The 70,218-nt window shown below is 38.8% G+C and overlaps 6 protein-coding genes and 2 long non-coding RNA genes across 8 annotated transcripts in view; 3 read left to right on the top strand and 5 right to left on the bottom strand.

The window, feature by feature from the left end:
• Positions 1–418, bottom strand: part of LOC134003864 (uncharacterized) — a 6,752-nt gene extending 6,334 nt beyond the window's left edge. Inside the window, exons 1-2 of the mRNA XM_062443216.1 lie at positions 309–418; positions 1–102 (exon numbers count right to left, since the gene is read on the bottom strand). The exon at positions 1–102 is cut by the window's left edge and continues 1,109 nt beyond it. The gene's annotated coding sequence lies outside the window, so the exon portion shown is untranslated. The remainder of the gene's footprint in view (positions 103–308) is intronic.
• A 338-nt stretch (positions 419–756) lies between these two features.
• On the bottom strand, positions 757–8,089 carry si:ch211-234p6.5 (pleckstrin homology domain-containing family A member 4). The gene is made up of 20 exons (XM_062443215.1): positions 8,053–8,089; positions 7,845–7,945; positions 7,362–7,480; positions 7,049–7,261; positions 6,636–6,957; positions 6,347–6,406; positions 5,976–6,125; positions 5,124–5,183; positions 4,963–5,043; positions 4,688–4,840; positions 4,378–4,476; positions 4,009–4,117; positions 3,195–3,277; positions 2,750–2,854; positions 2,569–2,659; positions 2,230–2,285; positions 1,627–1,761; positions 1,139–1,522; positions 815–936; positions 757–760 (listed from the first exon to the last, which is right to left on the bottom strand). The coding sequence occupies exons 3-20, from the start codon at positions 7,463–7,465 to the stop codon at positions 757–759; spliced, it is 2,331 nt and encodes a 776-aa protein (XP_062299199.1). The 5' UTR covers positions 7,466–7,480; positions 7,845–7,945; positions 8,053–8,089.
• Positions 8,090–8,274: 185 nt separating this feature from the next.
• Positions 8,275–11,174, bottom strand: LOC134003337 (uncharacterized). Its single transcript, XR_009927633.1, has 3 exons — positions 11,140–11,174; positions 8,417–8,486; positions 8,275–8,318 (listed from the first exon to the last, which is right to left on the bottom strand). It is a non-coding gene; the product is annotated as an uncharacterized LOC134003337 (long non-coding RNA).
• Positions 11,175–23,721: 12,547 nt separating this feature from the next.
• On the bottom strand, positions 23,722–27,622 carry LOC134003862 (stonustoxin subunit beta-like). The gene is made up of 5 exons (XM_062443214.1): positions 27,571–27,622; positions 26,309–26,371; positions 26,064–26,203; positions 25,581–25,963; positions 23,722–24,067 (listed from the first exon to the last, which is right to left on the bottom strand). The coding sequence occupies exons 1-5, from the start codon at positions 27,620–27,622 to the stop codon at positions 23,722–23,724; spliced, it is 984 nt and encodes a 327-aa protein (XP_062299198.1).
• Positions 27,623–28,924: 1,302 nt separating this feature from the next.
• LOC134003861 (stonustoxin subunit beta-like) lies at positions 28,925–32,303 on the bottom strand. The gene is made up of 5 exons (XM_062443213.1): positions 32,255–32,303; positions 30,106–30,138; positions 29,932–29,994; positions 29,692–29,834; positions 28,925–29,353 (listed from the first exon to the last, which is right to left on the bottom strand). The coding sequence occupies exons 1-5, from the start codon at positions 32,301–32,303 to the stop codon at positions 28,925–28,927; spliced, it is 717 nt and encodes a 238-aa protein (XP_062299197.1).
• Positions 32,304–35,309: 3,006 nt separating this feature from the next.
• LOC134003860 (tripartite motif-containing protein 16-like protein) lies at positions 35,310–36,562 on the top strand. Its single transcript, XM_062443212.1, has 5 exons — positions 35,310–35,361; positions 35,575–35,607; positions 35,735–35,797; positions 35,902–36,044; positions 36,134–36,562. The coding sequence occupies exons 1-5, from the start codon at positions 35,310–35,312 to the stop codon at positions 36,560–36,562; spliced, it is 720 nt and encodes a 239-aa protein (XP_062299196.1).
• A 10,856-nt stretch (positions 36,563–47,418) lies between these two features.
• Positions 47,419–54,896, top strand: LOC134003028 (uncharacterized). The gene is made up of 4 exons (XR_009927621.1): positions 47,419–47,535; positions 53,451–53,468; positions 54,013–54,036; positions 54,886–54,896. It is a non-coding gene; the product is annotated as an uncharacterized LOC134003028 (long non-coding RNA).
• Positions 54,897–60,787: 5,891 nt separating this feature from the next.
• mybpc2b (myosin binding protein Cb) overlaps positions 60,788–70,218 on the top strand; it is a gene marked incomplete at its 5' end in the record, with an annotated part of 10,163 nt that continues 732 nt past the window's right edge. The window contains 24 exons of the mRNA XM_062443211.1: positions 60,788–60,890; positions 61,048–61,196; positions 61,316–61,433; positions 61,547–61,595; positions 61,909–61,968; positions 62,084–62,253; positions 62,434–62,566; positions 63,095–63,219; positions 63,346–63,451; positions 64,251–64,420; positions 64,677–64,842; positions 64,970–65,076; positions 65,177–65,206; positions 65,323–65,465; positions 66,316–66,475; positions 66,652–66,756; positions 66,888–67,076; positions 67,206–67,340; positions 67,541–67,708; positions 67,951–68,039; positions 68,562–68,757; positions 68,940–69,079; positions 69,602–69,761; positions 69,904–70,040. Of these exons, the coding sequence (XP_062299195.1) occupies positions 60,788–60,890; positions 61,048–61,196; positions 61,316–61,433; positions 61,547–61,595; positions 61,909–61,968; positions 62,084–62,253; positions 62,434–62,566; positions 63,095–63,219; positions 63,346–63,451; positions 64,251–64,420; positions 64,677–64,842; positions 64,970–65,076; positions 65,177–65,206; positions 65,323–65,465; positions 66,316–66,475; positions 66,652–66,756; positions 66,888–67,076; positions 67,206–67,340; positions 67,541–67,708; positions 67,951–68,039; positions 68,562–68,757; positions 68,940–69,079; positions 69,602–69,761; positions 69,904–70,040 (3,108 nt within the window). The remainder of the gene's footprint in view (positions 60,891–61,047; positions 61,197–61,315; positions 61,434–61,546; positions 61,596–61,908; positions 61,969–62,083; positions 62,254–62,433; positions 62,567–63,094; positions 63,220–63,345; positions 63,452–64,250; positions 64,421–64,676; positions 64,843–64,969; positions 65,077–65,176; positions 65,207–65,322; positions 65,466–66,315; positions 66,476–66,651; positions 66,757–66,887; positions 67,077–67,205; positions 67,341–67,540; positions 67,709–67,950; positions 68,040–68,561; positions 68,758–68,939; positions 69,080–69,601; positions 69,762–69,903; positions 70,041–70,218) is intronic.

Below are 70,218 nucleotides of genomic sequence, written 5' to 3'. Positions count from 1 at the left end.
CTTCATCCTGAGATATACAACTAGGAGGCCCAAGTTCTGCAGGACTATAACATGAAGAACTCCTGAGGTTATTCCCACAGCAACCATCATTAGATACATGGTCTGAGAAGAGAAAACAGGGCAGAATTTGGCTGTCAGTTACGCTAATAGCTAACAGCAAGTAAAGAACAACTGAACAAAGTTTGACAGATCACAAACGTAACTTAAACCAGGATCACAGTTGAAATACATTTAATTGTTGCCTCAATTTAGCAGCTTGATCTTAAACATAATACTTTACTTATTGATTATGCATTGGAAATAAATACCTGATGTCGCCTTGTGCTTTCTAGCTGCGTCATGGGGCACCTGGTGGACCTTCTGCCCCTCCCTCCTGCCTGGCAGCTGATTGTGTGCTGTGGCACTCTCTCTGACTGCGCTGATAGATAGATAGATAGATAGATAGATAGATAGATAGATAGATAGATAGATAGATAGATAGATAGATAGATAGATAGATAGATAGATAGATAGATAGATAGATAGATAGATAGATAGATAGATACATACATACATACATACATACATACATACATACATACATACATACATACATACATACATAGATAGATAGATAGATAGATAGATAGATAGATAGATAGATAGATAGATAGATAGATAGATAGATAGATAGATAGATAGATAGATAGATAGATAGATAGATAGATAGATAGATAGATAGATAGATAGATAGATAGATGATTTGTAGAGCGTCATCTACCTAGATCCCATAAAGGCAAACATTTCAATATAAAAATGACACAGCGAATCCCACCTTTGTATGACTCTCTCCCGTATTCGTTCCACACGTCTGAGTTTGGCCTCTCGCTGCTCAGGGGTCATACAGAGTTCAGGGTCCATGTCAAGGGTCAGGAGGGCAGAGTGCCGCTGCTCTGCCTGTTCAAGCAGTTTCACATTTGAATGCACATCATATCAATGCCACTTATTATTTTTGAGCCATTAATTACATATAGCAAATGATAGTAGAAAATGTAAGGATCTCATCTTTCTGACTGTCTATGTTGCACTTAAATCATGTCAGTCTTTCACTTGATTTATTTTTATTTCTTCTTACTCTGATATTGGAACTCATGCTTACGTTTCCTAAACCTGCTTGGTTTCGAACTTGGGCCCTTGAGGTGTCTGTAGGCTCAGCTCTGATCATTTCTAGCCGTGACTCCCTCTTGGAGGTCCTGGATACCCTCTGATGTTGCTGTCTGCTTGTATTTTTAACGGGCTGATCCTGGTGCATCTCTGCTGAGGACCGGCTTTGATCAGGGCTGTCTATCATTAACCGCCTGGGCGGCTTGTTCAACATTTTTTTACTCTGCTCGGCGAGGCTCTGCTGCATCTCAGGTGGGATCTGCTCAGGCAGCGGAGTGTCAAGCTCAGCTGGGGGATCCTCAACAGAAACCCGTCTGGCCACAAGAGAGGACGGCAGTACTGCTGTTACAACTCGTGTCACTCTTAAAGGAAAGGGGGGCTAGGATAAAGGATAATAGAAAATGGATAGATGGTAAATGCATATTTGTTATGTCATATAATGACTTGATTTAATCAGTTATATTGATTAATGATTTAGCAAACCTCCTCTTGTATGTCTGCACTTTGACTCTGGGTTTGGGCACCAGGAGAAGGTATGGGGGGTTTCTTCCTGTTAGTCATCCTCTCCTGATTCCTCTTCATCCTCTCAATCTGCTCCTCTTCACTCATCTTGATCTTCTAGGAAAGATATAGGCTATTTAGAACATTGGCATGACTCACTTATGAGCTGAATTTAGGAATACTGTTAAATAAACCACAAATATCTTATTTTTATGGTTGAATGTGCATTTGTTTTTGCAGAGGAGTATATGTGCCTGCTTGCATTTGCATGTTCATATACAGCTTATGTATGCACATATATGTGCATGCATGTGAGAAAGGGGGGTTGGGTGGCAGAAGTCAGAAGACTGAGCCACTGAGATATGAGCCTCTGCCTCCCCCTCCTGTCTCAAATAGGCACTGCAACATGCCCTAATTGCAAGGAAGATGAGAGAATCAAAGAATTGGAATTTGGCTGTCATTGCAATGAGAAAATCAGCTTTGACTGCTTCTATATTTGGAGCGTTTGGATCATATTGTAATACATCCAGATCTAGTCAACCAGCACACTCATCTCAGCATACAGGAAATTATGAAGAATCAAACCTTGCTTGATTGGTTCATTGTATCTTGTGTGATCCACTTTGAGCTAGACTGGGATTCTAAAGATGAGATGAAAATGGAGGAAAGAGGAGTAGAAGGATGGAAGAAGTGAGAGGATGGGTGGGAGGAGAGAGTGACAGGGAGAAAGAGAAATGGTGTTAAAACAGGAAATATGAGGGTGGAAGACAAAACAAAGCCACTGGGGAATATATTTGAATCTCTTGAATAAAACACCTATAAAAGCTGTTTATTAGATTAGACAAATCATGAATCCAATGCTCATTGTATCAATATCCCTCTTTATAGTTATTCTATTTGTATTTTAATTATGTATGTGCTAACCGGATGTGTCTTTCTGTGCTTTCACATTAAGGAGGTCAGGCTGGTTGTTTCCTCTTTCGTGTACTGGATCTGCAGAGTGGCTGTAGATCCTCTGGAAAACACACATTAAAATATAAAGAAAGGGTCATCAAACCTGGAATGGTCATTGCCAGTATTTAATGAGAATTTTGATCATTTCCACCTCATATGGTGACTCTGTCCAGCCGTGGCTGTGGTCCCTGCTCTGGTTGCTTTCCTGTAGCTCCTGGGGTAACGGTGGGCGGATTGGAGGCTCTTGTTCTACATCCTGCAGGAAGCATAGTGAGGAAAACTGTAAAGCAATGACAAAAGATACAGATTCTGCTGTTTTGATGAGAAAGTATAGTGAATTCTACCAGTAGCCTAATATTGTGACATCCAAAAATATAGCCACATTCAAATAACTAGATGCACCAGATGCATGTTAAAGCATTTAAAGCACAGTGTGCATATTGTATAAAAACACCTTTCGGCCTCAAAGATCTAGCCAGCTGATGGATTTAACGTTTGCCTTGTCAAAGGGCTGAACACCAATTTCATGTTTGTTCCATAAGCACAGAGTATACTTCAAAGGTCATTGACAAAGGAACAATGGACAGGAGTCCTACCATTGGCAGTCCACTGTGCAGTCTCTCAGTTGGAGAGCCAGGAGAGCCAGGAGATCCGGGATGTGGGGCTGTCGGCTGGAACACTGAGGGGGAGACAGAAAAGGTCAATGTGAAGACACTGTTAGTCTATTGTTAGGTTTCATTGTGCATAATCAAGATGAACAAGGCAACTTTGTGCATTGGCAGCCCCAAATGGCAGTGTCCGGTAACTGTTTGAATCTTCAAGACTTCAAAACCAAAATGTATGCAATCAGTACACTTGAGTCCTTAGGCTTTGATTTTAATATTGGCTGGTGGAGGTGATGAATGAAGGGTATAATTCAGTCTCTTTCATCACTTCCTGTGTGCAAAGATTTCATTCAGCCTAACTGCTAGGCTCCTCTGCAGTTAAGCCTTTTGATTTAGGCTGATAAGATGGTTGAATTTTAAAACATTTCAGCTTGAATGGATTCACTTCATCTTATTTATTCAGATGTTCACACATTTCTGCTTGATCCATCTACATATAAAAATGATTTATAGATAATAGTAAATGTGCTGTATAATATTTCTGTTTTATACAAAACTCTTGATTCAAAATGTTTACCACGTGTCGTACATGTTTTAAGAGTTGCAGTGTCTATGTTGATATCTCTTTGTTATCACCACATTGGTTGTTAATCTCTGCTTTTGTTTTGTGTTAAATGCTGCTGAAAAACTGCTCTAAAAGGATCAGGCAGAACTATACTGTTATAATGTTAAAGCACAATGGTGACACCACCACCAACACCACAACAGACTTTAAGCATTACAGTGAAGAGGAGTTAAGACTTACTGTGGTGCCTCTGTAGTCCCAGCAGGAAGCGAAATTGATCCCTGTTGACCTTCAGTCCAGCGAGAATGTCTTCCATCATCCACAGCTCTCTCTGGGCCTGAGACTGCTCCTGGTAAGAAAGAGAGAAACGTTTCCAGTGAAATGTCTTCAAGCACAAGCCTTAACACTATGAACATACAGTATGTCAAAAGCACCTTAACTTTCAACCTTAAACAAATGTTTTTAAAATGTTTGTCTCTGTTTAAGAGTGTAGATCACCAAAGGTGGAAATGCATTTTAATAGATGCAATAAACTATGTTATCCAAGCTGAATGTATTGTTTAAACATTTTTTCTTTTAAAAAGCATCCAGTTTGTAGTGTGAATTTACCTGTGGCATTCCAAAGTGACAGATGTGCTGAAGGTGTGAACGAATAACAGACAGTTCACTCTCCATTCTCTCATATTGACTCCAAACCCGCTCCATTTCCTAGATAAAAGTATAGAGACAGACTTCTTTACAGTCAATACCACAAAAAATCATTATAATACAGAAGACACAAAAACATGAGTAAAACAACAAGCTAATGTATTGTGTGTGCACATATCCATATCACTCTGCTATTTGATGATTAATCTCATAAGTATTACATCAGTCACCCATCTGGGTTTTTTGCCCCCTGATATCTTATCTTACACACCAATGATACGTCACACATTCTGGCCCGAATTGTGACTAGATCTTCTTGGAGCAAAGCCTTCTGGGTCAGTGCCTCCTCCTGGGCCTGGGGCCCCTGACTGTTCCACTCCTCCAGCTGCAGTCTGGACACTTCTAACGCACACTGGACACTGTCCTGTAACAGAACACTAGTAGCTCATTTTGAGAAGCACAATATGCAGATATTTACCATAATACGGGTAAGGTGTGCTTTCATGAGCTGGGTACAATAGTAAATATTAAGTTTAGCCTACTGACCTTATCCATTTGTAGCTGGGCCAGTTCTACAGACAGCGACTGTAGCAGCTTGTCACACCCACACAACCTTGTCAACACAGCCTGAAGAGGGAAAATCAAACTGATGTCTACTCAGAGAGAAACATTTTAAATACAATATTTAATAAAACTGGAGTACTCACATCTGCATCACTCTCAAGGGGTCTGACTGGTGGGATTTCCCTCTGGTCTGGCTTTGGGGCCTGAAAAGCATTCAGGTCATAATCGTTAAACAGTACCTCTTTAAAAACAGTGCTTTTTTTGACGTTGCTTTTTCATGACTACATTCCTTTATTGATATGTGATTGTAAACTTTATGAACTAATTTAGAATCTTTTTTTAAATGAAATGTATGTTCTCACAAAAGTTAATACTTATTTTAGTTAATTTGATACTTTAATGTGCTTGAATGTGAAGATTAGGTTTTGTCTTTCAATAGATCACAGCACAAGCTTAAGCACTCTGGAAGAGACAAACACAGATGCCACAGCCATGTTTTATATGTTTGATCATGAATTTGTAGCAAAAGACATGTCAAGAGACAATTTTAATTTAGCGAACAATAGCTTAATGTAATTACATTTAGCATAATAATGACAATATTCATATAATCAGACAAAACACACATATATACATTTGATGCCTTTTGGATATAATTCTGCCATTAAAAGAATATATGATTTATTAGTCAAAAATAAAAACTGACACAGCAAAACAGACATTAGTGACAATACAGTACAGTGACATTGGACATTAGACAAGTCAATGACACACACATAACAGTACAGGACAATATGAAAAGGTACTGTTGATCTTACTGTTAAAAATTACAGTCCCTCTGTTATAAGTCTGCATAGTTAGACAACAGTACAACATAAACACAATTTCTTTAGGGGACATAACACAAATAAAAACACCACAACACCACTGACAGTTGTATAATTGTACCACAGAAGACACCATAAAAACACAGAGAGCAGCAGGGCAGGCTGTACCATAGCTGGTGGTAGCAGACAAACAGATAAATGGCTGCGGTGATGGTGATGGTGGTGGTGGTGGAGGTGTGGGGGGAGGGGAGCATGTGAAGTTCTCGATGAGGGGGGCAAAGGGGGCAGTAAATCTGCATGTGCCCCTGTAGAGCAGCTCTGAAGGAAGAGAGAGCATGTAGATAATATCAATTGAGAATAGCAGAGAAAACACTGTAATGTAAGATAAACTATACAAGTGTGCAGGATAAGTAAAATCCATCTTTCTGGGGACTTTAATAATCTGTTTTAGTATTATTTTTTTATTATAATATTATATTATTATTATATATTATATTATATATTATTTATTAGATTTATAGTTGACACTTAAAAATCACCTTTCCCAAAGGTCTTCGCCCACTCTGGATATGATGGACAGAACCATATGTAGGTATGGGCTGTAAACAAGAAAAAGTGAGGCGTGAGTCACATAAATCAACAGGGGGCCATAGGGACCTAACAATAAACTTTTGCCACAGGGTCCCATAGCAGGTTAATCTCGCAATGAGTTTACAGCAATATATTAAATTGTGTTTTGGATCATTTGCAATAGTCCAAATGCCCCTCCAAATACACATTTTTCTGGCTATTAATAAACTATTGAAAGTAAACCAAACAAGTCCTGACCTTGCTTATGTTCTGCCACCTTTCTGTAACTGGAGTATTAGGGCCGGATTTGTACTCCAGTTTAGGTGAGGCAGGTGAGTAGTGCAGGGTCTGTGGCACCATGCCCAGCTCGTCATGGGGTCGGATGTCAACCCTTCCTACTGGTGTGTGAGGTCGTGATCCCAGCTGCCCTCTTGGGGTCAAAGAACCTGTTCCCATGATGTCTGACTGTGTGGGCGGTGTGTTTTGGCCAGAGATATAGTAAAGATAATCTTCTTCCTGGCTTGGACCACAAGCTCTTCTTCTGCTGAAATCATAAGGGCTGGGTGTTCGGGGCGACGGGCTGCAAAAACATTACAGAAAACAGAACAGTATGACAAAGATTTCTTGGACATTAAATATGAGTTGTTTACACAAAGAGATGACTTGACAACCTGCTGTTTCTTTGCCGCACACTCCTCCTCCCCCTGTGCTCTGTGTAGGATGTCCCCATTCTCCCACCACTGAGATGACTCGGTTCACTCAAAGTTCTGCTGACATGCCTCAGTTTATGAGAGGGACCCTCTCCATCAGAAGGGGGTTTAGGGAAGTCCACCGATTCACTGCTGCCACCTATCTGTGTGAAATCCTGATAACTTGAGCAACGCCTGAAAGGATCAGAGAGAAAAAAGGAAAAAAGGGGGCTCACCCAGTTGCAAGCATGACAATATTTAACCCTTCATGTTCACAATGAATAGTGCTCTGTACCTGTTCATGGAGCTGTCCGGCTCCATAGCAGCAGACTGGCTGAGGGCTCGGACCCAACCCAACATATCCTCCTGAGTATCTGCACTGAAGAAATAAGAGCGCATTCCCTGGTGCACCACCTAGTTTGACAGAGATTATCCAAATGTTACACTGCAATTATTCTCCTAAATATGGATGTATGGCCATTGTTGTGATTATAATGTAAGGTGGCTCAAGATAAAAATCATAAAAGGTTAAACTGATTGTTACCACAGTATTTCAACAATTCAAATAAAGCTAAGTACCTAAATTAAGTTTTGTTTTTTTAAATTTAATTTTGCCTGATGAGCTGGATTTTAGAAATAATATCTAAGACAACTGTCATACAAAGTGTATCAGTGTATCACACATTTTGTACATAAATATAATCTGATAATGGCTCATGTTCCTGTCATCATAAGGTAATAATAATAGGTCATTAATTGAATAAGTAATTCAAAATACCTTGAAGGTGAACTTTCTGTTCTTGCATTCTCGTGGTGTGCAGAATAGGATTTTATAGCTTGGGAGTGGGATGCTGCCCAGCACAGATTCTTCTCTACTGTCTGATGCGGATAGGAAAGGAGTGAAAAAAAGATGCTTTGTTGTTTATTCAGAGCACATGAGAGAGTTTCATCCAGCGCAGGGCTATAAATTACAGTTCCTACTGTACCTTTATAGTAAAACAAACAGTAGTTGGAGAGGACAAACCATCTTCTCTTCCATAGTTTCAAACCAGAGCTATCCTGCAGAAGGAAGATTAATTAGTGGCTTTTTGATCAACTCAGTCTTCTGCATGTAATGCTAAAACAAAAACAACACTGATGTTTAAGATCTTACTTTTTTGTTCAGCCATCCTCTGATGACCACAGCATAGTTAGGGTCTCTTTTTACAGCCTGGCATCTTTTCCCAAATGCTTGTACCTTTCCATCATTTTCCTGTTACAGAAAAAGTTAATAATAATGTTACAGTTGGTTATATTTACACAAGCAAATTTGACATAAAATATGACAAACAAGCAAAACTAAAAACAAACCGTATTGACAGGGAAGAAGGAAATGGTGGCCACGCTTGATGCTTGGCTTACTCTGTCCTGGTCATCCATTCTACAGTGGAAACAGAAATATTCATATAGACTGTAGCTGAAAACAATTATGTAGATATTAATTAATGAGAAGAAGAAAGAAATAGAAGACGAGAGAGGGAAATGATTCAACATAGAAATGTCACGGCTAGATGAAAATGTCACAGCTGGACCACTGAAACGCATTTATTATTTCCCACTCACAAATAGTAGGACAAATCCTGGAGCATCTCTCTTGACGTATTAAAAACATTTAGATCCATACCAGTCCAATTTTTTACAGAGGTTGCCCTTAAACTAAACCTATTACTACTAACAGCATTTTAATCTTACAGTGTGCCCACGCACATAGAATTACATAGTATTAAACTCAATTAAATCAGGAAATTAGATAATAAAAACATCCACGTCCATCACAATAGTCATAGTCATAATCATAATAACAAACTCTGAGCAACCTAATGACATGAAATTGTCCAGAACTATGAAAACACATGACCAGCGCTGAACAACAACTCCTTCTATTGTGCCTACACATTTGAATGAACTAGCTGAGACTGGTTGGTCTGAGTGTGGCTAAGACATGAGGCCTTACCAATACCATCTGAATCAGTCTCTCCCTCTGTAGAAGTAGTCAGTTACTCCCATGAACAGCACCCTGTAGCCTCCAAACACACATATGCCACATTCCCATATGGCTGAGATTTTTTCCAAGTCAACTGTTCATTCTCTCGGAAACTCTGTGTTGTGATCTTCCCACTCCCAGCGAAACTCTCCCACAATTCTATTTTGAGCCATAACAGGCCGGTGCGCATCCCCACGATGAAACTGACAGGTGACAGCTGTGTCGCCGTGGTAGCAGGGAGGGGCCCAGAACTGTGTGAAAACCAATCTGGCAGCAGGGGCAGGGCTGGTATGACAGACGAGATTTGGAATGCGTCCCTAACTGCAGACATGCTCTATGGACTGCCGAGTACAGAAAACCCAAATAAAAGAGTGTGGAGTGTACAAGGGACGTAAACTGGCATGTCGGAAACAAATGTGTAGGGAGGGGAGGGGTGGGGTTCACTGTGTCAGAGGTTTCTACATTCTTTTATGCTTTCTATTCAAACACGTGACCACAAGGATTTATCAGCAGGGTCTGTGCCTCAGGTCACACGGTAGCATGTTTCTCACACCTGCACATTGTACTTACCCAATTCTGCTATAATGAACTTTTACAGCATAATATATTTATGGAAATGTATTTATTGGAAGTCTGTTATGAGATTTTTGGCATTTTACTCACAGTCAAGTCCCTCTTTTTTGGATGTGAATCACGTCATATTTCTTAAAATTACATTTTTTAACATTACTATTGATTTATATAAAACTTCTTTGCATATTATTTTAACATAAAATACATTCCTTACAAGTCTTCTTTATTCTAAACTAATTTATTTATGTATTCTATTGTATATAGGTGAACTCTGTGTACTGTATTTGCAGTTTATATGTCCTATGTATGAATATATGTGCATATGTTTTGTTTAATATGTATGTAATGAAAACTCACAACTGAAAACAACTCATATTTAGGTTTTAAAACTGACTCTCAGCTACTTTAAGATACACCTGCTGTAACTTTCCCCCCAAAAGGCTTCTTATAGTGTTTATGCACTGTACAATTATTGTTGACTGTCTTGAAACAACAACACAGATGAACATGAAGATAAAATGTAATGAGAAACATTTCACAGTGAGCCTCCACAAGCACTCGTGGGTGACCCAGAGACACAATTAGCATCCGTAATCTATGTCGGAATCAACCACGATCCCTCACAAGTGAGACACAGAGTAAATGAAAGAAAACAATCAAGTCTTTGTAGGAGATGAGAACGGAGACTAACAATCTCGTAGCTGCTGGGGGTTACGTGGGTGTCGTGAAATATTTGGAAAATCTCCTTCATTATCAGCAGGGGTCACTTGCTTGGGGAGGAGAAGACTTAAAATGCTAAAGAGGGATAGAGAGGACAAATGGTCGGTCTGTGTACCACACAGAGTGTGCTTTGTGGTGCCCAAAGACTCTGGAGCATCATGTGAAGTTGGACACAGAGCATGTTGAATACATCGGCCCGGGAAAATATCCTCCGTCTCCATCAACAAAAACGTTTGCGTGTCTTTTACATTCTCATGACTTTTAATGTCAACAAAATCATCACAGCACATTTGACCTTCATAAGTATATCAGTGACGTAAGCTGCTGTGTCACACTAATTTGCCTGGCTTAGAAGATTTCCTAATGAAGACATGGGATTCTTGTACAGCAAAGAAGAGAATAAAGTTGAGGTTTAGGAGATATAAAAGTTGCTGTGCAAATAAAGCTGGAATATCACAGCTAGGCAAAACTGTGGAAAAAGTCCCCCAGTAGGCCTGTAATATTTCAGCCACAGATAATGCATCACATCAGCCATGCTTTTTAATAGTCCTGTTAACCTTGCAGTCTTTCTACTGAATGTATAATAGGCCTGAAAGTTACTTTAAATTCATTAAACAATAGATAATAAAGTATAAATAAAGTCATATTGGAGCACAAATAAATATCTTACTGTAAAATGGTTAAATTGCTCATAAAACAGTACAGTATCTAGCTTTACATGAGAATAAATCATAATAAAGATGACATATTGCTGTACCTGACTAATTGCACCCGCCTGCTGGCTGCTTCAAGCTCCATCACTTGGCACGCTTCCTCACAGCATCTCCTCAAGCTTGGCTGCCCTCTTCCTGGCTTCCACAAGCTCCTGTTGCCCAAACAGTCACAACACTCTCCTGCTACACTCCGCTTCCCTCCTCGTATGTGTGAATCTCCCTTTCTGTTTCTCACTTCTTTCCCACGTTATGACTTCTAACAGCGGCGTTTGTCCGGTGATCTACCTACGCTGGCTGTTGACACAACGCTTTTCTCCCCTCTAACAGTGCGCTCTCTGTGAGCCCCTTCTTTCTTACCCCCCCTTCTTTTCTTCAGTGTCCCTCCCTCTCTCCCTGCCCTTGACAGCCTCTCTGTCTTTTGCTGAGTGTGGGTTTGTGACTTAGGAATTTACAAAGAAAAAAAACCCAGCTGTTCTCTCATTCTTCTTCTCTGCCCTCTGCATGATTTGAATTTCATTTCTCAGCTATTAGATATGATTAGATATTTGGATGTATGCCTTGAATTTTCACCTTTGATAAAGGCCGAGACAACAAAGACCTTGCTGTGACATGTGAGTGCAACATTTAATGAGCAGTAATACAACAAATAATCCAACGTATGTGCTAGAAACTTATATTGAATCTGAGTTGTATTCATTGAACTTGTGAGTAATCAGGCAACACATAATTTAAAGTAAAAACAGCAGGAAAACTATGTTTAAATTAGAACCAAAAACATGTTAATTAAATAACATAATCTATCAAAAAACCTACAGTTTATTGTAAAACACACATATAAAATACACATATAAAATATTTAATGTAGCATCAACACGCCAGAGATAATTTTATTGTCTTATAATAGATATGTCTCGACTTGAACGCTTTCCACAGTTAAGCAAAAACCCGTATTTAGGAATTCCTGCCGCACTGAGTCAGCGTCAGTGCGTCTTATACAAACAAACTCAGCTTATACAGCTGTAAGAAAACAGGTGTACAGTGCTTTAAGGTGAGAAAAGTGAGAGCATCTCTAGTCATGAATAATATCAAAAAACTAGACAGAAAGGAAAACAGTCAAAGGAAAAATGAAAGCTGATAGTCAGCAGTGGGCCACACAACAGCCTCAGGAGAGCTGGCATTATTGCTGTACAAGAGGAAGATATTAAAGGCATTTTAAGTGCTATGATAGGAACAAGGAAGAGAGGCGAAAAGTCAAGTCTAAAATTACTCTCACAGGACAGCAGAAGGCAGGCCTGGCGGGTTGGTGGCACAAGATTTAAATGTAAGCAGCGTGGGTGAAAGAAATCCAATTTTATATCTAGGAATTCTATTGTTGTTTTCATCCAGCACATATTGGATTGACACATACTGTACTATAAGCATGCCACAAAACATTCAAGCCATTGCTCAACACACAAATGGTAATCATGCCATCTTATAATTAGTACCTCACATGTTCAGGCCATTTGGTTTTGACCAGGAAGGTTGTGACCTCAGATGCCCAGGATGTCCAGTTCTCACAAGGGAACAAATCAGTCTGCCTCCAGATATTTACGACCCCTCCCATTTAGCATTCTACACAATAAGCCCTGTTGACTGACAGCTGCATAGCTACTTATCATCTCCTGTTACACACTGAGCAACCTGTGGAGCGCTCTCACATGGGAAGCAGGAACAATGGTGTCAAGGCTCATGGGTAATGTAGTTCTTTTGAGGACTGACAAAATGTTGATAAATGAAAGTTAGGAGGTGCCACAGTGAAAAATGGTGCGTCATCACATCTGTCTGTTACATTCTCACAAGCGTATACAATGTGTTGATGATGAACACAATGTTGATAATATAGCTCTACAAACCAAAATTAAGAAATATTGTCTGATGAAAAACAACTACAGTGTGGAGCCTTATGTGAAGCAGATTTGATCAAAAAGTCAAAGATCTCTGTGTACACATGCAGTTATGTTCAGGTACATTACTGTTAGCTATAAAAACAGGCAGCTTTACTGAAGAGAAAATAGTAAACACTGTGTGATTTACATGAGACTGAAGAAAGAGTTCATTTTATGTTTTACTGCTCATTATACGATGATTTGATGGCAACACTATATAGTAAAATGTGCTTATGTCTCATGAGTTTTTATGGATGAATAATTATAAGAAACTTGAGCTGTGTTTCAGGAAGGGAACCTTTTGTGAGGCATGTTTTATTTGTAAAGCTTGGTCCAGAAGACAAAGTTCTTTGTTTGCAATGTAATTTAAGAAGTTTTGTTCTTGTGTGTGTTTGACAAATGATTCACCATGGCAACTATATTTTGATGTGGTACATTTGGGCTTGCCACTTGTATGTCCATTACACGCTAACAGAGAAATGCAACATTAAGAATAAAGTACAGTATAACACATTAATTAGTAGTAAACATAGACATTAAATAAAATAAAGTTTATAAGAAAACCTTTTGATAAAATTAAGTGTTCAAACACAATTTAGAAGAAGATACTGATGTGGCAATCTGGAGCTTCTCAGGCAGGCCATTCCACAGCTGAGGAGCCCTAACAGCAAACACTTACTGCAGATAACTTTCGTCACATTTTTAAAATCATCATTTGGGATGTTGAGTCAACAAAGGAATGATGAATTACAAGTAATACTGTAGGATTGTGGTTAGAAAGAAAGTGGAATAAAATGGATACAAGTAATTAATTGTAATTATTTTAACACAGATTACAAATTAGTTGGATTAGTGAAAAATTATGCATGTGATGCAAGTGTAATGTGATATTATAGGATGTAATTTTATAAGTAATATTTCATTTAATATGAAATAAACTCATAATTCATCATTGGGTTTAATAATTATCTGTTTCTATCCTGTAATAAATTAGCCAGTCATCATGTTATTGGGTTTTGAGTGCAAGTTATATATAGGTGAACACATTACACATGATACAAGTATGCAACCCACATTGTGATGATTGTTTGCTTTCAGTGGTGTACAAACAACAAGAAACCAGCAGGTGGAGCCCTTGAACAATTTTGATTATCTAGCAAACTTAACCTGATAGTTGTACCAGAATTTTTTTAACATAAACAATTATTTTATTAAATATAGTCATCATACAGACACATTTTAAAAGTCATACAGCAATTAGATATTATGGCAGAAAATCAACAAAGCCTATAGAAGACAGTGACAGTCAGACTTGTAATGCATCTTTTTTACAGAAGATGATGCTGTTGACTTTCGCATGACTTGTAACCAACTGTGGTCAGAAAGACAAATTTGTACAAAAAGTATGGAAAAAGTATGCCAATGTATAACCACCCAGTCTAATAGTGTTTTAATGGTCTTCGTGGTTAAAGGGACCCACTGCCTAAAGCACCTTAATTAAATAACAGAGGAACCTGCAATTCCCCACAAATTATTTTGCAGGTATTTAAGAACAATAGTTAACACCAGACTACTAAAGAATATAATTTAATGTGTTTTAATGCAGTAGCAACGTCAACATTTCATACTTGTGTGAAAAGGTTTTTGTGTATACCTGTGTGTGTATGTCTATGTGTGTTTGTGTGTGTGTGTGTTCTGTACACAAGCATACAGAGAAAGTGGTGGAGAGCAGCCAAATGTAACTGATGCTCCCTCCAGGCCATGTAAGACTGTACAGTTTGAATGCAGGCCAATAGCTACATGACAGTAAATCTGCCAGGGACCAATAGAGTCAGGATAAATGAGTGCTGCATATCATCGATAGGGTGGTGTCAGACCAGATGGGAGTTTTTATCCAGGTGTACATTGAGTAGATGTAATTTAGAATCAACAACCATCAAGCTGGTGCACAGTGTTCACAAGAAGCTCTTAGATGTTGTTTGAAGTGAGTACAAATCTGATTGTTATATTATAATGCTGTTAATAAATGATTTTGATCCTCCACATTTCATTATATTATTTGATATTATTAAATATTTCTGCATTTATATTTTATTTTAAACATGTTTTGGTAACACCTTATATGACACCCATGCCTATAATACATTTTTAAACATACTTATAGTGCATTTTAATCTGCTTATAGCACTGTATAATTATAATTATAAGAACTTAAATTAGGCAATATAACACATTATAAAGCATTTTATAATGACATAGGGTCAAGTATCATAATAATTAATGATTGCTGGTCACTCAATGACATTTGTTTTTGCATGGATCATAGTGTATTATAATTCCTGTTATTGTAATATATAATAGAATTAATGCACATAAAAGAAACATTTTTATTCACTTGTGTTCAAAGCAATGCACACAGCAGCATGAAATGTGGGACATTCGCATCCATCCACCCCCCTCGCCCCCCAACCTATATGTCATACAATATGTGTCACTTATATAGCGTATACCACTTTGCTCATGACACAAGCTTCGGGTTACTACACACATGCCTGGAATAAACCCACATATCCAGAAACAAACATGTAGGACACTGACATTCTGGGTGTGATTATTCTTGGATTATGGACTCCAATTTCCTTTAGTCAACAATCAATATGTGTACCTGTCACATAGGTTTAAGTGCGCAGAGCTCAACTATGACTGACCGTAAATTCTCACTGAGACTTCACAGGAACCACTGCATAAATCACAAATAGATGTCTATGATCACAGATGTACTTCAGCAGTTATATATAGGCTATTGTACACATGTAACAACAGCAAAAACAGCAACAAAAAGTCAAAACCACAAATTACCTTTTTAACCATCAGCTTTATGTATATGTTTCATTCACACTACACAGTTCAATGGTAGAGCTTCAGTCTCTTAAACTTTTCAAGTCATTAACACTGCAGGTGTTTGACCACAGTGTGGGCTGCAATGTCAGAGTGGTGCTGGCCAGGGACAGAAGAAGCAAATCAATGTTGTTTTTGAGGTATTTTATGTATTTCTTGAGAACCACTCATCCAAAGAACTTGACACTCAATACTGCACTTTCCTTGAGTCCCCAGAAATACATCAGCCAGTGTCAAGTTATGTGCTGTTGAAGTGTGTATTTGTTGACCACAGCTCTGCCCAAACTTGAAAACGGCTGATCAACTGCTGAAGGACACGATGGACAACTCAATTCTGTTCAATCTTGAGTTTTTTATTTTGGGTCAGAAGGGGATGAATGGGGTGTAACAGAATAGGTTAATAACCTAGGATAAACAGAAAGACAAAGGCATTAATAGCAAATAATTTCAGTTCACACTTCTTAATATAAAGAATAAATGAATTAATAAATGTTACTTGATAAATGAAAAGAAATTAAACTTATTCAGATTAATTCAACTCAAATCATTTCAAAAAGGTTAACAATTAAAGTAACAAGCTACACCAAAGGTCACTATTAGAGTACTAGAAACAAAGCACAAGTACCAAAGTACTTCTATAAAATCATAATAAAGTTTCCAATTTACTCAACAAAAATAACCATTGCAACCACAAACACGCAATTAAAGCATTTGGGAAGCATGGCCTCCAAACTTAAACATCTACTGTTCTGTACCAGTGGTGTCTTCAATGGTCAATCAGGAGCTGTGGCTGTGAGGTGTCTCCAGGAGCAGGCAAGACAGCTGACTGAGCCAGCTCCAAACATTTCAGACCATGCTTCCTGTATGGGTGCGCAGGTGAATGTGCTCCCTCAGGCACTTCCTTCCTCTTACCTGGGGTTCCACCACTGGTGTGGTTGCCCCCTGCAGGTTTGGAGTGTCTGGGATCTGAGACTGTGGCTCCTTTCTCAGTGAACCAGGTTTTGACACAACACCTCCCACTTGACCTCCTGGTTGCTCAACCCAAGGAGGTCACACCAGCTCTGTGATGGATTCAGTTGCTCCATTGTTGCTGCTCTTCAACTGGAAGCAGGACGACTATCCGTCTGACATCTCTGTGAAGAACTGTTGCAGGTATTTTGGTTGATGGATTTCTCACCTTTTGAGTGGGCTTCACAGTTGAGACTGGGTAGCTGGGGAAGGTTCTGACATGCACATCCCTTACGATTCCTTTTTTGTCAGCATTGACATCAATGACTCTGGCAAGCCTGAACTGACCTCGCAGGGTGTTTTGGTCAGCGAGCCAGACAACATCTCCAACGGCCACGTTCCTGTGTGCTGTGTGCCACTTGGTCCTGACAAAGAGGTTTGGTCCTGCTAATTGGCTCCATTTCCTCCAGAACCGATCAACTTCTGTTTGGATAGCTCTTAACCTCTTGTAGCTGTAGCCTTCAAAGTTAAAGGTCCCTGGTCCAGCTCTTCCAAGCAGAAGTGAATTTGGGCTGATGTACTCTACACAGTCCTCCCGGCTCTGAGTCCTGGCATCAATAGGTCTTTCATTGGCGAGGTTGGAAGCCATATAAAGGAAGGTTTGAAACTCACCCCATGTGAAGACTCCATTACCTCCCAGATTGTGCAAAGCCCGCTTCACGGTGCGGACAGCAGCTTCAGCAGCTCCGTTCCAGTGAGGCGAATCTGGTGGATGGATTTTCCAGCTCGACTCTGTGCCATGTTTGGAGGCTTCATTTTCAAGCTTTGACTTTTCCAGCCCGTCCAGATACATGTAGAGCTCCTTTAGGGCCGGTCTGGCTCCGACAAAGTTTTTTCCAGGATCCGACCACAGTTTTCTTGGATGTCCTCTCAATGCTGTGAATCGTTGGTAAGCCAACAGGAAGCCTTCAGCTGACTGGTCACTGACAAGGTCAGTGTGCATAGCTCTGGACGCCATACAGCAGAAGACAACTCCCCACACTTTGAGCTTCACTTTTTTCCTCACCTCATCCTTCACTTCATAAGGTCCAAATAAGTCCAATGTTGTGTACTCAAATGGATTGGCCGGTGTTATTCGCTCTGACGGAAGGTCGCTGGCATCTTCTGGCCTTGGCTTTTCTGCATGCCACACAGTTGTCAACAATCTTTTGAGCTAGTTTCCGGCCTCTTACCACCCAGGCTTTCCTTCTCATCCGGAGGAGTGTGCCTGCGATTTCTTCATGGTTTGCTTTGTGAGCTTCTTGAGCTAGAAGAGTGGATACCCATGATGTGCAAGGCAAGATTGGTACTGCAGTTTTTTTCATCATTAAAGATTTGGTATCTTCCTCCACAGAGTAAAAGTCCAGTGTTTTCATCTTTGACAACAGCAAGTCTGCTGAGAGTGGTGTCTGGAAAAGTTACCTCCTCTTGAGCTGGCAGGAAGAGATCCCTGAGTGCATCTTCACACTCCCTGACGGTAAGTGTTGCTTCTTTGGCTCTGGACTTGATTTGAGCTGAAGACGTTCTCACCCTCTTTGGTTCATCTGTGCCTGAAGTTCTGGCCAGCACTTCCTTCCACTCTGTGGCAGCTCTCCACACCCAGGCGATGACTCTGGTTAGTTTAGTTAAACTGCTGAATTTGCTGATGTCAAGGATTTTTCCCACTGCAAAACCAGCAGGTGGTCTCCGGATTTGGATTTGGTGTTTATCTCCAATGGGGCTGCTTTGCAGGTCCTTGGTTTGGTCAGTTTTACCTTGAGCAGAATTTGGAGGCGGTGGAATTGCAGTGGCAGATGGGGCATTTTGGTTTCTCCTCACCTGTGCTCGGGTCAGTGCTGCTGTAAAACATTTCCTTTGGAGCTTGTTTAAACTTTCTTTGGCATACGCAGCGACATCTTTGGCTGACTTTGTCGGCCACTCATCCACAGGTCGTGTCAGAAACTCTGGTCCATTCTGCCACACAGAGTCCTCATTGAGGTCTTCTGGGCTTCCTCCTCTTGTTATGATGTCTGCAATGTTTTCCTCACCTGGAATCCACCTCCAGTCCTCAACTGATGTGGACTTCTGGATCTCTCCCACTCTGTTTGCGAAAAAGGTCTGGTACCCATAACTGTCTCTCTGTATTGCTCCTAGCACGGTTTGGCTGTCCAGCAGATGGAGCCAACGTTCCACTTGCATCCGACTGTGCTTTTCAATGTATCTTCTGAGCCTTGCAGCAAAGACAGCACCACATACCTCAGCTTTCACTGGTTCTCCTTTTTGGTCAAGTGGTGTGAGCTTTGCTTTGGACTCAACAAGCCGGACCTGGACGCCTTGTTCGGTCTCCCATCTGAAGTACACAACAGCGCCATAGCTCTGGTCACTTCCATCAGAGAATGTTATTCCCCAGGGTCCTCCAATTCTTTTGACTGGTGTGAGGCTTCTGTGGAAGGTGATTTGGTTGAGCCGTGTGTATTCCTCAAACAGGTGGATAGCTTCTTCTCTAAGTCTTTCAGACAGAGGTTTGTCCCATGTGTCTCGTGTTAGAGTTTTGCCTCCAGCTTCCTGAAAAGCTCTTCTGACTAGAATGGCTCCCTTTTGTTTGGTAGGTGTTGCAAGGCCTATGGGGGTCATACAGGCTAGCCACTTGACTAAGAAGTTGTGTTCTAGTCAGTGGGTTTGGAGTTTTTTCTCTTACCCCTTTCCCAGGAAGATTTTGGCTGATTCTCATCTTCTTGTTTCTCTTTGAGAAGTTGATTGAAGTCATGAGATACAGTTTGTCAGATTCGACCAGGTACCCTACTCCAAGGGCTTTGTTGTCTCCTTCTCTCATTTGGTTGGGAAGAATGAAGACTTGATCCAACGTTTCTGGATGTTGTGATGCTTGTGTCTGCCTCCCACTTTGGCCTGACCGGACCCACGGCTTGAGGAAGAATCCACCTGCTTTCAGGACTTCTTCGACTGTTTTGGTGGTTTTGTCTAGCTTGTCCAGGTCATTATGAGATGTCAGGATGTCATCCACATAGGCATCCTCTTCAATGATCCTATGCTCCTCCTCCAGGTGAGTGAACATAGGCAGTTTTGCCGTCTCTCTCATGGCCAGTTGTGCGATGCACCCTGCTGGTCGATCACCAATATTGACTCTGGTGATGGCATATTCCTCAATTTCTCCATCTTCACTGTCTCTCCAGAGAAGTCTGTGGAGGTGCATCTCCAGATCTTCAAGCCACACAGAATTGTACATTTTCTTGATGTCACCTAGAGCAGCATGGACTCCTCTTCTGAACCTTAATAACACTGCTCGGATGGGATTGAGAACATCAGGCCCTTTCAGGAGGAGGTCGTTCATGCTGAGCCCTCTAAACTTCTGGCTGCTGTTCCATACCAGTCTCACAGGTGTTGTAATGGAGTGTGGGTTTGGCGCCACCAAGTGGCTGACATACCATACTGGGCCTTTCCAGTCAGCGATGGTTTCCTTGGTGAGTTTCTTTGCTGCTCTCCTCTCCACCATCTCATGGACTTGAGTTGTGTATGCCACCCGCCACTCTGGTTCTTTCTTGAGCTGTCTCTCTGTCCGTAGAAAGGTGGCCTCCACTCCATTCCTGTTATTGGGCAGGGAACTTGGATCCTCAATCCAGGGGTATTTTGTGTCCCAATGAGCCTCCTGACTGTGTGCATCTTTTTCCACGTAGGTAAGGCCTCGTCTGATGATCTCCAGTTCTTTCTCCTCGCTCAGAGTCATGTCTTTACCTCCCGGTTGACAATTACCACATCTGCATCCTCCACACATGGGTTCACAGGCTGCTCCAATGCTGTCCCATTTCCACCAGTCTAAGAACTCTCTGCCAGCTGTGCTTTTGGTTTCAGCCTTGATCTCGTGTATCTCAGCAATTTCTTGATACTTCACTGCTGTGGTCCTCATCGATCGTGCAAAGTGAGTCTCAGAGTTGTGTAGGGCCATGACCACGACTTCAAAGAGGTCTGGATGCGCTCCGCCGACGGTCTTTCCTAAAGGGCTCTCCCAAAGGATGAGATCTCCTACTACCTTTACTCTTTGTGGGGCGAGTCTTCCTTCACGGTGGCTGATGAGAAGCTCGACGTGCTCTGGTCTGTGGAGGTCTTCCAGGCTGGTGTCAGGGAAAAACTTCTTGAGTTGTTGCGGTTTGATGACTCTGTGCACTCTTGCAATTTCATCCAAGCCATAACAGATCAGCTCATGAGCTCTCTCTGTGCCTCTGGGTGTCTTGACTCTTACCTTGAGTAAGTATCTTTTGGTCTTTACCTTCATGGCCATGCCTCCGACTCCATGGACAACCAGTGTGATTCTTTCACTTCGTAGTTTCAGTCTTCTGGCAGCTCTGTGAGTGATGTAGTTGGTGTCTGATGCTAAGTCAATGAGTGTTCCAATCTTCTGCCCCGCATTGGTGGTTACCTCAAGGAGCATAAGAATAACTGGTAACTCACATGTGTTTGAGTCCATCACTCCAGGTAGGTTTTTTCCAGTGCAGTGTGATTTTGCAGCCATGTTGGTGAAAGCTTTCCTGAATTTTTCTGCCATGTCTGGGCGGAGCTCAGATATTAATTTCTCTTGTTCCTCTGTGAGGGTTTGCCTTCTGGTGCTGGGTTTTCCCACTTTCTCAGATTCTTTCCCCTTGAATCCTCCTTTCAGGCAGAGAAAGAAATGGTGGTCTCTCTTGCAGTCTCTGTTCCTGCACAGGTAAGTGTCTGTACATTCCTCGTCCTCTTCATGACACATGAGGCATCTTCTGCATGCTCCTAGCTTTTCAACGGCGTTTAGCTTTTCACCAGGCTTTAATTCTTTGAACCGCTTGCAAAAGAAAATCTTATCTCTGTGCCTTTCGTCTCCACAGACAACACATCCTCCTCTTCTTGTGGACTTTGTGGAGGCAAACCTCTTCTCCGGGTAGGTAGGTTTCTTCTCCGGTCTCTCACCTACACCCAGTTGGTCTAGTTTCTCTAGAATGTCCTCCTGAGTCTTTAAAAATGTGAGGAGGCTATCGAAGTGATTGTCAGGTGTGACTCCGTTTCTTGGATTGACCATGAATGTCAGCCAGTCCCTCTTCATATTGTCAGGCAGTTTGCTCTCTATGGATCTGATCACCAGGGGATTCTTGATGGCTCCAGCACTTTCATGCTCGGTGAGGTCATTCAGGGCCTTTTCCACAGCTTGAATTAGGTCAATTACCTTCCTCGGCTGGTACGACTTCAAGGGAGGGATCCTCTCCAGGTCCTCGATTATTTCCAAGGCAATTGCTGACTTGTTTCCGTACCTGTTTTGAAGCACTCTGAATATGTCTTCAGCAGTGTTGTATGTAGACAGCCGCAGGTCTCTGCATATCCTCTCGTCCACACTGTCAAGGAGTTGGAACTTCTTTACCTCCACTGAGCCAGTCGGTTCTCCCTGCTTTTGCAGGCTTTCCCAGTCTTTCCTCCATCTGTGGAAATTCCTCTTGAACCCAGTGAATTTCGGTAGACTGGTTGGCTTTATTCTCACCACTGCTTGTGGAACCGGCTGTGGAACTGCCATCAGTTGGGGCTCTGATCCTCTTCTTCCCTCTTCTGCAATTCTTTGTGCGGTGAGGAATTCTGCTCTCCTGGCCTCAAGGTTGCTGCGGAATGTTCTCAGGTCTTTCAATCTGCCTTTCAGGTCTGCTGTCTGATCATGTGGAATCCATTTTTCCCCAGTCTTTCAGGCTCGCTATTGCCTCATGGATTAGCCTCTCTGCTTCTCTCAGCTGCATTTCGTAGCCGTCTCTATTGATAGCAGCGATGGGGTTTGCTTGGGCTCTGACACAGGCTCTTTCCGCTTCTCCAATTGCAGAGTGAACCTCCTCCTTACCGTATCTTGGCCAGAGGTTGGATTGGATCGCTTCACGGATGTCCCCCAGCCTCGCGTCGCACTCTTCTATTGTCCTTTCAAGCTCAGCCTGCTGGCGCATGTCGAGCTTGACCTCTTCATCCTTCTCAGTTCCTGCTTCAGCATCTGCCAGTAGACCAGCCCTGTAGTCATCATTTGCATCGCTGACACATCTTGCCAGGGAGCTGAGCTTGTAGAACTCCTCTTGTAGTTCATGTTTGACCAGGCCATCTGCAGCTTTGCTCAGATAGTTTGCCTGTTTGGTGAAGGCACTTTTAGCTGAGGTCCTCTCTTGCTTCAGTTGCTTGACTGACTTGCCAAGAGCCTCCTCCGCCATGGTGGAGAATTTCCAGTCCTTCTCGTCGACAGCTTGACTTCAGGCCTTTAATCCTTGTCCTCACTGTCCACGGTGGTTATTAACTGTCAAGTTATGTGTTGTTGAAGTGTGTATTTGTTGACCACAGCTCTGCCCAAACTTGAAAACGGCTGATCAACTGCTGAAGGACACGATGGACAACTCAATTCTGTTCAATCTTGAGTTTTTTATTTTGGGTCAGAAGGGGATGAATGGGGTGTAACAGAATAGGTTAATAACCTAGGATAAACAGAAAGACAAAGGCATTAATAGCAAATAATTTCAGTTCACACTTCTTAATATAAAGAATAAATGAATTAATAAATGTTACTTGATAAATGAAAAGAAATTAAACTTATTCAGATTAATTCAACTCAAATCATTTCAAAAAGGTTAACAATTAAAGTAACAAGCTACACCAAAGGTCACTATTAGAGTACTAGAAACAAAGCACAAGTACCAAAGTACTTCTATAAAATCATAATAAAGTTTCCAATTTACTCAACAAAAATAACCATTGCAACCACAAACACGCAATCAAAGCATTTGGGAAGCATGGCCTCCAAACTTAAACATCTACTGTTCTGTACCAGTGGTGTCTTCAATGGTCAATCAGGAGCTGTGGCTGTGAGGTGTCTCCAGGAGCAGGCAAGACAGCTGACTGAGCCAGCTCCAAACATTTCAGACCATGCTTCCTGTATGGGTGCGCAGGTGAATGTGCTCCCTCAGGCACTTCCTTCCTCTTACCTGGGGTTCCACCACTGATGTGGTTGCCCCCTGCAGGTTTGGAGTGTCTGGGATCTGAGACTGTGGCTCCTTTCTCAGTGAACCAGGTTTTGACACAACAGCCAGGTATGAAGTAGATCAGAACAGCAGCCAGAACAATGCTGTCTAACATATCAGTCCAAAGTCTCCTGTAGGTGTTCAGTTGGATTGAGATCTGGTGACTGCGAAGGCCACAGCATATGATTCACAACATTGTCATACTCATCAAATCATTCAGTGACCCCTCGTGTCCAATAGATGGGGGCATTGTCATTCTGGAAAGGGCCACTCCCATCAGGATAGACATGTTTCATAGGATAAGGGTGATCCCTCAGAACAATTTTGTATTAATTTACAGTGAGCCTTCTCTCTAAAGGGCGAAGTGGACCCAAACCATGCCAGAAAAATGTCCCCCACAGCATATAAGAGCCACTAGATCCCCTCACTGTAAGGGTTAAGCATTCAGACCTGTACCAGTTTTTCCTTTAATATGTCACCTGCCTGAACATAGAGACGGACAGGGATTCCTTGCTCTATATAGAGAAATAACATACAGGGTCATTTAATTTTGACCCACTTATGTATACATGTTCCAATGACCTATGCATTGAATAATCACAATAAAACATGACCTTTACTGTATGTAATGTGCTATAAATAAGAAGGACAAATGATGGCAGTTAAAGTGCATGAAATACTTGCATGACTCATGAGTAGTTGATCACTGCAGCTCTTCTTGAGGGTTGCATGATGCATTGGGCCTTCAGCAGTGTGGATGTTCAGTCTTTGTTGGTGTGCCCCACTTTTAGTTCTTCTAAAGCTCATGCTTAAGGTGTGAAGGCGGCTGAGTTGAGGCCCACCTGTCAATGTAGGAAAGTGATCTTCGGGCTGGAGCCTCTCACATATCAAAGTGAGGCCTTTAACCCAGCGGGTGTGATTCTCACTCCTTCTTCTTTGCTCAGCCAAAATCCACGAGGGATTGATGCTCTGAGTGCTTGACACTGTGTGTGCAACCTTATCTTTTCAACACACAAAGGCTTTTACCCACTGGGCAATGATCACTCATGGAAAATAAGAAGCTGTAAATAGTCCTATGATGATTTCATTTTAAATGGTTATCAGTAGATATTAAGCATGAAATTCAGTGGATTTAGATGCTTTCATCTCTATGACAGTTACTATTTTGCAGCTTTAAGAAACCTAAAATATGACAATTTCCTTCCATACGGCCATAAATTACGTACAAGATAAGGGGGGAAAAATCAGTATATCACCATTCATTTATAATAACTCATTCTTTATTTCACAATCCATAAAGTCACAGGACATTCAATATTCATAAATATCCTATATAATACTACTTCATACAAATTCAATGAGATCCTATAGAATCAGACATGTATAATAAAGGACAATCAGACAAATAAATACACAAAAATAGAAAAATATTTCTGAAAAACATAAACGAAAAGTTTAAGAATAACTAAGGTTTTCTTTGAACAAATACCACAGGCAGTACCAGACCTTAATGCATGTGTGACTCTGATTAAAAGTGATTTGAGCTATTAGATCATAAGAATTGGGAGAATATGTTAATATAGCATCAACTACAGTTAACAGTAACATTTCAAAACATAATCAAAACCTATTTAATCAGCTTTGACAGTTTAATCTGCTATCTTCAGTATTGTACACGTGGATTGAATTCCCATCCAGAAACCTGGAAGAATCTTCTTCTCAATCGTAGTCTTTACCCTGTGCAACAGTTTAACCTCCCTCTCTGCACCCTCACCAGTTACAGTGTAAAAACTTATAATGCCTGCAGGCTGGTCGATGTAAACCCCAATAGTTGAGCAATATGGGACATCGTATATATCTTTGTTGACCCCGTTAAACCAAATCTGGTAACGTGTTCCTGACCAGCACAGACCCCAGGACTCCTCATTTTCTCCGAGGCCGCTTGGCCCAGAGTCTGACCTCCTTCCTGCTCCTTCATAGGTGGCTCCAATTACCACCCAGCCTGAGTAGTCCACTTCCCAGTAAGTCCTCATCTTCCAAATCCCCTCTTTGCAAACCACCTTCAAAGAAATGAAACAAAGAAAAGGAAGAAAGAAAGTTAAACATTTGTTTCTTTACCAGATAGCCTATAAATGTATTTGTATTATTGTTTTTACTGACCTGTGGAGAGCACTCATATCTTTCTGGTCTATCCAGGACAGGACAAATCTCCTCAGTTCTACGACACACCTTAGACCCACTGTCAGAAATCCACAACATCTTGTTGGCAGTCTTGTCATCCAAAGTCAAATTAAACCAGTCTACAGGAGAAAACCAGGTAATGGTATCTTTTATTTATAAACTAACAACAAAAACTGTAAAATATTGCTGATCATTTAATAATTTTGGATGAAAAAGTCACGTACACTTAATGAGCTCAGCTCTGCTTGTTGGCTCTTGGATGTTAGGCACATAGATGGGAACTTTTTCTGTAAGGAGAGGAAGTTGGCTTGAATACAATACGAAGAATGATGTTCACTATATAATCAGAATCAGAAACAGTTGTATTACTTTTTACAAGTGATGCAAGCATACAAAGAATGTGTCTTGGCTTGTGATACCACAAACGTGACATAGAAGAATAAAAATAGAACAAAAGTAAGGTAATAATAATAATGAAATAAACAAAGTAATGTTCAAAGTATGAGTATAGGTCAATGTATGCATGAGTCCATTACCTGCATTTGTCTTCTCATTCTTGTTGGATTTAATTTTCTTTCCTACAAATGTAAAGGCCTAGTAAGGTTAAACTGCCTGGAGGTGAAGAGCTGTTTACTGCTCATGACACAACACTCTTAACAGTCTTGACATGAAACATGATACTCAATGAGGAATTGAAGCAATGAGTAATTCATAAACATTTGAGACAAGTTGTGAGTAAGACTAAGAATTTGACAAAAGTCTGCATGTTAAAAAATGACAAGACAATGATGGACAGTGTGGACAATTTTTTCATTTTTAACTGTCATCACCTGATTCTTGAAATATCTTATTCATGAGTAGCCCTGCAGCGGGTGAAACTGGGAACCCCCACTGTAAGTATCTTCTTCTATGATACTTTCATAACAATTTTTTATAATGGAAAATATCAATCAACATCATAAAACAAATTACATTCATATATTGATTTTCCTCTATGCTCAGGAAGAGTGGTGCATTATCCTTATTACATTGAGTAATGATGACAGAAGAAGGTCACTCTCGAGAAGTCACTTTTAAATACAGAAGACAAGAACACGAAATGTTTTTGGCTGCCTTCATTGATGTCAACTTGTGTTAGTGAACCTGAGGAAGCATGGATGCCCAAAAACTTTTGTCATATTGTTGTTTTTGAGCGCAAAGCTCTTCTGGCAACACAAAAGGTGGTTTATTAAAATGCGTGTAGGCAAAGTAATACTCAAGTTCAGCATACATTTGAAATACTTTCCCTTTAAGTTTAGGAAAGCAGACAAGTTGAGGAGTTTGTATGTGTGAACACTCTGGCTTTAAATTTACACCCAATAAAAACTGTTGGTTGTGTCATGCATCAGAAGCTCAAACTTTACCCATTTATTGCAATGAATCAACATCACAAACATTTATCTTAGAAAATGTTTGTTTGTTTTAAGATTGTACAAGATTGTTTTACCTGGTTTGCTTGTCTCTGACAGGATTCTTGTAGAATTAGGTCTGGTAGGCATCTTCAGACAGTGTGCTTCTTATCCACTTTGAGAGCCTTTAAGATTCTTCGACTCATCTAATGTAAAAGTGCAAAGTCTTTGTGTCCGTCTTGACTTTTATACCCTCTGTGAAGATGAGGTAGGCGTTTGAAGGAGGTGTTGAGGTCAGTGGGACAGGCGTACCGTGGGGGGGTTAAAAGGGGTGTATGCACTTGACTCTGACATATGGATATAATTAAGGCTGACACAGACATTTGACACCCTTGAAACTTCATGAGTCTGTTCAGAAAGGGAAGAAGATGGTTTTAAAAACTACTGACAGTAAGATACAGAATTTGGTCTTGTCAATTTTGTCAACACGACTGGTACATGAGGAAGCAGAACCACATAAATAAAGACACCTCAGTCAAACCAAAAATAGATGTTAAAATATAGAGCAGATAATGATTTATGCCACAAGGGGTCCATTCATTTTAATCTATACACCCACAAGGCTTCATGGATGTGAAAGTGTTACTAAGTCTTGCATCAAGTGCATTGATATTTGCATTGTTTAATAGATAGGATTCCCTATATTACAACATCTCTTGCATTTAAAAAAAAGTTTAACACTGGTAATCTTTGCAGCGGCCATTATGGAGATCCAGAACATTAGTGTGTTTGTTTTTGTCAATTGCAATACTACATCTACCATGAACTGCATGTCACGCTAAGAGCCCAGAGAGGTTTAGAGAGGAAGCTTATATGCCAAGTCAAACACCTGTTTGATCTATATTTATTGTAGAAGTCAGCTGATTAAAGTTATTAAATACAATGCAATATTTTTGCAAGTCTCTTATGTCAATATTCAGATTTAAAAGTCAGGACATAATGAACAAAATGTGACTTGTTAAATTCTTTATTATTTACATTTTTGCATATTAAACATTCTGCATACATTCACACTGAATTTAACATTTTAGCAAACAATAACAATGAAGGAATAAAAATATAGGATACAAATAAATATATCAATATAAACCAGAACATCCAAAAAATTGGAAGATGAAATAATCTATACCTGCTGCACTTTGTTCCCTCTGAATAGCTCTAAATTATGCGCTGTAAATCTGCATCAAAGATCAAAGGAATTTATCTACACTACACAATATGTTGTGATTATGATACAATGTGCATATGATTTAAGAAACAAAAAGCTGGTGCCGTGATAGTAAATAAGTGACATGGAAGATTAATCTTCACATGACATGTTAGTGTCATTTTGTGTTTAAAGTTGCTACAGTTCAGCTCATGATCACTGATGTTAGCTATAATGTGAGTCCTTTATTCCTCATTCTTTAGGATCAAACAGTGGGACTTTGTCCCCACCCAGAAACCTGGAATTATTTTCTCTTTAAACGAACTCTTAACCTGTTGCAAAAGTTTGACTTCCTTTCCTTCTGTGCCCTCCTCTCCCTTCTTCACCTTCTCCACAGCATAGAAATTAAGTATACCAACCGGTTGGTCGAGGTATACGCCCATTATAGAGGACTCAGGAATCCCCACGATCTCAAAACTCTGGCCCTTGTGCCAGGCCTGATAGCTTGAACCACTCCAGCCGAGACCCCAGGATTCCTCGTTCTCCCCCAGGCCACACGGTCCATCGCTGTTCCTCCTTCCTGCTCCTTCGTATGCCACCCCAGCCACGACCCATCCTGAAAACTCCACCTCCCAGTAGCCTCGGAAGCCCAGGATGCCTTCCTTGCAAAGAACCTTGCAGAACATGAATGAAAATGACAGTTTAATTTAGATGTTGTCGAACATAACCTGTGATTTACTGCATCTGCCACTGGGAAGAATTTAGAGCAGCCTCACTTTCTCCAACTTGCAACACCAAACCAGTTGGCTCAGGATTTAAATAAACACAGGGGACAGCCCTGAGGTCCATCATAGTGTTGCCCCTGTTTTACAGTCATATCAAACCCCTCCCTCCGCAGCATGGTGATGACAAGTTTATGACTCTATCATCTCATTTTTCAATATCTGTCTTCAACACTGTAAATCAACAGAAAATACATATTAAATATTGCATATTCATTATCTATATGTACCTGAGGAGCATACTCATATCTCTCTGGTCTATCCAAGACAGGACAAGTGATCTCATCAGTCATACGGGCCACTTTACTACCACTCTCTGTTATCCACAGCAGCTTATTGGCTGTTTTGTCATCAAAGGAGAGGTTGATCCAGTCTGAAAAACAGGAAGAAACTATTATTTAACAAAAAAAACCTTAAAATACTTTTGAACCTAGTTGTGGATGGATAAAAACAGATAAAGTTGTTCCTACATTTGATGAGATCAGCTCTGCATTCGGGTTCAGGGATATTTGGCTCATAGACTGGGGTCTTCTCTGAGGAGTGAAGTGACAGAAGTCAGTGAAATCAAGACATCTGCATTTACAATACAAAATATTTAAAAACCGAAAACCGTTGTCAAGCTTGTAATAACTTCACTGTCTTACCTGTGGGTGTGTTTCCAGCTTTGACTTTCTTTACTGCACAAAAAAAGAAAAAAAAAAGGAAAATGTATTAAGATGGATGTACTTATCGGTTCTAAATATTTTAGGCAACGGTATGTGTCAGGTTGTGTCTCGGTAGTTGATGAAGTGCCGCTACAAAACGGTGTTTACTTAGAAAACCATCTGCCTCTGTCAGATCATCACATCAGAAACCAAATGCTTTCTGGGTACAGTGGTTGATTCATGCCATGCGGCTGGAATTACCAAGACATCTCACATGCTGCAGCTTTGGCTTCAGTCACACTAGAGCGGAGTGTTCAGAGGAGTTTATGAGATGAAACATGTTTTGCTTCTACAAATCAAAATGTAGGATGTAGAACTAGTGTCTATTTATTGATGTGAATAATGCACCAGCATCAAGAGTTGGGGAGTCAAGTCAAAACTGTGTTACTTCTGATCTCAAATAAAAAGAAGTTGTATTGCAAAAGAGTTTATGTGAAGTTATGTTGACTTACAAATTTATCTTACAGGCAAAACATGTTGATTATCTCTAAAATTAATGATGTAGGGTAGCTTATTGTAACATACATGCAAAATAATTAGAGGTCTGCCAGACATTAGCAAATTAAGCTTCACTACAAGTAACAGTAATCATCATTAAATTAGAGGCTACAGAACAGGCGTAGCCCAGATGCCAGCTTTGTATCGTGTGTGTGAAGGCAGGGCTCAGTTTTAGTTAAGGACGGACATCAAGAAGAGGAGACACTTAATCTCCTCAGCATTAAGATGTCAACTTTGACTAACTCATGTGTTTTATTTATATCAAGCGACCTCCCTTCCAAAAAAGACACTAACCATTTCATTCACACATCCAAATCATCTCAGAACATTCACAAAGTTTGTCTTGGCAAACAGGAAGATGTGCAAAATTCATGAATTTTTAATGAAAATGACTTGAAGCACAATAGCGCAGGTTGTGTATGGTATGTGTTGAGACAAAGAGTTCAAGGTGAGACTTTGCTTTCTCAACTGCATGTAAATCTACAGTACTTGTCATCATTATCTGCATTTCTCAAACTTAACGGTTATTTTTACACCATGTAGTATGCACGTCACGTCTAAATGAGCTGAAATTTATCTCTCAGTTGACTGGAGGTTGACTAGAGACCACATGAACATTTTAAGCCACCTGTCTGGATATAGCACAAGGTGATGAAAATAACTGCTTTGTCTGGCCTCATTACAACATGACACCATACAAAACATTTAAGTCGAAAGGAGCCTCAGCCCCACTGCGGCAATCTGAATGGGGTTTGTTAGTCTGGCTGTGACAGGATTTGACTGATTAACTTCTTGCTGAATCTGATTTGATGGAGTTAAAACTTTAAAAGTGTGTAAATAAATACATTTTTATTGATACTGGAGCAAGATGCTGGATTCCTATCATTAAAAAGCCAAAAATCTTTTCTGCAAATAACAGCAACAACAAACTAGTTGTACAAGAGTAGACATTTGCAAGTTATCTTACAGATTCATGAGTCTACTTCTGTTTTCCTGCTGTCTTCCCTTCTTTCTGTTGTCTTGATAATCCAGTCTACAGAGGCTGACATCAATGAGTTCACACTGGATTAGACTGAATGCAATCCTGCCAAATATCATCTGTTTCCAAGACTGGCATTATGCTGCACATACAGTATAGCATGTTAAATACATACAGCATGTTAAATCTTTTTAATGCAGATGATGTTGACACTTGCAGACCCTTGCTCCCAGGCTGGCTGTAAAACCATTATACACGCCCCCTCATAATGACAAGCATGAAATCAGTCAGTGAAATATTGCATTTTTGACACAGACATAAACTCTATTGACCCATTCACTCAGGATTTGCCTCAGAGGATAATAAAAAGCCTCAATGATGCACACACAAGCTGAGGATATTAAATCAGTACGTTTAAAGCTTTGCTGATGATGATTTCTGTATTAAATGCAGCAACTAATAAATGCTGCAATACTTTAAGATCTAGATAATGATGGTTGTCATAAAGATCTAGATCCTGTAGATACATCTAGGAAAGTTTTAAATTTCATGTTCTGTATTTAAGCTTTAAACCAATTTGAAATTGTGTGAAATGCAGAAAATAAAGCTCACCTTTGTCTGGCCTCCGGGTGTCAGAGACGATTCTGGTGGTAGTGGGCATCTTGATACAGTCAGCCTGTCTTAGCCTGATGTGGCTGGTCTCTCTGAGGGTGATGTGGCGCAGTTGGCTATACTGCGTGACAGCTTTATGCCTCTCTTATATACTTTTAAACGAGGACAGAGTTGAAAGAATTGAGGTCATTTGGCGTGGATGTGAGTGAGACAAAAGTTTCCAAGAGGAAGAGTGGGAGGTAAGAGGCTTGTAATTGGAGCTGTGTATGCATGTTTTTCCTTAAAAAGGTTAGATGAATGTTCCAATGTCTGGAGGACACCACCTTGTACCCAGTAAGCCCCGCCTTCCCTCTCCACAGAACATCACTGATCTCATCACATTGCACACTGACAGCACTGGTGGTAGAAAAGATGATCATTGTATGCAAGCAAACACCCAGACACACACAAACACAGACACATTAACATGAATTCGGAGCATGCAAATGCAAATATTTCAATGTGTAAGGGAGATTGTGTGTTCTTCAAGCATGTGAAGAAGTGTGAGGTCGAACAGGTGCAAAAGTATGGTGCATTGAGAATATGACCTCAACTGTTTGCACAATTCAAAATTGTTAAAAGAAAACATATAGACTGTATATCAGAGGAATGATCAACATGATATGGTTAGGTGTCAATATTTCTTGAAACAACATTTTTAAAACCTGCATTTACCTCACACTCCTATTCTTACATTGAAAAAAAAATCAATAGAATGTGTATAAAAATGTACTAGCATCCTGATTTCAGTCAAACTTTGACTGCATGAATATAATTGGATTAAGTTTAGATTAAGTGACTATATTTAAGTTTTATTTGAAGTTTATATAGAAACATGGCAAATTAAAAAAAATTGTTTTGTTTCTTAAAACAAACAACAGGAATCAAAACTTTTAAAATGATTACTTTTTTATTCAAGCGATCACAATCTCTGCATACATAAAGTTTAAAAGATAGATATTAAACATATTTCCTTAATTTGCATTTAAAAAATGAATAAAAGAATCATTGATACTACAGTACATATTTGTATACCTTTAATAATTCAGTTTGAGTGATAAAAAAAAGCATGGTGGAAAACAGGACATTAACATGATAATATCATATATCCATAATATTAACAAACAGCTAAGAGCAATACACTGAAAAAAAATGTAACGTCTACACCAAATACAATCCATATACAGTACATTACTGTACTGTACGTTATGACCTAAATACCTGACCGTGAGTCAGTTGGCTTTGGGCTTCCTCGGTTCATTGTGCCAGGCTTAGACATGCTCTTGACCTGCATTATCACATCAACCCATTTACTATCACAAATGTTTTAATGCACGTGGCCTGAGTCAAAAGAAAAAAATCTTGCTGGTCGTAAACCCTCTTTTCAGATATGCTCACTAATGTGGTGCAGCGTGTCCGAAGTGTTTACTGTTTCGGCTTCCTGCCAAACCTCTAGGCAAGGTTGTCTTGTCCTTCTTGTGTTCCTGCCTGTCCAAGCAGATGAGTGACTGGGCCACTGATTGCAGAGCAACTGACATACTAAACAGTAAACACTGAAGTGTTGGAACTGCCCCAGATTGCCCGAAGGGGTTTATTGAGAGGGGAGTATGGATAATAGATTGTTTTGTATATGTATATGGGTCAATGACGTATAAGGATGTGCAACAACTCAATTTTAGAATAATACAAACAAGCATATCTAATGCAGTAGAATGTTGTGTACCTGAAAGTTCATATTATACATTTGAAATTAAGTGATTTTAGTGGGTTTTTTTCAAGATTAATTGGCACTGGCCTTAAAAAAAGTCACGTGGTGCGACCATGATTCATCTTGAAATAAATTAATTTACTTGACACGCTTCACATCTTTCTTTACAAGTTTTCAGTAATATAAAGTGTTTGGAAACAAAGTATTTGCATTTTTTTTAAATTTTTGTAAATGATGATCTTTTATTTATATAAGATATTTCAAGATGAATCATGGTCGCACCACATGACTTTTTTTTAAGGCCAGTGCCAATTAATCTTGAAAAAACCCCACTAAAATCACTTTCAAATTGTAATATGAATTGTCAGGTACACAACAATCTGAATGTTTGAACTACTGCATTAGATATGCTTGTTTTTATTATTCTAAAATTGAGTTGTTGAAAATCCTTATACGTCATTGACCCATATATGTGTATATATATGTAAGATGTATACCTTTATGAGTTCCTCCCATTCTCCTCTCAAAGGACGATCACAAACCAGAGGCAACCAGTTTTTATAGCAGTGCTGACAGACTAGTGATCTCTGCCAAAACCCTGATCTGGACATTTAAAGTCATTACCTCAAATTTTTCTGTTGTTCTGAATATCTTACATTAAGGTGGAAATATCATTTTGCTGGGTGTTGTAAATGAGGAAAAGAAATGGGTTGACCCAGAATTAAAATTATTAGATAACTAAATAAATAAATAAAGATTTCAAAGTCATTCCCCAGAGATTCAAAATCTACCACAAAAAATAAATAAAGCAGTGAGTCAGCTGCATCAAAAAGCTACCTTTATTCTAAATGAAATAAAATGAAACTCTACCAGGTCACTATCTCTAAAAGGTCGCAAAGTGCAGTAGCTCTACTCATCCACATGCCTCTGTTCTGTACAGGATGTTCACATTCCCTGGCAGATATCAATATCCGAGATGTGTGTGTGTGTGTGTGTGATTTCAAAGAGATGACAGAGCAATTGTAAAAACAAATTCAAGAACTACTCAGATAAATATGGTTCAGCGGGTCAGGTGTTGGCATTGACATGAGTATCCTGGTTTGGCAGGCACCATGGCACGCCCATTAGTGAGATCATTATCTCTACATGCCTTACCAAAATTTCTCATACGAATGCCCAGGGGCCGCCCAAAACCTTTAATACCCCCTTTCTCAGGGATATATAAAGAGGAGTTTGCATCATTGCAGCAATACGTCGCTGACAGACGCCAACATTCAAGAAACCTCGGTACAATAAGAAGTGATAAAGATGCCAACCAGTGCTCCCACTACGAGAATCATGCCTACAGCCAGCAGACCTGGTGAGTGACTTCCCTTTATAGTCTTTAGCAGATTATAATAATTTGATTATTAACACAACTACAAAATGATCCTACAAGAATTGTAGGATTTCTTTTGGCAGTTTTGTCTGAGCCGATTGGGTATATCGTTAGTATGAAAGTTTCTAAAATTGAATCTAAAAGAAAGTAAAGTATTCAACAACAGGCAGTCATGCTTGTTTTTCATGTTTACAGGAAAAAAACTCAAAGATGTGGCTGCCGTTACACGTGAGTTTTAAAAACCCAGAAAAATATACTTTTGCTATTTTAAAGAACTAATAACTTTCTCAACTATAAACTATCCCTAACCCTAACCCTTCTAACCCACTTAAATCTGACTATTCTCCTCTCTCAGCAAAGATCCCAGACTACGAACCCAACATCCCTGAGCCGACATGCAGAGCTGATCTTCTCAAATGTAAGAATCATCCTGATTGACTTTCATGATTGTGCCTTACTTTCCCCTCATCTTTTAATACTGCAGTTTCTATGTGTCATAATAACCCATACATTTTCCCTCAGACTGGATCAACCTTTCCTTGGATGACAAGACAGCCAATAAGATGCTGTGGATTACAGAGAGTGGATCCAAGGTGTCACGCATGACTGATAATGTCACTTGTCCTGTCCTGGACAGACCAGAGAGATATGAGCATATCCCCCAGGTATGTTTTTCAACTATACTCACAAATTTAGATGTTGCAGTAAACATTATTTCCAATGCTCAGCTGTTTTTATCCCCTCTCACGTTAAGGTTCTTTGCAAAGAAGGCATTTTGGGCTTCCGAGCTTACTGGGAAATAAAATATTCAGGCTGGGTGGTCGCCGGAGTCACCCATGAAGAGGCAGGGAGAAGGGGAAGTGACGGACCCTGCGGGCTTGGAGAAAATGAACAGTCCTGGGGTCTTGGGTGGGGTGGATCCCATTACCAGGTGTGGTTCGATGGTATTAACACTGAAATCTGGGATATTCCCAAATACACCACAATTGGGGTGTACCTTGACCATCCAGCTGGTGTCATCAATTTTTATGCAGTTGAAGAAGAGAAGGAGGAAGAGGGGGGAGAATATATGAGGAAAATCCAACTGCTGCAGCAGATTAAGAGCTCCTTCAAGGGAAAAATGATGCCAGGTTTCTGGTTGGGACAAACATCATCATGCATGTTAGTTAAGCAAGAGGAGTAAAGATTGCACATTTTGTATTTCCATTGTTCTTACATTTCCAGTTAAATATCATGTATGCTACAAATATTTTAGGATACATTAAGAGAAAAGTACTTTTATGTAAAAACTGTGTGTATATAGAAACATATTTATCAAGAAGCTGCTACTGTAAGTCTTTGTGTATGCATAACATGTTCATTGTATCAAAATGTTAAATACTGTGTGGTGGTGATATACTGTATACTGTATATTATGGTACTATACTATAGGTATATTCTGCACTTTTCATATCAAAAACATGATTTTGTGTGACTTCATTTAAATAAAATAAATTTTGAAGTTTTACTCCCATGTACTGAATACTATCATGAGTTATTTGTTTTTTAAATACAAATAAATATGTATACAAATCAGCATATGCACCTTAAAATCCAGACTTTCAACAGTGCTGTGAGAGTTGGGAGATGCAATTGCAACATCCATAATATATCAAAAACCCAGCACATTGAGAGTCTTAAAAACTAGATCTGCTCTTTAGGAAGCTGCAGTATTTAAGAAAAGCGGAGATGTTGGCTTTTAAAAGAAGCAGAAGGAGCTTTATATTGATTAACAGTCAGTATAATTTTAATGCTAACTATATTTAAGAGGCGACAAACAAAATCATTGTATTTGCAGAGCTGCATTGCTTTGTGGTATCCTCTGGTGATAAGTCATGATGTATAAATATGAGCTTACAGCATAGAAACATTAATCCATCAATGTCAAGTGAAGCATTCAGACTCCACCATACCTCCAGCTGCTCTGGATCTTTCATTCCTCACCTTGCCCTGTTAACACTTAGCATCCAGAGGATTAGGCTGGTGACATGAAAGCAGATCCTGGGAAGCAATAAACAAGGTCGCAAGTGAGCACACAAACAAGGCCAATACAGGAGCACAGATGGAGGAGAGAAGTTGAAGAAATATAAGATAGCAGATTAATGACTAAACTCATTGCTAACTTAATTAATAAGAATGACATTGAGTATGTTTTCCTTAATACCAGACAGGCTGAATTACTAAGAATGATCAGTTTGCCAAAGCTTAAAGATTCAGTTGAGGTGAAGATGAAGACAAGAGTAATAAAAGAAAATAATAATGAAGTACAGTATAATGAATATAATAAATAATGATATAAAGGAATATATATTTTCCTGTAGATTTGTTATACAACACAACTGGGTAACACACTTCCTCAGGACAAAAGACTGACTACACACAAAAAGACTGTAAATGTTATAACATGTTATGATGGCAACCATCTCTACAATGAAGTTTTACTGCATTATGCAGCAATTACATGCATTTATATTATCAGATGCATGTTAGATGCAAGTAAAACAGCAACCATGCAGTGCATAAACTTGGACCCTCAACACAAAGACGACTGAAGAAGACACTGTTAATTGTCCAGACTTTTAATTTTATTTTCATCATTATACTCATGTACAATTTCTGTACTGAAATCTTTTCAGAAATCATACTGATGTTTATAGCGTTTCACCACAGTGGTTTTTAGGTCTGTGAGCATTAAGAAGAAAAGAAAAAAATCATAGTGCATAAGGCAGAGTTATGGGATGAAGTATAATCACATTTTCATATTTTACAACAAATAACAAATAGTAGGAATTTTATTTTATCTTTTCAAATATCATGATTCATAATGTGACTCCCTCAGAACTGACATAAATGTATTCATTGCTGGTTAGAGGACTGAGTTTGCAGGTTGAGAGCCACTTCTCTAACAGTTTGTTTCCTCTGGTTGAGAAAACGTTGCTTCTGCCTCCCTCTAGTGACTGTGAGCAGTATGACAGACACAGTTTACCCTCTGTGGCAGCACACCTGGAACTCTTGTACCACCCCTAAAACTGAGTTTTCACTCTGGAGCAAAGAAAAAAAAGAAAAAGTCAGGACAAATTTTTATAAAAAGATTCAATCATCTTCTTTGTCGCATAGAGAGTTCTTATTTTGATGTTGTGCCCATGTCTTCCCTAGTTATGACTGAAGTTACTCAATTGAGTTAAACAGCGCCCCTCTGTGTTGTACTGAATTGTATTGCTGCCACACCAGAAAAAAAAACGGATCAGCATCACGTCATAACGTGATAGTTTCTTGTTATAACATAAAACTTTTCACGTTATAACATGATAGTTTCTTGTTATAACATAAAACTTTTCACGTTATAATGTGATAAATTGGTCTCAGGCGGAGGTGGACCCCGGTTAATGAGGTTGTGAACTGGCACTTGGCCTTTTGCAGTGAACCGGCATCACCATGGCCCAAAACACGGATTGTTGTTTACAGCCTTTCTCTTTTAATTTGTGTCTAAGCAAAACGTCAAAATCATCTTTATGCTTCTGCAGCATTGTGATGGTGATTAAATGACAATCTCACCATGATTTAGGCTAGCTAAAATATGTACCATCAACAAAGCCGGCATGTGCCGGTCGGGTTTTGGAGCGCACCTATTTTTGGCCGGTCAGGTTTTGGAGCGCACCCAAATTTGGTTGTTTTTAAACAACCAAATTATTGGCCGAGATACATGTGACTATCGCTTAGCTGTTGTTTCAGAACAATGGATAGCGCCGCTGTTGTTTCAGAACCATAGACAGCGCTGTTTGTTGTGCGTAGGGGGTGCGTGCGCTGCAAACAGCTGTTTCTACACGCCTCCCCCTGCTGATTTTATCATGTTATAACATGAAAAGTTGTATGTTATAACAAGAAACTATCACATTATAACGTGAAAAGTTTTATGTTATAACAAGAAACTATCACGTTATAACATGAAACGTTTCACGTTATAACATGATACTGATCCGTTTTTTCCCCTGGCGTGGCAGCAATACGCTGCCATAGTGTTGTAATGGCTGTTTGTATGACTAAAGATTAAGTAAATATGTGCTCACATGCAAATCTGTGAGTGAACAGGTCACTGGAAAAAGAAACTCTGGGTGAAGCCTGTCACACTATACATATAATAAACAATGTAAAATTATTATCATTATTAAGATGAGCTTATATTATTAATATTTGTGTAATAGTTGTTAGTTATCCAGCAGCAATGGAGCAATGAGATGAGGAGTTATGTGAACTAACAACATAAGTATGCACCAAGTTCAGTGGGACTTAATTATATGAAATAATATGATCCACATGCTGTTGCTCACTCTTCATAGTTGTTGATGTTATGGAGGTCATATTTTGCACTATGAAGTGTTTGTCTGCACACTGAAACTGTTGTGTTTCTGCAGTGGACAGAGTTGCAGGAGCACAGTATAAACAGCCTTTGAATAACATTGAGTGTCTTAGTTATTCTGTTATTCAATTATATAATTCCGTCGTTGTTTGTCACCTGTTCTGTGTGACTTGTAAATGAGCCTGTGCAGACATTCTATTAATTGATTGTGAGTATTTCTATATTCTTGTTTGACTTGTAGGCTATTTCTGAATTCCACGCATATGGATGAGAGTGGGTAAGTTATGTACGTGAAACATGCATCAGTATTTTTTGTTGTGAACATAAACATTTAGATAAGTGAATGTTTTTAGGATTCAACCTTTTCAGTACTGTATCAGAGTACATTAAATATTACTGTATATAGTTGTGTATGTTAAAACTGTGTGCAAGCGTGTTACACTGTATGTGCATTGTTTCTTTTTGATGTGAACGTAAACCTGTTGTCTACAGTGTATTAGTGTAATGTTGTGTGGTTATGCCACAATGGAAAACACATCTGAATTTGATGATTTTGTAAAATGAAACTTTTTAAATGAATCATATTTGCATATTCACTGATACTAATGGAGGAGAAGGAGTAGATGTAATTTCAAGGATTTTAACAAGATAATTGTGGAAAAACCATTTCATGCATCAGTATTTCATGAACAGCACATTTAAAAATTTAAAAACAAGTTTTAAAACGCCCAACAACCATCACATAAAAATGGGGGGGGGGGGGGGGGGGGGGGGGGGGGGAGAGAGAACAAACATTAGCATGAAACATAAAATAGTATAAAAAGAATGCTTCCATTTACATGAGGACTGACAACACATTTAGCACTTTCTACAAGCTTGTTTTACCAATAAAATTTACATGATGAGCTACTGCAGTGACACTTTGGCTGTTCCTGTGTTCCTGTAGATCAACAAACTGTCACTAATAATTATGTGAATATATATTATAATTTTAATCTGGTCGATATTTAGTGTATTTAGATTATGCATTTTCCCATTTTCATATGTTCAATACAGTATGAATTCGCTATACTAGACAATACATTTCACTTAATGACATTGTATTTCCACAAGATGGTGCCATGGCATCATCATTTAAGTAAGGAGGAACTGGGGACTGCAATAACTGCTTTTTTTATGTCAACCTCGAATTTCTTTAACCTTATGTATGAGTAATGGGATTGATTACACTGTTTTCTTTGATATTAGAATAAATGGCACAACAAAAATGGATTACAACTACTTTTCCTTAAACCATTTTTTTTTAAATCACAATTTTATATGTGATATCACTATTATATATCAGAAAACTGCAATTAGAAAGTATTAAACAAATATGAGGTTTAATTTCTCTTTATATTGTGATAGGATGTTCATTAAATGACAACTCCTAATTTAAACTCAACACTATTGCACAAATAAGTGTTCCATAAGGGAAATATTGTTAGCATAAAGCATTTAATTTAAACCACACAATAAGACAAAAAATAAAACCAGACTTAAAGTACAGATAAAATGCAATACACAAATCAGTCTGATATATCATATATTGCTGACCAGACAGTGAAATAATTTGTTGATCTTTAATGTAAAGTGCCAAGCTGTTGCAGTTAACGGACAAACACTGCTTCTGAATTTCATGTTTAAATTAAGTTGTCTAATTGCAGAAAGAATAAATGATACAGGGTCCTTCTGCTCTCAAGTTTAGCCAGAGAGTATCAGTTCCTCTATTAAAAAGATGTTCATCTTTCAACACATTACAAATTGCAGTTATTTGTGTGCGAGTCAGATCAGTTATCATACTTGGGTTACTCGCAAAGCTCCCTACGACAAGTGCAATACACAGCTAAGGCAATCAAATCTGCTGAAACAAGGTCAAAGCTTTAGCAGATGTTAAAGGATTTTATTTTCTTTAGGGAAAACAAAAACTACTACACGTCCCTGCAAATTATCTCTGTAACTGTCGTCCTTTTAGCAAAAGTCCCTAGATATTTATAGTTGCCCTTCAATTCGATTCCCTTATCAGATTGTGAAGTGGATTTGGCAGCAGGCTGTAAAATGTATTGCACCATGACACAAAGTCACAAATACTATGGCCAAGTCTCCTTCTGGAAGACAATACAAAAATCCAAGATCATCTGCAAACTTTTTTTTTTTTTCCCAATTTCTTTATTGAGTTTTTGCAGACAGTACAGAACAATACATCAGTTTCACGTTGTGTTAGAGCGTCTGCATTAGAGTGAAGTACAAAAAAAGAACAAGACAAAAAGAGAACCCCAACATGAATCCCACTATCCCTCCCAACAACCCATGTCAGATGTAATCACAGTAAACGACTCAATTATTACACAAATAAATTTAGTACAGATAAGACAAAAAAAAAAGGGTAAAGTATCAAATGTATCAAAGAAGAAATATCAAATGTAAGTATATATACAAATATAAATAAATATCAAAGGAGAATAGAAGAAAATAAATAAATAAAAATAAAAAAATAAAAAAATAAAAAAAAGGGGGGGGGGGGTACTCTCTCTTTCCAACAGTTAAGAAGCGTCCTCGGCATCATCAGGAGTAACATTAAGACTGTTACTAATATAATCCAGCAGTGGGTCCCAAGTTTTATGGAATGCTGTCAAAGATCCCTTCTGTGAAAACCTTAACTTCTCTAACTTTAGACATTGTAAAATCTCCCGTATCCAACTGTTATGAGTCGGTGGGGAAACATGCTTCCATTTAAGTAGAATGGCACGCCTGGCTAGCAAGGTGGTAAAGGCCATGACACGCTGTGTAGAAACAGGGAGATTTTTAGGCAGAGGAAGACCAAAAAGAGCAGTCAGGGGATTTGGTTCTAAATTTGTGTTGAGAGCCTGTTTGAGAGTTTGGAATATATTGGACCAAAAGTTGGTCAACCTCGGGCACGACCAGAACATGTGCACATGGTCGGCTGGGGACTGTTTACAGCGGTTACAGGCATCACTGTGACTTGGATATACCTTTGCCAATTTAGCGTTAGTGAAATGGGCTCTGTGAAGCACCTTCCACTGTAATAGACCGTGCCTGGCGCAAATCGACGAAGAATGGATTAGTTTTAAAATGTCTCTCCACTGGACATCAGTAATGTCTACCCCCAAATCCTTTTCCCATACGTTTTTAGGCGATATAGTGGGGGCTGGGCTATCATCTGCAAACTTGATAAAAATGTCTGTCTAAATATTGGCTGCAGGAGCCATGTATATGGATGGTACAGGACAGAAATATAAGGTTTATATACAACCAAGTAAAGATCCAGTCGATGAAAAAAGAGACTCAGAGCACCAACATATGTCTCTTAAAACAGCCTACAATGTCTAGATCAAACTTGATCAAAGATTTATGGTAAAAAGGTGAAGAAAATTTAACAAGACTAATGAAAAGCACTTTAAGCAGAGCATCCCCAAGCTCCTGTATTTTCCTTATACATTCTTCCCCCTGGGCACATTATTTATAGAAATGGTGTCTCTTTTCATTATTATGCTGATGATATGCAGATCTGCCGTTGTGATGTCAAAAACTGAATGTCAGAAAGTTTCCTTCAGCTAAACTCAAACAAAACAGACATTCCTTGTTGGATCATAGTAAACCTGTTGCAAGGAATCTTGGCATCTGGTTTGATAGTAATTTAGGTTTTGAGCAGCACATCATAAAGCTTGTTCAATCATGTTTTGATCGTCTTAGAAATCTTTTTTAAACTGTTTTAAGACATAGACTATTTCACAAGCCTTCATCTCATCACTCCTGGATTATTGCAACAGCCTTTTTACTTGCCTTAACCAAAAATGTATTGATTGACTCCATACTGCACAGAACTCAGCTGCCAGGCTTTTGACCAAAGCCAAGAAATGTGATCATACTGTATCACTCCTGTTTTAACTTCTTTACCTTGGCTCCCAGTATGTTGTGGAATAGACTTTAAGTTCTTACTCATTACTTTTATGGCTCTTCATGGCCTTTCTACCATACACGCCGGCCAGTAGATGAGATCCTTGGGCAGAGTTCTTTTGTCTGTTCCAGAGGTCTGGCTGAAAACTAAAAGGGACAGAGCATTTGCAGTCAGGGCCCTGAGGCTCTGGAACAATCTGCCTGAGGAAATCAGGTCTGCCGAGTCAGTGATCTCTTTTAAGTCCCTTCTAAAAACATGCATTTCTTCGAAAGCCTTTCCTGATTTTACATGAACTTTACTTTTCTTTTATTTCAGTTTTTTATACAAAAAGTTGTTTTATCTCTGTGTTTTTTAACCTTATGATTTGACGCCTTCATGAAGCATTTTGTGATGTGGGTTTTAAAAATTGCCTTATGAACAAAGATTACTACTATTATCATTATAAATGCTACGGGCCAAAAATGGATATTTCAGAGGTTTTTTTGAATATATTATGCTTAGATTTCCTCCCATGCAAAGAGCATTTTCAGTTAAATTCAATTTAAATGTGTACAAGCATACACTCCATTAAACTGTATCTTCACATATTCTGTACTAATCACTGACTAATCACATTAGACACACAGGATGCTGACCGAGGAAGAGTTATTTTCATTGCCAATGAATCTTAATTTCACAACCCTTTAAAATATTTTTTTCCGGAGCTAAACTGCTCAAAAGTATTTGCTGAGAAACTTAATGTACACTCTGCCCTTCCCCATCTGTCTCTCTTTCTATGCCTACACACACATCATGTCGTGCATGCACACACACACACAAACACACACACACACACACACACACACACACACACACACACACACACACACACACACACACACACACACACACACACACACACTTCCTCTGCTTACCCTGCTCTAAACTTTCTAAGGATTCTATTTTCTGAATCAGAGCCATTAAATTTGTGCCTGTCTACATGTCATCAATGTATTTTACTGTTTATCACTTCACTGCATTGTCACTTTTACTGTGCACTCAACTATGGCAACTTAACAGTGTTTTGCAGCACTGTTTTAGGTTGTTTTATTCTACATCTGAGAAAAACTGTCATGAACAGCAATGCATGAAAGGGATTGTTTGACATTTTGGGAAATACTTAAGTTTGCCTTCTTGCTGAGAGTGACAAGAGGAGATCAGTTACATTATTTTGACTGTACCAAGCAGCAACAACCACAGCTTGAGGCTGAAGCCAATGTGAAAGTACTTTAAATGCAATGCCATCGATGACTGCTACAATTTGGCATCAAAAATTACCTGGCTCCAATTGACTTTAATAAGTGTAATTTTGGAAAGTGCTGCTCTGTTAATAAGATTTGAAGACTAAAAAAAGTAGAGTTAAAAAGTAAAGATTTTGGTTTCTGCTCTGTGGGCTGTGTTGATTCACCGTTGTGATTTACAGTTTGCTCACCTGCTACTCTCTGCAGCTCCGGGACTCACACTAAATTGAATTTCTGTACATTTAATGATACTTGATTACAATACCTGTCCTGTTAGCACACTTTAGCTAAAGTGCCTAACATTAGACCAAGTCTGCACGACTGGGATTTCCCAGTAAGCTAGTCTTTGCTTCAGTTTGAGGTAGTGTGAAAGTCAACACCCTGCACTCCTTATTTGGAAGGTCTTAGCTCCAAACAGAAAAGATGGCACTGGCCATTGGCTGCAACTATGGGCTTTAAACTGGCTTCAGTGCAAACTGATAGGGGACAATAAAGGTGTGTCACCATGCTATTTGTTAGATGTGAACAGTTGATGTGAACAGCTTAATTGATATCTGAAAATGACAGCAAGGAAATTATGAGTGAACTCTGTGAGGATTCGAAAAGACAGAGGTTTGAGAAATAAACTAGCATCCAAAAAGAACTTCCGTTTGGCCTCATATCTCCTTGTCATTTTTACATTTCTGTTTATGAGCATTTATGCTAAGCTAAGATAAGATAAGCTAATCCCCTCTTGCCTCTTGCGCCATAATTGTGTGATATTGATTTTCTTATTCTTAGCAAAAAAGTAAATAAGCATAATTCCCAAACAAAACAAAACAAAAACAAAAAACATTACATACAAAACATTCTTGTGTCTCTGATACTAGCATAGTAGTTTAGGCTACTAATGGCTGCCCTTAAGATGTGATGTGAGCTGCGATGCTCCTACCAGATGATTATAGTAAGTCAATAACCTGTATGTAACTTCATGAATAGTGACCTCAAAGCCCAGTTCACCTTCCTGTTCTCTCAAGATTGCTCCCTCTTTCCATCCTTGTTCTTCATCTTAGCGACATTCCAATCGCTTCAACTACAGATACACTCATCTGGTGGTCTGCACACTGGCATGCTTGGCCCCTTTTCACAGATTTACACTTAGACTCAAGCAGCAGGAGACTTGTCTCCGCAGAGGCTCCAGCAACAGACACATGCCCATTTGTGATGAGTGAAAGTGGAGATGACGACAGGTAATGAAGACATGCCTAAGACTTGAATCTTGACGGGAAGATTCCAGGGAATGGGAAGCAAAAACTGTTGCATGGGGAAAGCTGGCTGTTACTGGGTGTGTCCAGCTAAGTCTGGCTCTCAACTTCTTTGGGCTACAAATAGGAAGTATTAAGTTCGAGTTCATCAAGGATTCCATTTGGGGAAACAAACCAACAGTGTTTGAATACAACTAAGTAAATTTCACATGAACGTTTCTTTTTTGCTACTTCACTACAGTTATTTGACAGCTAGTTGCTTTGCTGATTAACAAATTACATACAAAACACGATCAGCATTTAAAAAATTACATTCAACCCCTCAAAAAGTATTTAATGTGGTCAAAATTAGTTTCAGTTTAACAAGCTACAACAGTAAAATGCTACTTCAACATGAATGCATCAGCAACAATAATGCAATGGTATAATATATAACAACATAACAGTCACAAAGGGCAATACTGTACAATGTGCCCACCTAACAAATACACTCATGGAAATACATTTTACTAATAATGCTTCTGAACTTTTACTTCAATAAAATTTGAATGGCAGGACTTTTGCAGTAATTTCATGATTAGAACTGTTTGACTTAATGTAACATATTATATGGCATCACCTCGGTTTAACAGATTTCTCAGTAAATAATTAACACAAATGATATGAAATATTTGTTTAAAACTGTCTAATAAACAAGTATGTCACATTGTCAGATATGAATAGAAAATGAACTTGTAAATACTTTTTACTGTTGAATGTATCTTCATTTCTGGGATTCACCTCTACTGTCAACAGCATATCGCTTGTATCAAGTAAAGTTTACCAAATGCAACCACAACAATTATGTGTGAGTACTTGTTAATCCAGCTCTTAATGAAGGATTCAGCTCTTAGAAGGTGATGATCAAAAGATTAGTTTGGGCTGGATACAGTGTCAAAAATCAGGTCAGTTGTATTTTGTATTTCTCCACTGAGCATTAGTGCTGAACAGGTTTTGTGAGTCCATTAATCTCATCATAAATCTCACAACATCACCCTCTTGTCTCTTCACCTTGTCACGGTCTCACTCTTAGTGCCTTGCTTCTTGAACTCCCCAAGGGTGTCGTCAGTTTCTTCTGTGCTCCTCGCTCACTGGAGGGTGTGGGTGACTTGAGTGCCAGGAGAGCTTTGAATAACAGAGAGAGGGGGAGAAATAAAAGGAATAAGCACCACGAGCCCTCAGTCTTCCAGCAGCAAAGGGAAGAAACAGGAATAACCATGCCTGAGCCAGTCCCTGCAGGTATGCATATACTTTTTGTGAAAGCATAATTCATTGAAATTAGTCTGGAGTTTCAGTGGCAATGCTGATGCTTGAATTTGGGTAGCTTGGTTTAATGGGTGGTTATTATATTTTGGTATATGATTAAGATCAGTTTATTATGTAGTATATAATAGGGAAGGGCTGATGATTTCAGAAATGGTTTAATTACAATTATTATTTAATATGGTTTTTAAGGGGAGACAAGATGGGAAATTGTGTGATGCCTACTATAATATAATATTCAGTCTGGGGGAGCAGTAATGATTCAGGGCATTCAGAATGGTTGAACTTTGTGTGACAAACAGTAGTTGTTACCTAAAAAGGGGTTTTTCAGTGAAGAACACAAAAAAATATCAAATGCCCTCATCAATCATCGATAAAATGCACGTGTTCAATTTGATTCTAATGACAGCTACACTTCCTCCTCATCTAGGAGCAGAAGTGAGTAAGAAGTTATTTTTAGTTACAGTGTTAGAAAAGCTGGAGCATAAAAAGTGTCTTATTCTGATGTGGTATGCAGATGCAGATGTAGTATCACATAAATACAAGCATTTTTCCCTATTTGCCTTTCTATGGTTATCTGTCCATAAAGATTATTTGAAAGGCCATAAATAAGCACATAGCCAGCTGCTATGACCTCATTCAGGGTTACTATGTTAATGACATCAGCCCAGAAAGCGTCATCTTGTTGACTCAACGAGAGCATTCAGAAATAGTTGCAGCAAAGTACTGTAACTACTGCAGATTCACATGTAAATCCTGCTGCTAGCTATATATGTACTACAGTATAGGTGTGTGAAAGCCTCTGTTTCATGCTCACTACTGTAACTAGCTGGCTTCATATTATTTGCAGTAGTTAGTGAAAAGAAAATCATAATCACTTCAAATGTTATATTCACAGTCGACTTATATAAACTGTTACAATCTATCAATCTATCAAATACAATTAAATCTGTATTCTAATAGAAATGTAGAATGTACAACATTAATAATAAAACAGAAAACACTGGAAGAAGCATCTGTATTTTTTTCAAATTCGAAGATGTTTGTATTCGTTTCCTTTTTGAGATAAAAATGGCAGTCTGTAAAATACATTTTTCTTCTATAAAACTTGGCATCTTTGGATAAATATCAATTTCCCATAAAAACTCGTCTGCTGTCTTTCACCTGAGAGTGTCCTAAGATAAGAGGATGAGTCTGTTAGAGGACTTTAGTGTTACTGGCCAGCATCGTAGGAGTGTTGAGCCTTTCAGACCTCTCTATGTAATTTCTACATCAACTGGGCAGTGATAATGATTTCAATGGGATTTGCTGGACTTGTTAGCACATTTCTCCTAAATTTAATTAAGCTCGTTTTTTTCTGTATCTGTCTCTTGACAGCCCTTTTTATTTTTACCCAAGCAACATGGCTCCACTTTTATTCACCATATACAGCAACAGAATTTATCAAAGCAATGTGGATACATTTCCACTTTGCCTACAGTATGTCTGCCCCTCCCACCACTGCTCTGTCAATCAAAGTCAAACTCAGTTTCAGAGAGTCGAGTGTGAGGATTAAATATCCAGCCACTGTTTAATTTATACCTGAAGATGTTTCATAGAAATACTAAATGTCATATTTGAATAAAAATATATAATGAGCTGAATGACTAATGTGTCCTACTAATACTGTGAGAGAGGACCATGTTTCACCCCTGAGTTATGTAATAGCACCACCTATTCTACATCTCATAATATGAATAATCACAGTTTTTAGTGTGATGTGAGCTGAAACCAGTGGTGGAGGAAGTATTCAGATCTTTGACTTATGTAATAGTACCACTTCAGCATTGTAAAAATACACTATTACGAGTAAAAGTCTCAGTGTTAGAGCAGCATGTTACTGTTGTAGCTGCTGGAAGTGGAGCTAGTTTCCAATACTTTATATACAATTAGCTAGTTTAGTCCAGTGGTTTCCAACCAAAGGGTCACCAGATAAATCTGCGAGGGTTGTAAGAAGATTAATTGGAGATATAATGCATTGCGTCAAACCCTCATCTGAAAAGAAACTAAAGCTTCAAATAGATTTAGTGGAGTATAAAATGGAAATACTCTTGTATCTTAAAATTGTACTTATTACATTACTTGTGTAAATGTACTTAGTTACTTTCCACCACTGTGTGCTGTAGTGCTTCACTTGACGGCCAGCTCATGCCCCCAGCAAACAGCTAAAAATACTCCCTGACCTTTTCCACTTTGTTTTTTCCTCCTCATAAGTTCATAGAGTTTCACACACCCTGGTGTATCAGGTTTTGCTGTAACCTCTTTTGCAGTCCCAACTGAGATAAATCATTATGCAATCTGTCACTTTCATCCAGAAAGTTCCCTCGTTGGACAACAGGCCTGGTGCTTCTTCCTGAATGTGATGTAGCTCAAATGTATTCAATCAATCGCATGACAGTTTAGTAGTCGGTGGTTTGAAGCGATGGTATGATTCACGATCATAGTTCCTTTCATCTTTGTGACTCAATGAAACACTATGAGGTGTAGTCCAACCGAAACTGCTCTGTGAAGTTTCGCCAGTCCCCCCTTGCTGTTTATCTTCTTCACTATATAAAAAACCATGACGTGAAATGTTGAAATGATTCATCTTCTCTTGGAAGATCAATGATATCTTTTTAATCAGGTGGACTTTTAAAGACGCAATCTTTTTTTAGACATGTATACAGAAAAGCACAATAAAATAACCAAAGCACAGCTTAAGATCCTGCTGTCACTCCCAGATTGATACTCTTTAAATAATCTATTTGGATCAAGAACTTTTACTTATAATGTATGTGTGTGAAATGATGAGGGGGAAAAAATCATATTATTTGAATATATAAACACATATACATATAGACAAAGTGTGCTGGTTTATCATCTTGCATGCCGCGTTGAATATTAGCTTCTCTGCAGCTTTCTGCTGTCATTAAATAGATATTAGGATAGTTAAGATCATCATTTTAAATAAGCATCTGAATTTTTTTCTGAGAAATTACACATTTTACAAACATGTAACCTTAAAAGTTAACACTGTATTAGCTGTAAATAGCCCACAAGTAAGCATAACACTTTATTAAAAGCAGAGACAATATTGCATATAAATATTATATTTTATATAATATTTGAATTAATATATCTCGTAAAATCTCAACTGTTTATACCATTAAGTAAACATGAAACCTGTAAAGGGGACATATTATGCACATTTACAATCCTTATTTATCTTATACTGACCCATCAGTTCAGGCTCTTTCTGAAACACACTGTTTTAGCTAATGTTAGTTCCCAATCCACTCTGTTGTGATTTGCAAGTTCTCAGAAGCTGCCCCACAGCAGACTTCAACATCTACATTAACAGATCATGTAACCTACTATAGTTGCAGGACTTGACTATATTTTTCATAGTTTCAACTTCTCAAATACATCTTTACATGTCTGAGCTGAAATCCGATCCGAAATATAAGAGTGGACAATGCAAAACCTGAGCAGCAACTTGAGCAACAAAGACAGCTGGTTATGAGCTGGTATGACAGGCTGACATCAGCTCATTGGCAAGGCAGAAAAAAACGGTTGCATACAAAGCATTCAGAGTAGGCTGAAGCCCTGTGTTTTGATTTGCAGGGAGCATTTCTACATATGTTAACTTTAGGTTTTGGAACTTTGACCATGTTTAGCATAGATATTTATAATTATACTGTAACAGTGTGTAAATTACAAAAAAATCACAAATAGCATACTACAGTATGTCCCCTTCAATCTTTGTCCCTAATCATTTTTTATATTCATTGAATTATCATGAAAAATATTATCCTCAGAACAGTACTTTATACTATTAGTTCATGTATACAGTCTAACACCAAAAATCACCAATTTGCTTTTTTACAACAAGTACATCACACTAGTCCTGTGTGGCATACAGTGATAAAAACCTGCGCACAACTGCCTGTAACCTGATAGAAGTAGATGAGTGTCATGTATAAAGCGGATCCAAACCAACATGCATTAAAGTATGTGTTGATATATCTTCATAAACTTTGTCTGATGCTATCTAGGGACACCCAGAGATCCTCTGAGGTGTAAAATGTCAGGTCATTCAACTGTCTTTATGTCTGGGCCATTACACACATACACACACAGTAAATCAAGTTGTCAGTGGTAAACATGAAGAGGTAAACAGTGTGGTGAGAACCTGCAGTAACTAAATTAACCATGACAAACAACCACCAACACATATTCATTACTCATTAGGCTTCCAGAAAAAAACTTAAGGTGAGCGAGGACAAAGTTGTATAGTGTGTAGTACTACATAACTAACACTAAATAAGCAAAAATAAGGAAGAAAAGACATTTTTTGAATAATTATTCTTATTATTTATACAATTACACCAAACAGGCGTGCCTTGCAAAATTATACTGTATCTCTACTGAGGCTCTGATAACTTTGTCCAAATATGAAAACACTGGCAGTCTCTACGGGGAACATTTAAACTGTGAGGAACAGCTGTTCAGAAGTTCATTACCCTGTTTTATCACAAACTTGTTGAAGACGATCAAGACTCTCACCCCAAGTGTATTTACCAAGCAGATGCGTATGCAGATAGATTTATAATCAGTGCAGGTGTTAAATCCTCGCACAGGATGCATAAGGTACTATACGAGAGCCTCAGTATGTGTAATAAGCAGCTTTGTAAGTCTGCAAAATTTCTAATTTTGCACTAAAAATGTCACACAGTTGTTATTTTTAGGCTTTTACTGCCCAGAGCTGACTGACATACTCACTTGTTACTTAAGAAGCAAGGGGGGTAAATGCTGCTGTAACATTAAATAAATGTTGAGTTATTATGATATGAACTGTTTGCATGAAGATCTTGATGAACCCAGTCTGGTTACTGTATCTGAAAGGATAAATAAATTAAATACATACAATGAATGAAACTTTATTTGTACACCCCCTTTTGTACTGGTTAGTCCAACTGAAAGACTGGAAAACTAATAGGAATGATTAACAAAAACAATCTGAGATTAATGCACATACAAAATTGAAGTTATGAAAATTTGGACTATACCTTTTTTGTCACAGTCATACAATTGCATGTCAAATATTTTAGCTAGAAATTTATAACAGGCCCAAAATGAGCAGTGGAGCACGTATGGTCAAGATGATCTGACTATACAAGGAAACTGCGTGCAACATGGCATAGCTTCAAGAAGGACATAAGACACCGTCCCTGGCCTTTACCATCTACTGCAGTGAACCCCAGAGGGACACTCAGGGAGTTGGGTATATAATATGTCTCTATTTCAGTTGCAAATTTCCTTTTACCAGATTTAGGCCTCAACCATTATACCCACAGTACTCCACCCTCAAAACAAACTTACTGTCAGTCATCCTTGAAACTCCAACTGGACCAAAGCATCTTTCCAATCAGTAGAGATGATGAATTCATAAAATAAGCAGGTGAAAAGTAATCCTCAGGTCACTTAAGTCAAGGTCAACATATCAGTTTCCAAATTTGTGCCAAATGTTATGCAGCTTCATAGAAATTTCAAAGGCTGCCATTTTATGGAATGGATCCTCTTACCTGGAGGGCAGTATTTCAGATTTATGGTCAGGATTACTGGCTTTCCCATGAAATCAGATATACACTAAGCATTCCTGAAATAACCGTTTTATATAAGGCAATCCGTTTCAGATAAACATTCACTTAAATCACATTAAACATGCAATTAAAAAAGAAAATATAGTCTAGATCCAACGACTCATTAAATCATTAAAAGTTTAAATGAAATCTCTTTACATTTCTGTCAAATTCTGCTTGTGATACGTGTTTCTAATGTGTTTCTCTTCTGTTTCTGTTTCTGTTTCTTAGATAAACCAGAGGGGGAGGGTAAGTCAGCTGCACTACAGCACTTGCCTACTGACCTTTTTGTGTGCCTCAAATTATCACGCAGTGTCTTGATTATAGCTCTCACATTTTCACTTTTGCTCACATATCCTGTCAACTCCACGTGTCAAGGAGAAAGCCTTGACCTCTGCGGGTGTTATCTGCACATACCATGTCTTTATTCTCTAACTTTACTCTGAGCTATCTTCATTTTATTCAAATATGCCAGAATGCCACTGTACATATTCTATATTTTACCCCCAGGCCTTTTCACTGAAAATATGTAATACTGTGAATTATCAGATCACACAAGCTGTGTACAGAACGTTCTTCAAATCACTGTACTTAATGTAACAGCAGACAGAAGGCACAATGGGAGAAATGTTGTGACATCATATGTGACGGTGGTCATGTAATACTGGGCTGGATTTAAAGTGTGGCATGCTGATGCAATGTATTTTTATAGCTGATTAAGCATTTAAACGTTAAGTTTTCCATTTGGACTACTATGACATTGCTGTATCTAACAAAAATCTATTAATTTTAGCCCCAGAGGAGCCATCTGAGGAGGGTGAGGGACAATGACATTTGTATTTTCTTTTTTTGGGGGGGCTTTTTTTTCTTTTTTGACTGATTCAGATTGCTTGATCATTAACAAGATGCAAATATGTGCGATGGAGTGGATTTGAGTTGAACTGAAAAATGCATTTGAACTAATCAGTCAGGGTAATTATCTGGATAATACTAAACAAGTGGTTTTGGTATAGATAATAAGTCGAGCAATTGCAGAGTCAAGAAGAGTCAATGGTATCATATGAGAGAATATGAAGCTGCTGAGGGGGATAATGCAATTATTATGCCACTTTGATTCAGCGTGTTTGCATATCTTAGCCTACAGTATGCATCACGTTTGTTAGCTAAGACTACATGTAGAGTGACTTTATTGCCACATTGTAATCGTATGGCATAAATCAATGAAATCAATGAATCTCTACATATTTTTTGTATGACAGCATCATATGAATCAGTTTTGTTTTTTTTGTTTAATAGGAATGAATGTTCTTGTTTCTTTTGTGTTGTTTTTTTGAGTTTTTGGCATGTATACATATGAATTGTTCAGAAATCATGTGTATAAACCAAATAAGATGAAACATCTGTGTGGATTTTTTAGATAAACTGTCTGTCTACAACTAAATGCATTTTCAACATCTGTAAGCACATGTCCTCACAATGACTTGGGGTTACATTTCAATAAGAGCATGTGACTTGTACAAGAATATTAGCAAGTGTTCTCTGTTGACATTTTATGGTTGAGTCTATCCAGAGATGTTTTGTATGTGCTTTAGTCTGAGTGTAATGTTGTCCAGGTCTCCTCATTTCTCTGTTTTCAATCATTAAACTATGATTTTTATTTTCCCAGCCGCACCCCATCCAATGGAAGATGGTAGGCACCTTTTAGAGTCAGGGAATCTTTAATTGTGGCTAAATACAATAAATAATTACAGAACACATTGAGACTCCAGCTAATTTCCATTCATTTTCTGTAGATGGACCCCACCCAGAAGGAGGTAAGGCAGAATGATGTACACTGAATGTATAGGTTTGATACGTCTGTCTATGTAATCCCTTGAATGTATTCACGTATGTGTGCAAACATGTGCTACACTGATTGAAAAGTAAAATGTCTGCATGTATGTTTTTGCATTAATTTTCAGACATGTCTCAGGTGAAATCTGTAATGTTTATGTATGTATTTGTGTTAAACCCCAAGAATGCACAAGTATTTCCCATGTTTATACAAATGATTTAATGTGCAAATTGAATGTTGTCTATTCAAATGATTGCTGAATAATATGTTAGTGCTTTGGTCTGTTACTGCTTTGACATGTATAACAGGTTTATATGTTTCATATTGGAATGCCTTATATTGTTTGTTGAACTGATAGACATTTACTGTGCAGTTACATTTGAACTTTTAGTTTGATTTTATGGTGTGCCACATGATCTGTTTTGTAATTTACTTTTGTATAACCAAACAATAAGTCTTTATACCTGTGAAACTGTATGTATTTTATATTGTCTTTATGTACTTAGTGTATTTGTTCATTTTCAGCATGCAGTAGCACTACATGTTTCATTTAATGAATGCCAGGTGGATTAGATTGTTTTGAACTGTGATGTTGCATGATGTTTATATTTTTTTAAATCTATGCACCGGTGTCTATTGCGACTGTATGTCCACGTGTGTGCAAAATCAAGCATTTGCATTCAAGCTGCTTTCTTTCAGTTAAGTTTGCTTCCTTGTCTGTAACAGATTCAGATGATGATGAGTATGGTAAGAGAAGAACAATGTTTATTATGATGTGTCTGTGGACGTTTTTACTTTTGGTACTCAAAAAGTATAGTTTGAGTGTTTGTAACATTACATTGTGTACAGGTTGGGTATTATGTGCTGGTCAAGATGTCACATAATATTTGAAGTGTTAAGTGGTACCTGGATCTATTTTTTATTTGAAATCATTCTTGATTACATCAATTTGTACTGATAATGACGAATCAAAACAATCAAAGGAATTAAAACATTTTTCATGAATTGGAAGTTAACCTAACTTATTTTGTAACAGTAACACTCATCAAGAGGTTTTAAAGTTGCACTTCATCATGCTGCCTAATCTCATTTGCTACAATGTAAAGATCTCTCCTTGGAATAATAATAATATGTGTCTGATATGGTTTTTCCACAGACAAAAAAATTGTATTACCATGTTAAAATAGTAGTATCAGGTATAAAAACTCTGCATATATATGATTTTACACAGTGAAGCTCAGCTAAAACTCAAAAGGGTCTTCCTCTACTGTGGCAATATGCCACAGAACCACTGGTAAGATCCTGAAAGTATACAGGCAGGCTCTACTTGTTGTACTTATATCTTACAGATACCATGAAAATCCCTCTCAGAGTAGCTTCTTGCAACTCAGTAGTAGCTACCGTCAGAATAAGCAACACCCCAGGCCTATTACTAACTCCATCCATTGTCAAAAAGCTTACTGGAGTGTGGACTCATTTGCAGTTTAGTTTGTGTTGTCCTTGTCTCGTTCACCTATTACAGTATGTCATTTACCACTGGCAACCGGTGATACTGCCAGACACCTCATTGACAAATTATGCTGTTTATGTTCTTTTGGCGAACAAGAATTTGCTTCTCCAAGTGAGGAGTTCAGCCCATCAGGTTCATGAACTATGATACCAGCTCTGGTTTACTTCTACCCCCCTGGCAATTTAAACAATTAGATTGGAAACACAGCTGTGGTTCAAGTGTAAAAGTCAGTCGTCGAACAATGGCAGCTGCTGCTAACATACCAAGTGTCATCTGACATGTTGACATTTTAATAGTGGCTCCTAAACTTAATATTATGCTGTACTAGGAAACTGCAAGCATGGATCACGCAGTCAAGTAATTCAAGAAGTCAAACTCGATGCCTCTAAATTATAGTTCTACATTTCATCCATTACCTGAAGCCCAAAAGCCTGCGGGTGGTCTGCTAAATGAACTGAATGCTGAAGTATCATTTTGTAACGCAGCATGGACTGTGATTCATAAGTCAACTATCTAAAAAATGTCGGTGTTGCACTACTGCTCAAGTTTTACAAGTGAAACTCAGGAGCTGTTATTCATGTTACCCATTCATGCTGCCCAGTCAGCCATGGTCTTTTCAGGGGCACAGCTCTCGGAGTGATGAGTTGTGTGTCTGCTCTATCTGGACTGATTAGTAGTAGATTGGGTGGAGAAAGGTTAAGATAGTGCTTCTGGGAGCTGAAAGTTTGTAATTCCTTGGGCTGTCCTTCCTTTATGGTAAATGTCCTGTACTAGTTGTGCCTGGGGGGCAAGCACACACTTTTTAGCTTTCTTTTTCTCATGTGGACTCCAGGGTAAGGTTGAATCGGAGGTGTTAGTAGCAACTGAGATGTTCGTAATCTTCACGCAGAAGATTATGACGTATGTAACTTTCTTCAGCTCTGAGGTCAAACGTGACTACCACATGGTCAACCCTGACTGCTTTCCTTTTTGGGCTATTTGGCCAGTGTGACAAGGCATGGATGATTGGCTTGGAGAGATGACATATTGCTTTGTGTCCCCACTACAAGGCTGCTATCTTGGGGAGGTTGGCTACTGATATGTAACTAGTCATAAAATATATGGCCTGCTGAGGGAAGAGAGGGGAGACCTTGCCAGGATGAGGTCATTAAATGTTAAGTTTGGTTTACTGCCTGGGATATCACCCCCATAAAGTCCCACTGGAAAGTGTCCAGCCCAGCAGGGTCTACCACACTTTCTTCCCCATGGATCATCTCTTCTTAGCATTTTGAACGTATATCATTCACTGTCTTGACTGTCATTAATGTCCATCATTGAATGTGGGACTCAGCTCCTCCTGCCATGGCAGCTGTTGCCCAGAGGGAGGAAATATGGATATACTTGGCTGTAGATATCTCAAACGATATGCAACGTGAGCTATGATAAGACCTTGCAGTTTTCCGTAACAGGCATGTGACTCCTACACTGGGAGCCTCATTGGATTCATATTTCTCCTGAGCATCCTCCATGTTCTGTCCACAAGCAAGGTAGCAAAAGTTCTGAGATTTGGTTTGTTGGTGTCATGATTTTTCCTGATGAGGCTCAATCCAAAAAACAGCTGAGGCTTACTGGGAGCCAAGCCATTCATATCCATTTATAGTCCTGTGGACAGGCTCACGCACCTACCATTTACCTTAGTTTTATTATAGCTAAAAAACAAAGTAAAACAAGGTAATTCATGCATTATCAGCTCCTCAAACTTGGAAAAAAAGCTAGAGTCAGGCAAAAAAGATCCAAATGTTATGTTCTGGCTGTAGAGTTATAAATGTTATTGCCATTTGTAGACAGTTTTTACCAGTATGGCTAATGATGCAGGAAGCTAATGCCAGTTTCTTTAAAATGTGGAAACCTTTTGGATGTTCTAAACATAAAGTGAGCAGATAAGTGGGTAGTTTGCCCAGAGTTGTATTTGTCTTAGGGAAACTTGAGCAGGAAATGCAATAAACTTTGTTATAAAATATTATATATACACACTCACATCAATGCTCAGAGCAGAAAAATTATAAACAATGTGTCTTTTAAGTCAAACTTCAGCGGTTTGTTTGTATGGCCTGGGGTGCATGTGCTCTATTTCTAAATTAATTGTCTCCTATGTGACAAGCAGTTTTGCAAGATCAGTCTTAAAGAAGTAATCAAGATCATTTCAAATAATAATTTATCCCAAGTTTGGTGATTGAAAGAGCAGTAATCAACATATTTGATTACTTTGTGTTTTGACTGACAACAAATGGGATCTTACCCCCATAAGCACAAATTCTCTTTTTGATTGCCTTTCACTGTGTGGAGTATTATTAATAATAATAATTCTATAATTGCTGTTCACTGGCCTTGTTTTACCTGATGAGTTCACACTGACTTATGGTACAGTATAACAGAAAATTGTTATACTTCCATTTGTTAAACGGGGGTTTTTGTTTTTCCCAGCTGATCATGAAGAGGAGGGTAAGGGCGAACTGTCGGCCCAGTGTGGGACTGTGACTTTCCACTGCATGTTATGAAATGTCAATGTATGCATCCTATGTGTTTTTTAAATATGATCAGTGAAAATGTTGTATTTGTGATTGATTGGTATATGCTTTAAGGCTGTGCATTAGTGATATCTAAATTTCCTGTTTCAATAATTAATATATTATACATTATATTATTTACATTATTTATAGATCTGTACCTGGGGGGGGGGGGGGCGCTAAATCTTTGATATGGGTAGAAAGTGCTGATGTGTAGAGGTCAACAGGTGCTCTTACTACAGTAGAAGTTTTATACTTAGCACAGTCATTAGCACATTCTGAAGGAGCACCTCTCTAATTGGCACTGATACTTTGCTGAAGTGATTAAATATCACTGGACCTTTAGCCTGAATACGTTAAATGCCCTCTTGATCTTTGATGTGTTTTGAACTGAATGCATGGAGTGCTTCACTGTTCAGATGACTTTGTTTTATGTTGTTGTATTATCATACCAGACCTGGCGTCACAAGCAATCTTAAGCGGTTTAATCCCCTCAGTTATAGTTTTTGCCACGTGTGTTTAAGCTTTTTGTATCTATAGAAAAATGGATAGCACCACTTTTGTTTCAGAACCATGGACATGAACTTTTGGCCCAAATTCCATTTTCAAACAAAGGCTTGAAATGACAGGGAATTGAAGGGAAAGTCAACGAGAGAGAGAGAGAGAGAAAGAGAGGGAGGGGTGCAAGCCCCAAACATGTGCCTCCCCCTGCTGATTTTGACAGAGAATCGTTAATAAACTCAAACTGCTAGTACGACAGTCTTATGTGAGTGTAGTCTTTTGTTTTAAAACAGTAGCCTTATATTAATGTTATTTTGCCTCTCAGTGACTATTGCATAGTTAAATGCCCCCTCACAGTATATAACTGCCCCCTCAGTAAAACTGGCAAACTGTCTGTGCACTATATACAATTTATGTTCAAAACCACAGTCACGTTTGTTATATTATTCTGCTGCTGTACAGAAGCTAACAAGGGGGAAAAAACCTTAAAAACAGAATTCATATATAATCTAATGATTTTTGGCCCTTCTTTTATGTGAACTACAAATTTTTAAAAAATCAGAAGACTCATTCTTTTATCTGTCATGACTTGGACAAAGACTGTTGCTGCATTATTGGCAAATAAGAATACTGAATAACAGAAAATAATATTCATTCCATTCATTCACACATTATTGTTAACATCAGCAAGTGTTCTGTTGCCTACAACAGTACATGCGTGGAAATAATTAGGTTTTATACTTCTACTATACTACAAACAAACATCCAATACTACAGAAGTATTAGATGCACCTTTTTATTGAGCATAAAAACAGTAATTACATTTGCAAGCAAGAAAAAGGTTCTGATAAACTGTAGCTTTCTTCTTTTTTTTGTTTTTAAATCACATGGTTACATGATTTAATTCAACGTATTTTTATGACAACCAACTGCAAGAGTTTCAAAATTCCTTCTTTTGTCTATATTTTGTCTATATTTAACTTTAATCTTGAACCACATGCTGTTGGTTTTTGTTTTGTGCCTGCAGGTGTGATTCCAGTATTTTTGGTGTTGTTCCTGTTCAAAATGTCCAAGCATTTCTCTTTGTCCTTTGCACTTTTGGTTTGTTGCACACTGGATGTTACAGATGCCATTTATGGGCTCTTGAATGCGTTTTATTTATTCTTCAGTGGCGTAAACTAGTACGCTAACTTCTTTCTCCTACCTTTCAGAGACTGTGTCCACCGAGCTCACTGGGCTCTTTGTGGAGAAACCACCAGAGAGTACAGTCGCTGTCACAGGTTAGACACACAAATGGATGCATGGATGAATAATTTTCCAGGCAGAGAGAAAACTGTTACAATCCAAACAGTGTAGCATCGTTACACAGAACATACAGTATGCCTTGGGTCTGTGGTTAATGCTACCAACATAACGACTGTTGTTTGTGAACGACAGGATCGGATATCCATTTCGTAGCCAAGGTTGACACAACCAAGCTGGCCAGGAAACCCACCATGAAATGGCTGAAGGGAAAGTGGCTGGACCTTGGCAGCAAGGCTGGGAAACACATGCAGTTCAAAGAAACATTTGACAGGAATACTAAGGTATGTACGACAGAGCCATCAAAAGTTTGTACTGTGAGATCTGATCCACTTTGTTCAGAAATAACTAGCAATAACTAGAGATGACAAAGAAGTAACAAGGTTATGCTTTCATCCCCAAGATCTACACTTATGAAATGAAGATCATCAAAGTAGTCCCTGGAGATGCTGGAGGCTACAGGTGCGAAGTGACTTCAAAAGACAAGTGTGACAGCTCCAACTTCGAGATCTCTGTTGAAGGTAAATGAAAACGGACTCTGGACTATAAAAATGCTGCCATAGATTCCACATGTGCTAATGTTATGATGTGATCCAGCCCTAATCTGCATTCTCTGCAACTCCTCTCATTTCAGCTGCACACCAAGAGGAGCAGGCAGATATTTTGTCTGCTTTCAAGAGAGCGTGAGTGCATTGGGATTTGCGTTTCAGCCTGCCTCAGTGGTCTGTGCACAAGTGTGCAAATACACAAGAGGGAAAATGTATACAGATACTATTTATAACATTTTCCAATGTGTCCCTGTATGTGTGTGTGTGTGTGTGTGTGTGTGTGTTTGTGTGTGTGTGTGTGTGTGTGTGTGTGTGTGTGTGTGTGTGTGTGTGTGTGTGTGTGTGTGTGTGTGTGTGTGTGTGTGTGTGTGTGTGTGTGTGTTCAGCACATTACAGTACTATTGGTCACAGTAGTTCGTATATTGAATGTCTGTGTCCATACACACAGGGATGCTGGAGAGGACGAGGGAGATCTGGATTTCAGCGCTCTGCTGAAAGCCACTAAGAAGTGAGAAGTTTGCAAAATTGTCAAGCACTGAGACACATTGTATTTTTTCTCCAGAGAACCTCTTCTCTGTTTTCGAGTCCCAATTGCATACAGATCCGCTGTCCATCATTGACAGGAAGAAGAAGGCTCAAAAAGCGCCCGAGCAGGTAGACGTATGGGAATTGCTTAAGAGCGCCCATCCATGCGACTATGAGAAAATCGCCTTTGAGTATGGCATCACTGACCTGAGGGGCATGCTGAAACGTCTGAAAAAGATGAAGACTGTTGAGCCCAAGCATACCGAGGGTAAGCCGGGTTACGTGAGATGTGAAGGGAGGGGAAGAAGTACATGGGAATTTGAAGTATGAAGGAAATGAAGGAGGACAGCAGTGCCGCTGATGAGAAATAAGAAAAAGGAAGGACAACATGAAACTGATCTCATGATTGGTTAATTCTGAATCTTTCCCTTTCTGTCTCCAACCCCAGCTTTCCTGAAGAAGCTAGATTCTTGCTACTCAGTGGATAAAGGCAAGAAGATTGTTCTGACGTGTGAGGTGGTTGATCCCATGGTCCAGGTCAAATGGTTGAAGAACGGCCAGGAGATCAAACCCTCAGCCAAGTACATGCATAAAAGCATATACACATACATACACGCTAGTTATTAGAGGTTCACACAGACCTTTTTTTAGTGTCCTTTTTCACCCCGCTAAGCTTCATGCAATTAGATGGAAGAATTAGACTGTATCATATTAATCATCAAGCTCAGATGGACTTGATGGGCAACGTTTTAAAAATATCCAGCTAAAATTATCTGTGCCACAAAGTCATACTTTGGAACGATGCTGCCATCAACACGTTTTATTTTTAGACCGTCATAAGGAGCCTCCCAGAGGCCTTAGCAATGCACTGCCAAGACATTGTATGCCTCAAGTAGAGCAATGCAGATACACCCCGAGGACAAAGACCTCTATTTTATACATTAAAATGCCTTAATGGCACAACTGAAATGCATAAACTGGGTCTGTTAAACAAAATTCCATTAAAAAAATTACTTTTGTTCAGATATACGGATAGATTATTTGAATAGGCATTCATACAAGAATGTTCCACAGTTTTTTGACCTGTAATCTGTCTTTTACTTTTCAAGGTATATCATTGAGGCAAATGGGAATTTGAGAACACTTACCATCAATAAGACAAACCTGTCCGATGATGCTGCATATGAGTGTGTGGTTGGCGATGACAAGAGTTTCACAGAGGTGTTCGTCAAAGGTGCACCATCTCTTTAATGTTCTCTTTTTTTCATTAGCAGTGCTTCTTCAGTTTGACATTACTAAGAAAAAGAAGCATTTTGTTGTCCTTATGGCACAAGCATACATCTCTCTCTGCTTCATCCAGAGCCCCCTGTGACCATCACCAAGCTGATGGACGACTATCATGTGGTTGTTGGAGAGAGAGTGGAGTTTGAGATCGAGGTCTCGGAGGAGGGTGCCCATGTCATGTGGTCAGTATATGATGCAGTAATTTAGTAGTACCAGTAGTAAAACATGCACAGTTTTTGTACATATAAGATTGTGGATTGTGGAACTTTTTTCACTAAATCATAATGAATTCATCTCTAAATCCTTCCAGTCTGCTACAAGGTTCATGACTGATGTGCGCTCTAGTGGTACATATCAAAATATAAGTACTAATGGCTTTTCAAGCTCAAATACATGGACTCTATTTTATTTGTTGTGTCTTTATTTGTCACAAGAAGATCTGGAACATACCAATCTCATTTCCAGACATGGCTCAAATACTGATTTCTACAGCAAATACAGAGTTTACAAATTTTGCTTTCTGCTCTATCATCCTGAAGTAATGTCTAAGAGCTCTCAATGTTTTTACCTTTGGGGTAAACAAGATCTCTCAGCGTGTTTTTTCAAGCATCTGTAAAGGTTGAGAAGCCAAATAAATAAATCACTGTTAGTAGGAATGAAAATTCATAAGGGTGATGTACTGTGTGTTGATACATTTCAATAACACATAGTATTGCATTTAATGAATAGTATCATTCATAGCATATTTATTATTTCATATTGAATATTTTCCAATTGAGAGATGCAAACCCATTATTTTTCCCACAGCAATACTTTATTTGAATTTTTTTAGCAATAACTGAATGTTGGAAATATTACTCTATTGCATTAGGACTTACATCATACTCACAGTACTGTAGGTTCACTGTTACTATTGTGTATTAAACATTAAAAGGTGACACATCTCAAAGAGTGATGTGCTTATTTCATATTTATTTACAGGTTCTTTGAAGACATAGAGCTTCACAGAGACAAAGACTCCACAAAGTATCGCTTCAAGAAGGATGGAAAGAAGCACACACTGATCATCCAGGAGGCCACGGAGGCTGATATTGGAATGTACCATGCGTGGACAAACGGGGGGCACACCAAAGGAGAACTGGAAGTGGAAGGTGCTACTAAAAAATTTTAAATTCTCATTCACAACAGTTTTAATTACAGTGATTGTAGAGTTTGTGTAAATCTTTGTCTCTGAGTACAAATAATGCAGCTGAATTTAACTGGTGGCCCAAGAGTGCTTTATAAACATACAACTGAGTCAAGACAAGATGTTACAATCATGAACTTTATCTTCCCTCTCACCTATAGCTCCTCAGAGTCTCTCTCCTGCCTGAACTGTTCTCTTGTGGTTTCCAATGTCTTTTACAGAAAAAGAACTGGAGGTGCTGCAGGACATTGCTGATCTCACGGTCAAGGCAACTGATAGTGCCTTGTTCAAGTGCGAGGTGTCTGATGACAAGGTTACAGGAAAGTGGTTCAAAGATGGAGTGGAGGTCTTGCCAAGCGACCGTATCAAAATGACCCACATTGGAAGGTAGAAGACCATTTTATAGTATATTATACATTCCCTACATTCACTATCATACATCCCTATATTTTTATTTCTTTTAATGAAAACTGTTATTTTTCTTACATCAGATCTTCTCTGTTTTTTTTTTCAGGTTTCATCGACTGATTATTGATGAGGTGAAGCCAGACGATGCTGGCGACTACACATTTGTTCCTGATGGATACGCTCTGTCCCTTTCTGCCAAACTCAACTTCTTGGGTGAGAAAGACAGAATAATTACAGTGGTGCTGTCATGGATGCATTAATCATCACCAGCCTGAATAATACTGTCAACATTTTTTTTTGGCTTTCAAAACAGAAATTAAGATCGACTATGTGCCCAGACAAGGTAGGTAGCTTTAAATGACCTTTTCACAATGTTTTTTAAATTTTGTGTATAGTTCATATCCTAACAAAATGCATTCCCAAAATCACTCTTCATATTAAATATTCTACCTTAACAAGATCCTCCAAAGATCCACCTGGACGCCACTGGAAGCATGGTCTCCCAAAACACCATCATTGTGGTGGCAGGCAACAAGCTCCGACTGGATGTGGAAATCACAGGCGAGCCAGCACCTACAGTTGTTTGGTCCAAAGGAGATCATGTAAGGATGTGATAAGTAAAGGGTCATTACATACATGGTAAAAAAAACATGTGGTTTTACAAGGCAATAAATGGTTTGAATTGCTGAACTTGTCATGTTTGTGCACACTGACTGGACATTTTAAAGTTATGTGTACGTTGATTTGAAAGCTAACCTGAAATCAGAACTAATCACAAGCACTATGCTCACTCCTCAACCTCTTTTGTCTCTTTCGCTGTGCTTGAATTAAATGCCACCTCATCTGAAAAAAACTGCTGCTCTGTTGGGATTTGGCCCAACCGATGGGATTGTTTGTGCCTACAGGCAGTAAAGCACACAGAGGTGGTGGGAAGGACACTGCCCTTTTGGTCAGAGTGCCAAAGCACCCTGTTTTGGAAGTGTGAAATGGCTGTGCCCTCGTTGGACAGCTACATGCTTCTTATTTAGCCCAAATGTCGCTTTAGTATGGTGTTTTAGTGACCCAAGTGATCACTGGTGAGCACAAGTACTGCCAAAATCTCCCTCTGATCAACTCAGATGGCTCACAAATGCCCTTTTGATTTATCATAGTGTTCCTGCGATTGCATTAATGTGTGAACATGAATCTTGTCTCTAACCTTAAACATGCTAGAAGTGTCCCTTTGTCATTTTCACCTCTCCCCATCAGAGTATTTGCACAAACCCCTGGGTACAAAAAACAACTAAAGTATGTGCATTTACTGTACAGAGGATATCCTGGCAGTGTTAGTGCTATGTCTAATGCTACACAAATGGTGACAATTGATATTACTTGTTTAAAGTGACCCTTCATGGTGTTTAGAATTATTCTTATACATCCATGATTGACACGCAACACTTTCCTGTTTGTTAGGAGATCACAGAGACTGAAGGGCGTGTAAGAGTGGAGACCAAGAAGGACTTGAGTTGCTTCATCATAGAGGGAGCAGAGAGGGAGGATGAGGGCAAATACAACATCGTTGTGACCAACCCTGCTGGAGAGGATAAGGCTATACTTTTTGTGAAGATTGTGGGTGAGTGAGGATTAAATGTCAGCAGGGCAGCTGTTAGCAAGGTAACTAATGTGCTGTGATCCAGTTTACAGCACTTGAGATTTAGTATTTTTTTTAGTTTTAGTATTAGAATTTAAGTATGTATTGTACTGCTTTTTAAACTGCTGATGTATGCTAAAACTGTAATCTTATTTCAGATGTGCCCGACCCTCCTGAGTCTGTCAAATGCACAGGAGTGGGAGAGGACTGTGCTACTATCACCTGGCAGCCTCCTAAATTTGATGGTGGTGCAGTAGTGAAAGGTAAAGAATTAATTGTATCCCTAATCTTTCATGCTCATTGGGCTGAACATATTCAATAATGATTTTCTGTGTATCATGTCTTCAAGTATTATTCATGCATGTTTATGCTCACTTTGTTATTAATCAATCAGGTTATCTCATGGAGAGAAAGAAGAAAGGCTCTTCCAGGTGGACAAAGCTTAACTTTGATGTATATGAATCAACTACATATGAGGCTAAGAGGATGATTGAAGGTGTTCTGTATGAGATGAGGGTGTTTGCTGTCAACAGTATTGGCCTGTCTCAGCCAAGTCTCAACTCCAAACCCTTCATGCCTATTGGTACGTATCACTGCCATCCTTGTTCTTCTCTTCAGTAACATCTTTCTTAGCTCCTCCCTGCTCCTCCCTTTATGCATCACATTTGTCAACCCGGTCAATCTCTTGAGTGTTTCTTTCTGTCAACTTCAGCCCCAACTAGCGAGCCGACACGTCTGACTGTAAGCGATGTGACAGACAGCACATGCAGCCTGAAGTGGCTCGCCCCAGAGAAGATAGGAGCCGGGGGCCTGGATGGCTACATTATTGAATACTGCAAGGATGGAGGTGACACAAAAAATATATTATAAACATTTGTGGACACTGCAATAACATTCTCTAATATTATGAAGTGTATAACATACAAAAAATTGACACGAAACCAGAATGAATATGCTAAACAGGGACTGTATAGCAGCATGGGTTACAAATTATTCAGTTTTCATTCAACTATTCATTATAAATCACATAAATGCTTTTTATTTTAGACACTGAGTGGGTGGTAGCAAACAAGGACCCTTGTGAGAGGCAGGGGTATGTGGTGCGTGGCCTTCCCGTGGGAGAGAAGATACACTTCAGGGTGGTGGCCATAAACATCGCTGGACGTAGCCCTCCTGCAACAATGGCACAGCCCGTCACCATCCGTGAGATCGTGGGTAAGTCAGTTGAAAAAAGATTCAATAAAAAAGAGTACATGTAATCATGTTTTATGGGTTATTTTATTTAGCAATAGCCTTAACACAGAGTTGATGAGAAAGGACTTGTTGTGCTGACTTTTTCTTTTCAGTGTAATGTGACTTGTACACTGATACTGTTCCTTCATATTATCAGTGTACAGTATAGAGTGTCTTTAAATTGCATACTTCATATTTAACTGAAATGTCTTTAACTTCTTTAGAATATCCCAAGATCCGCCTTCCTCGTGACCTGAGAACAAAGTACACCAAGAAAGTAGGAGAAAAGATCAACCTGACCATACCCTTCCAGGTTAGAAACACACCTCAGATAATGTTTTGGATGATGAAATTGTGTAGTTTAGTTCTATGTTGAGCTAACTCATACTAAGATATTTAAACATCAATGGGAAACTGTGGGGGCAGGTGTCAGGTGGCACTAATATGTAAGACATACATTTATTTTGAATGGTTTTGAAAGTTAGGTGAAAGTTATTTAATATTTTAATATTTAATGGTTATTTGTTGGTCATTTGTGTGGTACAATTTGGTACAAGTCAGAAGAAAAAAATGAAAGAAGTGTTAAGTTGGTGTTTCATTGTGCCAAAGTGCTGATTCATTATATTTTGGTTATACATAGTTGTTAATTTGCAAAACATTTAAATTAGACTCCTAATGATTTAAAAACTGAAACTGATATAAAATGCTTAGTAATTAAAAACAGAACAGATCATCTTTTGTTTTTCTTATTTTGTACCATTAATCATTTTGGAAGGGTGGATGAGCAAAAGAAATCTCTGGTATCCTTAACAATAGATCATTATGTATCTCATAGGGTAAACCACGCCCCGTTGCAACCTGGTACAAGGATGGTGAACCCATTGACCCCAAGATGGTCAATGTCCGTAACAGCAACGTGGACAGTATCTTCTTTATCCGCTCTGCAGAGAGAACGCACTCAGGAAAATATGAGCTGGTTGTACAGATTGAGAACATGGAGGACAGAGCTGCCATTGATATCAGGATTGTTGGTAAGGTGATCAGGATTTATGATATGTGTTATTTACAATAAAATGTCCAACAAATGTAATATGTTTTACTTTATCTTTCAGTGTCCATGCGAAAACAATTCATTAAAAAGAAAAATAATTGAATATCATTACAGAATAACAACTGACATGTACTGAACATATGACATGTTTAATCCAATCAGAAAGGCCAGGGCCTCCTAGGAACGTGAAGGTGACAGACATCTGGGGCTTCAATGCAGCACTGGAGTGGGAGGTCCCCAAGGATGATGGCAACTGTGAGATTATTGGATACACCATCCAGAAGGCAGACTTGAAGACCAAGGTCAGAGAGAGGGAAGGAGGGGGAGGATGTCAAACCTCAAGCACTACAAACCTGCTGAAATGTCTAGTTCAACAACAAAGCTGAGATTACGAGCCATCACCACTGCTTGATATGACTCTTGGTTTATTTTGTTTGCTTTTTGTTATTCACAATTTTTCAAGTTTGTCTTAAAACACCAGTCAGGTGCCCATATGAATATTGAAACAGGCACTAAAAAGGGAACTTTGATTTGAGTAATTTGTGTGGCTGAAGCCTCATATTAGTTTCAAATAAAGTATATAAACATATGTACATTTTAAGCGGGTGTGGATTTTATCCCCCATCACAAATACTGAAAGTGCAGGAAAGCGATCTCTTGGCCAGTACAAACAGGAGGAATGATGACAGCAAGAAAAACGTGTCAATATATGATTTAGGCACCTGCTTATTGTTTCAGGACAGACTTTAAAAATCCTTAAACTCATTTATGTTAAACTGAAATAAAATACATGAGGAATATAATAGAATATAATTTTTCTCCAGGAATGGTTCACCGTTTATGAGCACAACAGGCGGACTCACTGTACATGTTCAGATCTAATCATGGGCAATGAGTACATGTTCCGCGTCTACAGTGAAAACCTTTGCGGCCTGAGCGATGACAATTGCCCCAGCAAGAACACGGCTGCCATTGAAAAGACAGGTGAGACAGTATATGCATGTGTGTCTGTACGTATCGCAGGCGGTTTCTTTCTGTGTGTTTGTTAAGTATATTGCAAATCTCTGCACTGATTTATGAGGTTGACTAAATAAGTTTGCGTGCCCTCTCACCCTTCTCTATATAGGCCTGGAGTTCAAACCAACCCCCTTCAAGGAGAAAGACATGACCTGTATGCCCAAGTTTACACGGCCCCTGGTTGATAGATCTGTGGTGGCCGGTTACAGCACTGCCATCAGCTGTGCCGTCAGAGGCTTCCCCAAGGTAAAATAAATAGCCTGTGGAGTATGATTAACAGGGGAAGGCTGTGTGCCACTTGCCATGAGCAAAGTAAAGTCTGAAGTTCATTTTTATATCAAATGTTATGTTTAAAGCTACAAGATAAAGACAAAAAAGTAGCATAAAAAGATTTTTAAAAGAAAAATTACTTAGTAAAGTTAGA

The sequence above is a fragment of the Scomber scombrus genome, chromosome 21, assembly GCF_963691925.1.
Source record: "Scomber scombrus chromosome 21, fScoSco1.1, whole genome shotgun sequence".
Classification (NCBI taxonomy): Eukaryota; Metazoa; Chordata; class Actinopteri; order Scombriformes; family Scombridae; genus Scomber; species Scomber scombrus.
Note: the sequence above shows the minus strand (reverse complement) of the source record. Positions and strands in the feature narration are given on the sequence as shown.

What these genes read in the sequence shown, in the direction of transcription:
- si:ch211-234p6.5 (XM_062443215.1), bottom strand. Translation starts at nt 7,465, where the DNA reads ATGCGCTCTTATTTCTTCAGTGCAGATACTCAGGAGGATATGTTGGGT. An exon ending in GGGACTACAGAGGCACCACA is followed by an intron (nt 3,278 to 4,008) that starts GTAAGTCTTAAC and finishes TCTCCCCCTCAG; the next exon opens with TGTTCCAGCCGACAGCCCCA. An exon ending in GGACAGAGTCACCATATGAG is followed by an intron (nt 2,660 to 2,749) that starts GTGGAAATGATC and finishes TGTGTTTTCCAG; the next exon opens with AGGATCTACAGCCACTCTGC.
- LOC134003862 (XM_062443214.1), bottom strand. Translation starts at nt 27,622, where the DNA reads ATGCCTACCAGACCTAATTCTACAAGAATCCTGTCAGAGACAAGCAAA. An exon ending in GTCAGAGACAAGCAAACCAG is followed by an intron (nt 26,372 to 27,570) that starts GTAAAACAATCT and finishes CTCTCCTTACAG; the next exon opens with AAAAAGTTCCCATCTATGTG. An exon ending in CAGAGCTGAGCTCATTAAGT is followed by an intron (nt 26,204 to 26,308) that starts GTACGTGACTTT and finishes TTTCTCCTGTAG; the next exon opens with ACTGGTTTAATTTGACTTTG.
- LOC134003861 (XM_062443213.1), bottom strand. Translation starts at nt 32,303, where the DNA reads ATGCCCACTACCACCAGAATCGTCTCTGACACCCGGAGGCCAGACAAA. An exon ending in CACCCGGAGGCCAGACAAAG is followed by an intron (nt 30,139 to 32,254) that starts GTGAGCTTTATT and finishes TTTTTTGTGCAG; the next exon opens with TAAAGAAAGTCAAAGCTGGA. An exon ending in GATATGAGTATGCTCCTCAG is followed by an intron (nt 29,354 to 29,691) that starts GTACATATAGAT and finishes ATGTTCTGCAAG; the next exon opens with GTTCTTTGCAAGGAAGGCAT.
- LOC134003860 (XM_062443212.1), top strand. Translation starts at nt 35,310, where the DNA reads ATGCCAACCAGTGCTCCCACTACGAGAATCATGCCTACAGCCAGCAGA. An exon ending in CAGAGCTGATCTTCTCAAAT is followed by an intron (nt 35,798 to 35,901) that starts GTAAGAATCATC and finishes ATTTTCCCTCAG; the next exon opens with ACTGGATCAACCTTTCCTTG. An exon ending in GATATGAGCATATCCCCCAG is followed by an intron (nt 36,045 to 36,133) that starts GTATGTTTTTCA and finishes TCTCACGTTAAG; the next exon opens with GTTCTTTGCAAAGAAGGCAT.